The sequence below is a fragment of the Ammospiza nelsoni genome, chromosome Z (assembly GCF_027579445.1).
Source record: "Ammospiza nelsoni isolate bAmmNel1 chromosome Z, bAmmNel1.pri, whole genome shotgun sequence".
Lineage (NCBI taxonomy): Eukaryota > Metazoa > Chordata > Aves > Passeriformes > Passerellidae > Ammospiza > Ammospiza nelsoni.
In genome coordinates this window covers 22,977,087-23,038,034 of record NC_080669.1, presented here as the reverse complement: position 1 = coordinate 23,038,034, position 60,948 = coordinate 22,977,087, and the positions used below count along the sequence as shown (strand labels likewise).

The following is a 60,948-nucleotide window of genomic DNA, read 5'->3' as shown; positions in this document are numbered from 1 at the left end:
AGGGAGCAGGGGACAAGCAAGTCAAAAAGGAGGCTAGATATTGAGCATATAATAATTTATGTAAGTTCCTTTTCCAAGTTAAGTATAGATGGCCTGACCACTTTGATCAACATCAGGAAAACTTTGTCCCAAATTGATGGTATGTGATATATCACACCATGATTCCTCTGTCATCTCTACATACAATCCCTCCCTAATGCCAAGAGGATCACAGTGTCTTTAGGTTCATGGTGTTCACCTTCAATCTCATGGCTCTTTGTTGATGTTCAGCCATAATAACAAGCTTTTGTCTCTCATGACCCTACTCCTCTGAGGGTACAGGGCTTGGCAGCAGGTTTTATTGTCATCTATCAATACTTCATTATAGGCATTAATACATACTACAATAAACCCAGTAGTACAAGATGTTATGTAGATATTCACTATTGCATAGATTAAGATGATATAATGCTATATGCTTTACCAGCAAACATGTACACAATGCCCACAGAAGTAAAAAGTGCCCTGAAAACCAAAGCATGGGCAGTCCTCTGTGCTTAAGCTAGAGAGACCCAGGGCCTTCGAAAGTTCAGAGTTCCCATATGAGCCAAACAGAAAACCCATAAATACATTATTTGTAGCATTTTTTAGTTATTGAATTTGTTCTTGAAGATGTTTATACTTTACTTTTCCCACAGCAGCCACTTCTAATTATGTTTCAATACTTCCGTATTTCATGGTGACATCCACCGTGTATGGCTGGTTCTCTTTCACAAATACCAGGTCCACTTTGTATAATTAATTGTTTTGATCTTTTGTGTTTGGTTCCTGGAACACTATCCAGTCTTTCTCTGTAGCATCGTTTGATCACATTTCACACAATCGCTTGTGCCTTTTGATTCTTGTGTCTTGCACAGCAGAACACTACCGGATGATAAGGGAATTATTTGTTTAAATAAAAAGTAAGGTTAAATTGCGACGGAAGGCGCACGGCAGGGACACGCAGGCAAAGCCGGCTCCGCAGCAGCGCCACGGCCTGCGCGGCGAGCCCGGTGCGGCAGCGGCCGGGTCACCCGCTCTGCGGAGCGGCGCACGGGACGCCGCGATCCGACACTTGGTCCCTCGGGGTCCGGAGCCCGCCCCGGTATCCCCGGCGTGAGGCGGGCCCATGCAGGCAGGAGGCGGTGCCGCGGGGCCCAGCCAGGGGCGAGGAGGAAGCGAGCGCTGAGGCAGCGGCGGGCGGTGGTTGGCCGGCGCTGCCTCGCCTGAAAAGGCTGCCGAGCCGGGAGGGAGCCGCGGGCTGATAGCGCTGCGGCCCCGGTGGGGCGGTACGGACTGAGCCCTAGGAGCATGCGGCGGCGGGAGGAGGAGGAGTAAAGAGCCGTGGCAGCGCCTCCGCTGAGAGCGGACTCCGGGAGGAAGATGGAGCCCTTTCCCAGCGGTGAGTACCTGGGCGGCCGTCGGAGCCCGGGACGGGGCCGCGGGGCCTCCCGGCGGAGCCGCGTCCAGAGGAAAACGGGAGGCTTCGTAGTGTTGCTGCCCTCGTTGTTTGCGGCTTGAAAATTGTCTCATGTTAATTAGGAATAGGTGTTTTGAACGACAGAGGGGAAAGGAGCTCCCTCGCTTTTTCGGCGCTGTTGCGCTTCTCATGCCCGGCCGGGGTCTCACACTGGGAAGCCGGGGCCACTTGAACTCCAGGTGTACACTCGCCGTGTGTGGCACCACCGAAGGCGCCTTATAGGTGTCTGGAGTTCCAAAGCCATCATGACTCTGATGGGAAGTAGGCACCAGCCCCCCTGTTCATGGCGTTTTCCTGATCGGGGCATTCTCATCAGAACGTACCTCCAACCGCCCCCCCCCCCCCCACCCAAACCCGAGCGGAAGGAGAAATAAAATACAGAAGTATAAGCGGTGTACGAAATAGCATTTCAGGGTGTTCTTGAAACCCAGAAAGCTTTCAGAGCGCCCATGCAGTGACAGAAGTGCTTGAAATTCCGACGTGGTTGCATAGGCTCAGAGATAGGCATACGGGAGCGTTTGCTGGCATCGTAATACAGCAGTGTGTGTGCATCCTGTGCTTGTGCCTGAAATGAAGCCATGAAAAGTCGTGTTGCTTGTGCCTCTACTAATAGTAACACATTCTACCCGTCCAGGGCAGAGGAGGAAATGAAGCTCTCAGATCAAACTGAAACTGAAGTATGTTTGGTTAGATTCACAACCATGGCCAAATATGGAATTAGACAGTGGGTAAAACAACAGCCTTCCTGCTGAAAACGCAGCACTTTTGTTACAGGTGGGATTTGGTCTGTTAAATGGCAAGCATGTTGGATAGCCATCGGTAAAGTATCAGGTAGAGTTTGCTGCATCGTATTTAAAAAAAACCCCATGTGCTAAAAAATAAATTTTCTGTCTCATGGCAAAGAGGTTGGCCCTAAATGATCTTTAAGGTTCCTTTTAATCCATTCTAAGGTTCTATAAACCGTGTGTGAATCTATAAATATATCTTCATTGCCTTGCATTTCCCTTTTTTTGAAATGCATGAAATATCCCCTGCCATTGGATGCTGCCGTTTAGAATCTGAAAGAAACTGAAAGTCGTGAGCTCTGGGCATATTTTGGTGTTGTAACTCGCAAGAGTGACCCCCCCCCCCCCCTTTTTTTTTCCCCCTTTTTGTATTGTCATGCTAAAATTACAGTTTTTACAAGCAGTTGATGTTTTGGTTCTCCATTTAATCCTGGCCTTAGTGTAAGGTCTTTCAGCTACAGCCTATTTCAGTCACAGCGTTGTTTTGTGCATTCTTGTATGCATCATAAAAAGATCTTGTCTTTAAGAGTAGTGCAATTTGGGGGAGAATTTAATTTTGAAGTCATCTTGCTAAGGCCATTCCTTTTCAAAGAGATTAAATGTTGTTTTAAATGTCTGTTTGGCATAATGCTATTGCTGCACTGTGCAATAAAACGTTTTAAAAATTCTGCTCCGTGCAACTGGGAGAAATGCACCTGTGGGCTTTAGCATGTAGCTTAAGGTGCCGAGGAGCAATATTCATGCACTGAGCTTCCTAATTTTGTTCCCTGAAATGAAAACACTAAAGATCATGGTAAGACTGGAAGAAAATTTGGAGCTGAAGTTGGTCAATAAGTTTCTTCCTGAGGGCTGGCTGTGCTGGAATGGATGCTGCAGAGAATATGCAAATATTAGAGCAAAAATGTTGCACCTTATTTCTGATGATCTTGGGGCATATTTGGTGCTCAATAGCAGTGGCAAAAAATCTGAAGTGAAGAGGGTGCTTACATTATTGGCTTTTTGAATAGAATTTTTATTTTTATGCCTGGTGGTCTGGAACCTTTTGTAGGCATCAAATTTTCCAAATAAACTGGATTTTTGTTTTGTCTTACCCAATACTTATGAGTTCTATTTGTGAGTCGTGTTGATTTCCTGTGCAAAGCGCTGTTTAAATTGAGAAGAAAGCATGCCTATCACAGGAGGCTTACAATATTATACTTATAGATCTCTCAGTTCTTTGGGGTTTTTAACCCTTGTAAAATGTGGGGAAGAGGGACCAGGCTGGATCTTAAGATTTTGCAAAAGCATTTTAGTTGGATTCAGCACTCTGATACCCATTGGTCAAACTAGCAATGAGACAATTTCTTGTTTTTATTTGTGGGAGTAGAGCTGTGTCTGAATGAGTATGTGTCTAAAAATAGACTTTAAGGCAGCAAATGTACTAAAGTGGATATAAATTCCTGCTTTTCTAGTTCAGTATTTGTTTGGAATTCTTTTTCTTAAATAAAAGAAAAAACACAGTCATAATGTATTTCAAAGTTCAAAGAAACCCTTATCCTTTCCTTGAAATCCTAGTGGGTGTGCTGAACTCTTTACTCTTTGAATGGCTCCTCCTGTGGAAATGCTCAGATAAAGTAAATAAACTTGGGATTTTTATTTTTACTTTTTTTACTTCTTCCCTCTTCCCTGCACTGTAAACTTAGTTTGGGACCTCTCTGAAGAGATCTAGGCTGTGTCTTCTTCCCTGTTTAGGACTTTGGGTGGAGATGATGTATGAGGTCTGTAGCTCTAGAAGAGCAGTTAATTGCATATTTATTTTTAGCTCCTGGAATAACTGAGTTAATCATAGAATATCTCAGGTTGGAAGGGGACTATAAGGATCATTAAGTCCAACTCCCTGATCCTCTCAGGACTACCTAAAACTAAACCATGTAACTAAGAGTGGCATCTAGACTCTGGTAGGCTTGATGCCACAACCTGTTCCAGTGACCCGCCACCCTCTCAGTGAAGGGAATGACATTTTCCTGATGTCCCGTCTGCACTTCTTCTTGAAAGTTATGAATGCTATAAAGTAGTAAATGTTCCAGAAATGGTTACTGGTAGGATTTTTTTTTGAGATGGATTCCTCTATTTGCATGACTGCTCTTAACTTGAGATTGTTCCCCCAGAACAAATAATCAAACTTTAATTAAAAGCTCATAGAAGTTTTGCTTATTTGTTGCGCAGAATTTTTCCACCTAAGATGTATGGTCTCCCATTCCTTTGAATTCTGCTTTGAATCAATGAGCAGAATTTTTTTTATTTTGACTAGTCATTTGTTACTTAAACAGTTTCACTAAAATGTAAAGAAACAAAAAAGCAAGTGAAAGAAGTGAAATACAGATTAAAGGAAATATGTAATGTGATTTTGGACATCTGTATCTTGGACATCAGTAGAAATTATTTTGCAAGTCTTTTGCTTATTTTTTAGATTGTATGTGTTTCTGAAAGGTCATTTCATAATTTCCTGTTTATTACATTAAATATGTCACTTCTCTACTTAGTATGGAAAAGAGAGAAGTGAGCTATTACAGAGTTTCTCATTTAAGACAGGTGACATGCGTGAACTTGCAGCTGCAGATGGGATAACTTGTGAGGATCTGAAGTGCAAATAGCACTCACTTTCACTGACATTCCTGAATTATTTTTAGCCTTTTCATACACAACAGATGCAATCTTTGATATTAATTACAGGAATAGATTGATGAGCAAAATAAAAAGACTCTCATGGGAAGAAGTGGGGGGGTTTTTGGAAAGTAGAAATAAAACAAGTTGGGTAATGTTCTTTACAAAATGAAAATGTTACTTGCAAAGTCTAGTTATTTCAGGTAGTTCTGTCAATTCTAAAATAACTTTGTTCTTTGTGTTAATTTCAGTACGGAAGTGTACTGGAGGTTGCAGGAGCATGTTGTGTGTGCAAAGCTTTAATTCTGTCGGAGACAGCAGGCATAGCCTTGACTGCCATTGTTTTACAATGCTGTGTCATGGGGCAGAAGGGTTCCTGTTTGTCTTAAACTGTTACTCAGTCCTAAACAGCAGATTGGGTAATTTAATTTTTTTTTGTACAATGGTAGATAGAAAACATGAAAGAGGTCTGTTCTTAATGTCTTCTTTTCTGCCCTGTGGTTTGCCTATCCCATCAATTACTACTGGAAAAAATTCTGATTTAATCTGTTCCTGAGTGTGAGTTTTACATTGTCCAAGTGCATTGTGCTGGGTTGTAGTTTTCCACAAAGCCATGTTGTATCTGTGCTTGTGTTCCTGTGTCAGCTGAGCAGAAACCTGTTTTTTCAATGTATTTGATATGTGTTTGCTTTTGCTGATTCTCTGTGAACCCCTGCCAAACAGTGGATGTTCAGAAGGGGAATTCAGTGAGTTAAAGAATGTCTGAAGATGAGAGTATAGGTGCTCATTATTGTCTATTTGTTAGTATTCTTCCATTAAGCAGTTGGTCTTCCACTTGCAGAATGAAACCATGGAGTATCTGTGTGTTTACTTCATAAGTAAAAAACAATGAAAGCTTATGCTGACCTCAGTATCTACCTGTAAAAGTATTCCAGGACTGTCTTGCCATCTTTTTTGGGAAGATGATGTAAAGTTGAGCAACCATGTTTCACATTGCTGGGGCTACGTGAATGCTGCATAAAGTTCTGTAACAACTGCCATAAAAATAGTACAAACAAATAAAAGCAAGGATAAAACCACCTCTGTTTGTTTCACTAGTCAGAATACTATTTTCATATTAGATGGGCATTGGTGTAACAATTATGTATAAAGAAGCTGAATTTATCTTTATTTAATGTATCCTCTGGTTAAAGTAGTGATGAATTCAGAGAGTTCAAGTTTTTAATATTTTACTCAGTTATTTAAGAAAGTCCAGTTAATTTTCAGTTCTCCTGCACAATGGTGTTTTTTTTTTTTTCATTGAGTACAAAAGCAAAGATTGTGTAGAAGAGCAAAAAGACTGAGATTTCTTTATGTTTGGGAGCAGTATTATTCCTTTGTCTATCAGAGAAATACATGCATGGTAGCTGCTGCTTAGACTTCTGTCCAACAGTACCTTAAAATAAGATCATATTAACTTTTAAAATAAACCAAGATCTTGTGTGATCTGGGTTTTAATTGCGTCAAAGTATTTTAAAGAGTACATATGTGCCTTTTGAAGTTGTGTTTTGACTGTTTATGATACTGCTTTACATAGTGGAAGTATATTAACCTTAAAATGTAATAATCACAAAAAATTGTGTGCCTTCTTGCACACAGAAAGATGGATACTCTTGAAGGAAATTTGGAGTAAGGAAGGGAGGGAACATGTCTGGAAAACTCATCTGGTTGATTGAACAGACAGGAATTTCAGGGTAATATGGTGTGTTGGGTTCTGTGCAGTTCGTGTCCCTGGGGCACAGCTGATCCTTTATTGCTTCATGAGTGTTGTCTCAAAATAGATGTTCAAGGAAGACCTTAGAGCCAGCTCTTCTGGATTATTTAGGGCATGCAGTAGTCTGTTGAAGCAGAGGTCTTCTTTACCACATCAGGTGGAGAGTGAAAAAGTGGAATCCTGATTTCACTGAAACACAAGATGCTTTCAGTCAGTTGTTTTGTTCTTGTGGAAATAAGGTGAGTTTTGATTTTGGGATTTGTTTTTTATTCCAATCAAAACTACCACCAAGGTGTTTAAAGGAGTGTTTCAGCGTGCTTTACTAAGCATAACTGTGTGCAGAGAGCTTTCCTTTGGTTGTAATCGCTCTGACATTGAAGGAATATTTTCTGTTAACTGGAGTTCTTGTGTAACAATACTTCTACCACAGTGCCATTGACTTTTATGGAGAATTGATTGTGTTCAAAACTAAGAATGTGCTTAATTCACCTACTATTCTAGGGCCCAATGGTGATTTTTATGTAAGCCTTTCTGTTGTATATAGTTTCTTCATTAGCAATGAGCCGGTAGCACATTAGTAGAACCACTTTTACTATTTTTCATGGATGAAAAAGTTCTGACTTCTGTTAGTGGGAGATCAAAATGCTTTGATATGCTTTAGAGGCCTCATAATTCTGATCTGTAAACCATGATAAGAGAACAACAGACAGTAGGTTTTTAGAAACTGTGGCTGTCAATACAACATATATAAACTGTCAGTTGCTGTCCAAACCTGGATAGGGTTTTGGAGCAATGTAGATTTCAGTATGTCTTAAGCTACCAGGCAGACCCACTGCTACTTCTTTCCTTATCAATACTCTTTCTCTTGTTGTATTATGAGACTGAGAAAAATGTAGATAGATGTATTTTTGCTCCATTAAGTTGATACAAAACTTAGTGTGTTAGGCCATAACCTCTAGCCATTATTGCATCTTGCTTTCTGTGAATCGGACTACCAGTTACAGAGCAGTGAATACGTAACGTGGGCTTGTGACTGCAGATAGTTTGGGATGATTGGAGCTGTCAAGTGGGTATTAAGTAACAGTAGTAATCCAGAAGGCATATCAGGTTGCCTCTGTAGAGAGTGTTCAAGACAAGAGAATATGATTCTATTCATTTATTGCTAAAAGCAAACAAGAGAACGAAAAGATTAGGCAACCATCAGTTTGTATATAGTCTGTCAGGTTCTATACCTAACTGTTAGATGTTTCTGAAAACTCTCAAAATTTTTTTTACTTCAAAACAACTGGTACCAGCAGAGAGATGTTTTGTATTCTCAGCAGTGATGAACGAGGTTTTTATCAGACGTGAAATTAATGGACAGGTGTTGTGAAGAGGATTGTCAGCAGTTCTGAATATAGGAGTTGAGTAGCTCAAGAAATCTGAGACACAACTTCCTGTGTGTCTCTTAATATTCAGGACCTTTTCATTAGGCCCCTGTGGTTAAACGTTTTATGTGATTTTAATTGCAAAATACACCTTTGGTAAGACTGGAAGCAGGAAACTAAAGCAACCGTATTCTGTAATTAAAGCCAGAAGCTTCTTTCCTATCCCATTTTTTGTTCAACAAGTGGCTGAGGATTGAACACTGCCTCAACCTTGTGGAAGGTTTTCCTTCTCAGAAATATCCAAAGACGAAAATGTAATTTAAAACTATGTCCTCTTTCCTTCCCTCCATTTCCCCTGCATTTTCTCATAGGAAACCTAACTGGTACCAGATTTAAACTTGAAAATCTATGTTAATGTGAACTGATGTGATATTGCATCTCTTGGATATCAAAATCCAGACTAACCTTGGTTTGGTTAGCCTTAAGTTCTCCTCTTATTTCCTCATAGCTCCTCATTGCTAATGGACAACACCTGTCCATTAATTTCATGTCTGATAAATAATTATGACAAAAATAAGTTACAAATTTTTACCAGTTGTTTAGGTGGAGTATTCACTAAATGATCTATTCACTTTTTCCCCTTCTATGATATTTTCTTTTTTGTTGCTAACATAGAAGGCTCCATAGTATCCTGGCTATTTACATTTAAATCTAACTGGTCAATGGTGAAATGTAATTGATCCGTGTAGTTCTTCAATCTGAGGTCCTGACAAAGCAAATGCAATGGTACTTTGCTTAAAAATCAGGAAGAGAACCTTTTAGAAGCACCCAAGACTAATAAACACTGACTTCCTTGAAATTACACTCCTCGCTCATATTTGTTATGGCAACGTCAGATAAGAGAGGGTCTTAAAATGCATAATCACACATTGTTTTAATTTCTGTTATACAGTTAATTGGCAGGGTTTTGTTCCAGTCTATGTGCAGAAGCTTGTCACTGCACTATTTATCTCACATTGATTTTTAAAACCCACATAAACAAGTAAAAAGCAGAAGTAGACCTTGGAGTATAGCTTGAAGGGGCAAGTGACCTTGTAAGGCTTGGAGCTTGAGTTCCCTTGTGTAGTTTGGAGTGGAAAGCAAAATTTGTCCCCCTTTGCAATACAGGAAAATCTATTCATTTTCAAGTTAGGAGGTTTTATTGAGAAAGAAGAGGTTTTTTTCTCCCAAAACCAGCATCTGTTTTGAAGACCTTTTGTCTGTCCATTAGAAGTCATGATATATACTTAACTATACACAGTCTTCTAAACCTCTACCAGTTATTTGTATCTTGAAATCAGCCCTTACAGAGTGGCATATGTGGTTCAAGTTGTGAGCAGATGTTAGGTACGGTCTGTCTTTTAAGAGTATTTATTAAAGAGTATAACAGTATTTATTAAAATCATATGGAGTCATCATATCTGTTTGCATGTAGATGTTGATACTACAAAAAACAACAGATCCTCTTTTGTTTTACTGGAGTCTGTGTGCCTTTTTAAAAATTGCTTCTTTAATGTTTTTTTTAGTTGCATTCAGCATATGAAAGTGTATATATAAATGTATATGTGTCCAGTTTTGGTCTATTAAAAATATGCAACGCATATATAATCTTGCTGCATAGTGGGGATTAAGAACTTGCTCTTAGCTTACCTGTACCTTCTGTTCTGTCTCTAAAAAGCAGGCAAATCCTGTGCATGATTCAGATTCTCATAGCAGTGCTTCATATTGCCTAATACTTCTTCATTTGTTTGGGTTTTTTTTCCCATTGGATTATTTCCTTTTTCTGTTTGAATTCAGTAATTTGCGAGAGAAAAATGGTGACATCTATTTTGTAGCAGCCTAGCCTTTCTTTTTCCCCAGAAATATTGTTCTCCTGTAAAGGTTCTTAAAGTAAGGTTTAACACATTTAAAATAACTGCAGCATGAAAGATTTTGTTCCTAAATGCAAAGACTTATGTTTTCCTCTGAGTGGCTGCATATTAACCCTTTACATTGACTTTACCAGTAAGTAAAAATTCTGCTTAAATCTTCTTGTTGTAGGTAAACCGTGATAGGCAGCTAATCCCCATGTAGCCAAATGCTTAATTCCTTGCAGCTGGGTGGGGGAAAGAATCCCAAGGGCAAAAAAAGGGAAAAGTCGGGAGATGAAGACGAGGAAAGCAAAAGCTGTGTACATGCAAGCAAAAAGAAGCCCCAGCCCCAAAGTTGTAGGTGAAACCACAGTGAAATGAAGGCAGAGGGCTTTCCAGTAGAACTTGTGATTTCTGTGACATTCCAGTGGCTTGCTTTGTCTTTGTTAGCTGAGTAAAGGTTATAACTGTTTTCTTACTGCAGACAGATGCGGGTTTGAAATTACATGAATGACTGTACAGTAATTGTGTACTGTCCTGCTTTAGTAAGAGCAAATAATTTTTCTGTGTAGAATTGAATTATTTTCTTGCTCAGGAGGAACTTATAATGTATGGAATGCTTAGGGAGACATGGTAGAGAAGAAGGAAATCTTTAGTAAGGATCTTAACATAAGTAATGTGTTTGTGGACATGGGCTTTGTTTGCTGAGCAAGCTTATTGGAAGAGATAAGATAAGCTTTTCTTGATTCCCTCCAAACACAGAATTTTTAATGGATGAGTTGGAGACAGCCCAGGGCATAACAGTGAAGGAAGTAATTCGCATTAGAGAAGGAAGGGCTAAATTGATATGACAAGGAATAATAATAAACAAACAAGTTCTTGAAGCATGCTGAAAATATTATAAAATTAAAAGGCAGCCTTGTCAGAAGTCACTGCTTATTACAATTCAGTAATTTTTAATGTCTGATTTGATGTATCTGTTGACACTTACCCACAAGATGAAATAGTGTAATGCAGTATTTAAGTGTTAATACAGTGACGTTAATCCCTGCTTCTAGGTTTTTAAAATATGAAGATTTTTACTTGTTTTATTCTTATGTTTTACTTACACATTGTTCACTAACAAAGTACATTATCTTTCAAAAATTAGATTTCATAAGTAAATCTTCAGGATTTTTTTTTTTTGCTTGTAAATGTGTGAACTCAAATTTGAGCATGTCTTGAATTTAAGGAGTTGCACTTGTCTCCTGTAAGATCCATGTAGCCAGTCTTCGGAGTTTTTATGTTGAGTTCAGGGTCCAGAAATGCCATGAGTAATTTGCTTTTATGAAGACTCTGAATAAATATAACTTTTTGCTTGATGTTCCTCCTCACTCTTCCTTTCTTCTGTGGGAGGGAGGATAGGACTACAAACACCACTGCTTGCCCTGACCCATGAAAGCTTGAGGCTTTAGTTAGCATTTTGAATAGGTTTCCTTTGAATTTCTTTGTCCCAAAGAGTAGGCAGGTGGCAACAGGGATTATTTACTGACTATGCTGTAAAACAATTGTCTGTGAGAAAAGTTCAGCAAAACTGATATAACTTCTGTGGGGTGATATTTTAGAAGAACAGAAAAACAATTTTAAAAATTAATATTTGTTAGTTAAGTATTTTTTCCACTTCGAAGTTTTTTTTTCTAATTGCTTCTTCCAAAGTTTTGAGGCATTTCTTTTCAAGCTATGACCGGACAAGACATATACAGGGACAGAGCAGGGAGAGCGGGGAGTTAGAAGAGCTAAGCGAGTCTTGTATCTTTGCATGGAAACCAAGGTAAGGAAGGGGGTAGTTAAGAGTTGGTGACTGTTGCAAGCTTTGCAAGAATAAGGAACTACACTAATTCCTGTGTTAACTGCTCCTGGAAATAGGCATACAGTCCTACAGTGAGTCAGTGAATGTAGTGCTCAGAGGAGAAGTAGGAAGAGCTTGCTCACATTTTTAATTATTTAATCTTCTGGGTAGCAGCAGCTGGATGTCCAAAACTGTTGTTATGAAAGGAGAAAAAGAGAAAAGAGGAGGATGAAAAACAAAACACTGTCTGCATTATCCTCAACACTGGTATCTGGGAAAGGATAGTGGGATGTGTTGAGGGGTTGATGTACCTTCTGTTACAGGAAGTGGTGAGCTGGGTGGGGGAATAGCCCCAGTAATGCTCAGAGGGATGCTTTGTCAGTTTTAACAGCTAGGAATACAGTATGGCATCAGCAAATAAATTGAGATGGTCTACAAATTGTACAATTTACTTAATTAGATTAGATTATAGAATTTATACCTAATATTAGAAGTCCCCATGGTAAGCAATTGTTTATCAAATCATAGAATCATTTATTTTGGAAAAGACCTTTAGGATCATGGATTGCAACCACTAAGTGGTAGACTGGCAAGTCTACCACTAAACTATGTTCCTTAGTGCCGCATCCATGTGTCCTTACGTACCTCCAAGGATGATGACTCCATCACTTCACTGGCCAGCCTGTTCCAAAGCTTGATAAACCTTTTGATGAGGAAATTTTTCCTAACTTGAGGCCATTTCCTCTTGTGCTGTCATTTGCTACCTGAGAGAAGAGACCAACACCCCACCTCACTAACCTCCTTTCAGTAGGTTGGAAAGAAACTAAGTAACTTGGAAAATTCCTGTTCTACTTAAGTATGGTTTGTGGTTTTATGTGGTTTTTGTTTTTCTCCAGAATGTGTAGTTGAAATCTGGTGTAAAAATAGGAATTCCCTATATTGTATGGAAACTACTGTAAAGTTAAGTAACTTAACTCAGCATTTTGGCTCTAAATTTTCCCTTGTTATTTCAAATCACTTAGATTTAGAGTAATTTACCCATTGATAGAGTAAACAAAAAAAGAAATATCCTAAACCAGATTTAACTAAATAAGAATTAAATTTCTGGATAGAAGACATTAAATCTCTATACTGACCTCAGTTCCTTCATCATTCAGCACTGGCTCTGTGAGTTGATGAGGTAATAACTTTAACCAAAGTTCTGCTTCGTTTTTATCCCTATGAAGAGAAACTGCTTACTGATCATCATTTTTTTCCAGAAGTAACAGCAACTGAATGTTTAAGCTACACTTCTTTAGGTGTTTTGACCCCAAGCCCAGACAGTAACTCAGTCTCTCTGAGAACTGGTTATAGAAATGCAAATGGGAAAATTGCCTCCAAATTGTGGTTTTTGTTTTTCAACAAGAAATTAATTTTAGACTTCTGTTTGCTTCTTTTTTTTTTTCTTTTAAATAAGCTACTCTTTACCTGTATTTTATGTATTTGAACTGCAGAAATTGTTATGAACACAGCCTGGGTATTTTCACCCAAGTTTTAAATTGGACAGCTACAAAAGCAGAGCAGCTGAAAAGTGGAAATGTCAGTAACAAATAATTTTCTGAGTGTTTTTGTTGCTCTTAGCTGGAGTTTGCATATAATGAAATTGGAAAAATGGCTCTAGGAGCCAAGAAAAAACGATCCACGAACACAAGACACTGCATGGCTGTTTTGGGAGAAATTTGAGGACATCAAAATAACTGCTACATAGAGGAGAGCTCAGATGAGATGCTGTTTTCAGTTGGACTGCTGAGATTCAAAGTAGTTCCAGAAAAGATAATTGTTGAACTATCAAGTAACACCTTTATCTCTTTTTTAAACCTCTGTTTTAAAGAAGAAAAGAGAGGCCTGTGTCTTTAAGAGCTGGTATCATTAGACAGCTGGTGTTAAGCATAGCCTTTGATTTTATTTTTCTGTTGTCTGCATCAGCGACTTTCAGCACCAGTGTGAAGATAAGTTTGTGCTACTTATTCTACAACTTCAAGACCTGTTGAGCCACTAGAAGCCTTTTGTGTTCAGTTAACTTTTGCTCAAACCTCTGAGCGCTGCTTCTGGTTTAACAGCTGTCACTGAAGGTGTCTGCTCTCCTGCAGCCTAAACCTGTAGGCCAAGGGTTGCCTTGGAGCAACTTACTCTAAATGCAGCTAGAGTAAGAGCAAATATCTTTAGACGAATTACAACAGTCCTGAAATAGACAGTTTGTAAACTAGGGAAAGCAATTTTAAATGAGTTAGATTTTCTTTTATAATAGAATGCTGCTTGCTCAGACTGTCCAGAAAAACTTATCAGCAAGCAGTGAATGAAAAATTCAAAACTAAGTTCTTTCAAAAGTAAATACCTCTCAGACAAAATCATATAGCAATTCTCCTAAATGTTTATAAGCACAGGTCTGATCAACTATTACTACCATTTTCTGCTAAATGTATAAAATGCCTGCCTTTTTTTTTTTGCTTGATTTCAACACTTTTGTTCTTTGTTTTTTTAAATCAATCTACAGCAATCACTGTGCTGATTTTAACTGTGCTAATGTACACAATTTATCAAGTAAAAATAAGTCACTAGACCACAGCAATTAACAGTTCATACAAAAGGCAAATTTAATCCTTAAAGAATGGTTGCTAGGTAGTAGCAGGGAGCCGGCAGTACTGGGAATAATTGCATGCTGAACATGGAATATTGCTACCAAATAAGCTACAGAAACTTTCCAAGACTGTCTGTGGCATTACTGATGCTACTGAATGTTTATTTTTCAGTGTGCCTTTTTTTTTGTGTGTGCAAAGGTTGTGAGATATGGCGTCAGATTCAGTTTTTTGCTTTTGAGGGGAATGGAATTGCGTGTAAAGTCTGTCTGATTGATCATCACTTGTTTTGCATGTCTGTGACAAAAACTGTATTACATAGCTCCAGTCTGGGTCCAGTCAGTACTGTACTCCTACTGTTAAATTTTCTGATTGGGCAGAGATAGGATGCAATTCTGCTTTTCCTCTATTTGGAGATGGTCTGCTTTCAAATGTCAAAAGGTAATGCAGCTTCCGTGTACTTAGTGTTCAGGTGGATTGAGAGGCTTCAACCCATAGTTCTGGTCTTGCCATGAGCATTAAGATGACAATCGGTTCTGCGTATGAGTACATATGTTTGTTTATCCTTTTGCTTAACTGCCTTTAAAAATTCAGGCTTCATATTAATACTCAATGGTGAGAAAGCCTGGCTGTCCTTTTCCTAGCTGCTGATGCTTCAACAGTGAATTACAGTTTAAAGGTTAAATACCAGTATGGTTGCTTTTAGCCATTTGATTTAAGTGTCTTTTGTATAATTGTTCAGATTTTGAAGTGCTTGCCTGAGCAAGCAACCTGTCATAAGCTTTATTGCAGAGCGGCAGTTATTTCGGATTTGACCAGTCGGTTTTGAAATTCTGAATCTGCATTCCAAATGTGACAGAAGGCTTTTGATAGCCGGAGGTTTTCTCATTGTAAGCACTTATTTGTAGACTGAGCATTTACTGGCAGATACTGCCAGGGATCAATCAATGCCAATTATTTGTATTCTTTGAGAATTTTGTAATAAAAAATTAGATATTACCTAGTGATGAGATAATGTCATCTATGTGTTCAAATCCTATGGCAAATACCTTACAATACTGCATATAGACGGGACATAATAGACATATATGGATTTGAATAGTGCCTAAATAAGTAGGGAGGTGTGACTCTGAAAAACAAAAAAAACATATTATATGTAATGTGTTGAGGGTTTTATTCTTAAAATATTTATCTTCCACAAAACTATTGATACAAAATACTGTTAGTTTTCTAAGTTGTCACTTCTGTTTCTTGATCTTTGGTTTTTTTCTCATTTCATTTGCTGAAGTAGTTAAGTAGGGTAGAATGTTGCTTCCATCTCTGCTGGATTTTTGAAAATCATTTCTGTCGTATTAGGTTATGCAATTCATAAACAGCATTAGCTAAAGTTTCCAGCGTTATTTCATCTTTAGGTTTAGAAAGATGAAGTTTATATCTAAAAAAATGTTAATAATTAATGTTTTAAGTGTCCATTTTCAAAGTCTACCAATTCAGATGTGTAGCTGTCAATTAAACTTCTTCTTTGCTGGCCATTTTATTCTTCATCTGTTGAAAAAAGAATCTGATAGACAATTGTGTTTTACCTATACCCCTGGATGTTCTTATTTCTGTTTACTTAAAACTCTAATGCTGATCTGCAGTAATAAAAACCCTTAACTAATGATGTTTGGAACTAGTGATTTTTGGTTTCCATTGAGGAAGTGATTGCACTTTCTGAAATATTTCTCAAGTTTGGATTTCCAGTGTAGTATTTGGAATCAAATTTTCTTCAAAATGCCTTTGTATGCCAGTTTGAGTATCTGTGACAATGAATCTGTTTTAGAACTCCCCTTTGGGCTGTCCATCTCTCTTCTCTCCTCTCAGACAGCTTAGAAACAATAACCAGGACAATAGTTATGGGTGAGGATAGGTTGTAAGATTTGGAGGAAGTCTCAAGCCATGAGTCCAGCATAAGGTGCACAAGTAACAGTGCATGTTCCTTTCTGTCTTCTATAAAAACATTAATATTTCACAGTTTGGAACTGGGGTGATTGATCTGCTGCTTCCTGTAAAGTAGAACTGGTGAACTGCCATAGTAAGAGCAGAGCCCAAGGATATAGTTTTAATTTTTACAATTCTGTTAAAATCATATTTTTACTAAGTAACTCAGCATAAATACATAGATTTAAGTTATATGTGGAAGTTTGGTCTAGGCTGAATTTAATTTAAAAATCCCCCAAACTTAAAAGAGATGACTGAATACCATATGCTATGTTGCTTTTCCATAGTGCTTCTATGTACTTACATGGCGCATCAACACTTCTGAAATTTAGATAGGACAGTTCAGAGATTTGGTGTATTAAATATTTCTCTGTCTCTACCCTCCTCCTATTTGAGGTTGAAGATGCAGATTTGCATCAGACAGTTCAGGAAGACAAGTGTAAACCTTTAATAGTGTTTCCAAATTTTTAGTGCCTCAGATGTCCTTAAGCACATTTTAGATGACTCTTTAATGTGAAAAATCAGAGTTTTGTTTCTACAGTCAAGTCTAGTCTTTCTAGGAAAGAAGGGAGCATTAAGATTTTTTTCTTACAGTGCCAGCCTTAGTTTGTGGAAAATATTGAGTAATTTTAAATTTATATAGAAACTAATAATAGAAACACGTAATGTTTCTGAAAGCTTTTTGAATATTCATTGTACTTTTTTCCTATAGCTAGTTTTGTTCCTTCTTGTATGCAAACTGTACAATACAAGTACATCTGGTTTTAAATTGAGTCTCATATTTCATCTTGTTCTGGTCACTAGCTTGACATGACTACAGACATAAGATGTGTGAGAGAAATTTCACTAAGTAAGTGTATTTTTGGTTTCCTCTCATAAATATAGATGAGTACTGTGCTGTGAATAATGTCTTAATCTTTTCCCTAAAATAACAGATTCTGTAGCAGATATACCTATTATTTGCAAACTTTCTGGAGCCATGCCTGCACAAGTCATATTATCTCTTAAAGACTGTGCAATTGTAGCAGAAAACTGTCATGGCTAGTAGGTTCTTCTAAATTTGTGCTGTTTCTAGTTGGGTTTTTTTCAGATACAATGAGAAATTATTATTTCACTAAGCAAAATACAAATTTTAAGTTACAGTGAAAGCATTTTTTTGCTATCTAATTTTCAACCTTTGTTTTATCTTCTTTTTCTGGGAAATAGTTGTACTAAATTTACTGCTTTTGAAATGGGAGAAGGCAGTGATTCTGTATGTGTCATTATTTCTGCAGAATTCCTTCATTGGCTTTTCCAAGTGACCTACTGTTAGTACTGACAAGGACTAAACAACTTAAAGAGCAGTAGCGTTTGTTCAGTTTTGTATCCATGGCTATGTATGAGTGACTTGCTTCATTCGTAGCTACCACATTTCTTTCTGTTTGTCCCAAAGACCAAGTAAGAGAGAGAAGGTCAGGTTCCATATACTCTAACCATTCTTACTATTTTTACTGGTGAGTTAAACATACATACAAGCATGCATTTCTCTGCTGGGAGCGTGCTTACGTGCCATACACAAAATATTTGCAAGTACTCATAAGTGGTTCAGATAGTTTCTCAGAGTCCTGGAAACAGGGAATTTTATGCTGTTTGCCAAACATTAACAGTGTAGAACTAATTCTCCAATTCCTAAGTATTAGTAGAGCCTTTGTTCTTCTAGTTTTAGACTGTGTCACACAGTATTTGTGCCCAACAGCATCTTCTCCAGCTCACTTTATTGTCCTGGTGGTAAGCTCATTCATGTGTTAGGAGTAACATACTCTGATCTTAGTACCTGTGCTGAAACCTTGCAAGTGTTTCACCACTACTTCTAGCTGAGGTGGCATTTAGACAGGTAGATAAAGATAAAAAATATGTTTAAAGGGAAAAAAATCCATCTTGGAGTTGCTTTTTGCCCTGCTGAATGGATTTAACCAAAGCAACCAGGCTTTTAATAGGAGCAAATTTATGTGGTTTGTTTATGGAATTTGCTGTTTTGTCAACAGCTGTTTCTGCAGAAAAAAGGGCCAATGCTTTTAAATTTGAACATAAAAGTTATCTATGCAAAACAGTATTATAGCTCTTAATAGCTAATGGCATTGTTAAACATCTATTCCTGAAATCATTGGGCAAAATTATTCTTTGACCTACTATCAGTGAGTTGCTTGATAGCAAAACAAGTAACTTGGCTTACGGTTTTTCTGTTTTTCTTTCTTGACCCACAATGCATGGATGTCTTGTTTTGGGCAGGCTTAACTCTGCACATTCTCTCCTATTATTTATATGCAGCTGAAGTAGTTTACATTCAGTGGGAATCAGTTTTTATTCCAGTTGGTTGCCACACTTTATACCCCTTTACAAATTTGGTCTGGGTTTTGCTACTTCTGCTGGTACATGCTACCCAATAGTTGTTTTGCTCCTAGGTTATTCCAGAATTACAGAAAGGTTCTCACTTATTTTCAGTGGGAGTTTGACTGCTATAATGTGTCAGGTGTTACTGTAATTCATCTAACATTTTTTCAGTTAAAATATTTTATTATAACTTCTCGCTATATTAAGATTGTATTGTGGTGGATTTCAGTCTCAGAAAGCAGGAACAGTCTGTCTGAATGGAATAGGATTTTTAGGATTTTTTTAGTTTTAGCCTCTTAATCAGAATTGAGAAATTGAAAAAATCCCTTTGAGGATTTTCTGCATATCTTTTAAAAAGGAATGAACTCAATTAATAGGTCACTTAGATCCATATAAGACATTTGAGTATTGAGATTTCTGCTCTGAGGTAGAATACCCAGACATGATAGACATAGACAAAAGACAACTGATTTTGTTTTGCAAGGGAAAAGTACATACTTCTAGAACTAAAAAGAGATATCAGTAGCATTACAGGAAGATACTGTCTCTGAAATATAAAGGAATAATTTCTTTCTGTATTCTGCGGAATATTTATAATGTATTCTAAAAACCAAACATCAGGAGATATTTTGTTGTTGCACACACTAAAATTCAAAACATTGTGTTGTCTATTAAACTTCAGGAAAAAAGCTTACGTTCTTCTCCTTAATGAGATTGGACCTCTTCAGACAGAATAAGCGCTGGGAGCAAATGCTAGACTAGTGTTTTACTTCAACACCTGGTTGTTCCTGTAGGATCATGTGACATGCTGAACATGAGTATTGTGGTGAAGTTGCTTCGTAAGTTTGAGGACTGATTTGTGAGAAGTGAAGAGTGTATGTTTTGCAGGAGCAAGCTGTGTGCTTGCCTTTGTGTCCTTAAGTCACTCTTTACAGCCTAGGTCACATTATCAGAGCCTGTGGGGATTACATTGTCAAAGACCGCAGTACACGCAGCAAGCTCATTGTGCTGTTGTCTTGGCGCAAACTGCATTTGAAGTTCACATCCTAAGCATTCTGTCCTCTTCAAAGAAAATAATAGACCCAGCTTTTTACCATCCCTGAATATTGTAATGAGGAGATATCTTGCAATATATTTTTGGGAATCTGTGCTGTAGGAGGCAGCTGTAAAGAAACTTTCAGAACCATCAATTTTGAGAAAATATCTGCCTGCCCTAATTTTTTCAGTATAAGGAAGATTAGTTTTCTGGATTTGTCAATCATATAGTAGTTAACCTCACATCTTTTCTCAGAATTGTTTCTAACTGTGAGTATTCATATTATTCACCATTAAATGTGATAATAGATCATGTATTGGGGAAGATGTTTAAAATCTCTTGCTTTCAGAATAAAAATTTGTAGAAGAATTGTGTAAAATCTCTTTTGTTTGGGTATGTTTAAGCTTTTAGCTGATGTAGCTAAAAGCTTAAGCTTTTCACCTTTAGGCTCTTAGCATTTTATTAGGACTCTTTAGAGAACTGCAAGACTCACTTCCAAGATTTTTTTCTTCTACCTCCTTGTTTGCTCATACTAGACTTGTGTTTAGCAAAGATTTAGATTCAAGTTGCCATGCTTGATGGCAGATGGCTTTTGTAGCACATTTTAGCAGCTCAGATCAGTACTTCCATTATTGTGGACTCATGTGAACACAAATGTCTCTAGCTCACCTGCAGCCTCTGGCATGACAGTGGTAGTTCACTGGAACCCTGCAAGTTCTTTCCAGGTTAATTTTCCTACTCCTGAATTTATAATAATTTATCCTGTGGTATATTTGGAATATGAATTAATCTGCTTTGTATGTGTTTTAAAATGGGAATGTTTGTTGCTTGGCCATACAAGGTATGAGATGACTGTGAAATGTGATGCTTTCATGAAATGTGATGCAATCATGCTCCTCGAGATGCTTCTTATTCCGTGTGGCATGTTTCAGTTTAAGAATACTGGGGTTTTCCTCTTCATGTGGCTGTTTATCTCATATTGTAACAGCTCATGGGCTAAAATAGAAATATCATAAAAGTTCAGTTCACTCACACTATCATGTTAGCAATGCCAGTGAACTAGCAGGAAGCAAAGAGTTCAGAATTGATCTGAGTGTTAAAGTTTTAAACAAATTTTCTATGGTTCATCTCCTAAAAATATGTTCTGTGAATAAAGAATAAAAAGACTTTTATGTCAGCATAAATAGCTCTAGTAATCTTTTGATACTTGGTCTGTGTTCTTTCCAATGGACAGTAGTTAGTCTGGTGATGCTTTTCATATGCATTAAAGTTTTGATCTTGCAGATTTTGATTACTTCCAATTTGTGCAAATACTTCTGTAGAAATTGCCTATAACTCTTGTTTTCCTAGAAAATAATGTCTCTAGGTATTAAAACTGTGAATTGTCTTGAAGCTAACTTGTAGTTTAACTTTTCTATCTTAGTTTTAGTTTGAGATTTTTTAGTATAATTGTTTTTCACTGAAAAAGTTGTTACTACATGCATGCAACTTTGAAAATACTGTCTTTAGAAGTAATTTACTAGAGAATAAGTTCCTCAAAAAGCAAACTGTATTCTGAACCTCAGAGCTAATGAAACCTACTTTCTGCTAGATTTATGCACTTTATCTTTCTCCTCCTTCCCTCTGCAGTGCCTCCCATGTCTTCTACCTCTTTTGCTGGCCATGCAGCTGCACATGCCATGGCTGGGGTTGGAGCTGTGTACTGATTGACTGCTACCTTTTGGAGTGGTTAAGATGTGAGTCTTAATACCTGCCTTTTCTACATAGCAGATATGGATTTGGGTGTCTTCTACCAGCCGCTGGTTGTTTTGGGGTGGGATTTCATTGGGTCTTGAAGAAATTTGGTCTTGAGCCTGTTTTCAAATTCAATTGAAGCTAGTCAGCAGATTTTGAAAGCAACCAGCAGAGGCGAGTAGTCAAGAAATTATGTTAAAAGTTATAGTGAATTTTTGATTAACTGTTCTTGGAAGAAGAGGAATTGTAGAAGAGTTTCTGCTGCACAATACTTTCTTTACGCATTTTTTTCCTCCACTAGTTTGCCTATGTGTTTTCATTTCTAATTTAACTTTAGCTTTCTGTCCTCTCAGTTCTGTGTGGCTCCCAGTCTGATATGCAAGTGCATGTGTTCCAGTGTAGAAGTCATGGTGCTAGACCACTGAATGCAATCACAGCCTGAAGGCTGGCTTGTGAGCCCTGTACTGGGAAATGGCATAAGAATAGAAAATTCTGGAAGCTGCTTTTGCCTAGAGGTTGGAGCAGATGGCTTCCTGAAGTCCCTTCCAGCCTCAGATATCTTGTGATCCTCTGATCCTTTTCCTTCTTAGAGAAGGTAGATCCAAGTTTCACCAAACTCCCTGCTTTCATACATTGCTATATCTCCTGTTCAGGTTAACTAGTACATTTCTCTTACTGGATTTTCTGGGGAAGGATTTTTAAAATTTTCTTTTTACCTTATTTTAAGGCCTTTTTTTTGCTACAACTACTGAACTCCAGTTCTTCTGATTTTGTGGCCTTGAAACAGGAAGTCTTGATACATTTAGAGTGAGTGTTGAGAAACTTAGTATATCTAGTTTGAAAATATTCTTGCCATCTTTTCTTTAAAATGTTTTATTTTCACTTCTGAGATTTTCAGCCATATAGAAACTTGACTTTCATAAAATGAAAAATAAAATAAATTATACATTGGAGGAACAGTTGTATTCTAGGTTGTTTATAGATTGGCAAAATGTGCATTCTTGCCAGAAATTAATACAAGTTAGCCTACTTTATAGTAAGTTTACATGCAGAGCAAAATTCAGCTTTCTTCTTCTGGAAACAAATAATGTGGAAGATAGAGGTGTGATGTGAATATTGGTCAGTTGACTGTAGACAGGCGTGTCCAAAAGATACTAGATTAATTTCTGAACCCTTGCAGTTGGGCAAGAGTGTTTTCTAGTCCCTTGGATAGATAGAACTGTGTCTGGAGAGTGATTAGCTAAAAGATAACCTTTTGCATAAACAAAGATACGGAAGATACAATCAGAAGTTTGATCAAAATGTAACTGTATATTGTAAAAATATGATTTTAAAATTTGGTATGAATTTCAATTCCTCATTTATATTCACTGGTCCATTATCTATTAAGGACAAATTTTATGGAGGCAAACAGTCTGATTGGCACTGATTTGACTTCTTAGGTGCGTGGATTGTTTCAAGGATTATCTTAAATGAAGATGTCAGTTGGAACTCTGACTTTTATACTGCTGTTTTTCTGTGAGAAATATTTTTATTGTTTTTGCAATAAAAATAGGTTTTTTGTGAAAAAAAAAATTGTGAAATTTTTTTTTGTTTGTGAAAAAATTAAGTTTAAAAATGTCTAATGAGTGTGTTATTTGTGTGGCTGCCCTCACATTGGCAGATTTTCTCCTCTGCTAAAGAACTCAAAAAGTAGCATATTTGAAACATTTCTAGAACTGTATTGACTGTTGTGCTTTACTGTGCAACATAAGAAATAATCCAACTTGAAGAATTTAGTTGAGTACAAATATAATTTACTGGAGTAGAGGAAATGCAGGCAAGCCAGTGGCATCAGTGGACTGGGAGAGCAGTGCTGTGGTCTAGCTGACCTCCAGTTATGGTGTAAGATGCTTTTCATTATGCCCAAGGAGTGCATCCTTCTGAAGATACTGAAAGCAAAGTAGGCAGAAAAGCGTAGAAATATTTCCAGGAAACAAACTTAGGAGAGAAAATGGAAGAGATCTTGATGGTATACACTGTAAAGACGTTTCCCATTCTGTAATTCAGTGAAATTTCTTGGAGATGTTAAAATCAAGCCTGTTGTTTATGATTTAATATATGGTCATTTCTTTTTCAGATCAAATCCAGTTACCCAGGAATATGATTGAGAATAGTATGTTTGAAGAGGAGCCCGATGTGGTTGACCTGGCAAAAGAGCCTTGTTTACATCCACTGGAGTCTGATGAAGTGGAATATGAACCAAGAAGCTCTCGTCTCTTGGTGCGTGGCCTTGGAGAGCATGAAATGGATGATGATGAGGAGGATTATGAGTCATCAGCAAAATTGTTGGGGATGTCCTTCATGAACAGAAGCTCGAGTCTGCAGAATAACATGTCTGCATATAGACAAAATCCAAATGGATCATGCTCAGTTCCCTCTACGAGGACCTTAGTGGTTTGCACAGTTGTTTTTGTGATTGCATTTTCATTAATAATAGTGATTTATCTTCTTCCCAAGTGTACATTTACCAAAGAAGGCTGCCATAAAAAAAATCATACAATGGAACTAATATATCCTTTGGCAACCAATGGAAAACTATTTCCATGGGCAAAAATTAGACTTCCTCCTGATGTTGTACCACTGCACTATGATCTTGTCTTGCAGCCAAATTTAACTACTCTGAAATTTACAGGCTCCGTAAAAATAGTGGTCAACATCCTCCATGTAACTCGGAAGATTGTACTTCACAGCTCAGGACTTAATATCACCAAGGCGACAATTACTTCAGCACAAGGGCAGCAAGCAAAGCCAGTTGAATTCCTGGAATATCCATTGCATGACCAGATTGCACTCATGGCTCCGGAGGCTCTCCTTGCTGGACAGAATTACACTGTCGACATGGAATATTCATCTAATTTATCAGACACCTACTATGGTTTCTACAAAATTTCTTACAAGGATGAGAACTCTAAGCAAAGGTATGCCCACTAATACATCTTCTCTGTTCTGTCACTTCTAGATTGTGCTTTGATAACAGAAATAAAAAGGTTGCTTTTTTTATTGGACATTTTATGCAACTTATTCCCATTGAGAAAAACCAGTCTTTTATCTCTTGATTAATCTACTTGGAAAATGTCTTTCATGGATGAGTTCCTTAAGTCAGGGCAGCCTCTCCTACAGTGAAGTGTACTTCAGTGTGGAGGTTGTAGGTGGTTGTAGTGTGGCTTTTTTGGTTTGTTAAATTTTTAATTTCTCTCTTTGGAAATTCTTCCCACATTTCTTGAACACTTAAGTCTCAAGGCAGGGACTGAGGAAACAAAGTCCTGTCCTCATAAAAAGATGCCGGGTTCAAGACCACCAGAGGAACCCAGTGGGGCCCAAAGGGATGCACCATGCAGTCGTAAGGGAATGGAGAGATGTCAGTGCCAAGACACTCTCAATCATATATGAAAAAGTCACAGCAGTCAGGCAGTCTCACATGACTGGAGAAAAGGGAAACATCACACTTACTTTTACAAAGAGTAAATTAGTGCTTTTTATCAAGATTATTAAAAATTGGCCCTCCGTCCCCACTTTAGATGGGCCTTATGTTGGTCATGTACTTAAGAGTGTTCATGCCTTTGTGGGCAAGTAACTATCCGTGCAGGTCTTGTAGAAACAGTGTGATGCAATAAAAAAGAGACAAGAAGAGCAGTGTGGGTTAGCTAAGCAACTTATTGCAGGCATTAAAAACTTGAATTCCCACGAAGTAAGCAGACGTAAGAGTGCAGTGGCCAAGTGTAGAAGGCAAACATTACCTAGATGATTGAAATTCAGTGGATTTTTTTCCTATTCCGATGTAGCTGCAGCTTTCTTTTCTGTTTGTATTTACTGTAGTAGAAAGAGAATGCTTAATTGTTCACAGAGGAAAAATACGACCTGTGAGTAGTTTTTTGAGATTTTGTCCCCCTTCAGTCCAGTGCTACCTGCTTTTGTTCAGGAAAAGGCTGTTTTAACCTGTATGTTGAACATGTTTTAACGTGTATGTTTTTCAGTAAATCCTTCCCAGATAACTCTTCAGTGATTTCATCATTTTCACTGCCTTGCCTGCCTCTTCTTTTTGCAGGGGCATTGTGTCTGTCTGTTGTCTGTAGTTTTACAAATGCAGACTACTCTGATAAGCTCTGTTGTTACTGTACTTTCTATATAAAACTCAAACTATCAATTGATTTTGGAAGAAAATATATTTTCTTTAGTTTAGTTCTACTTTCTTTTGAATATTTTTTAAATCGACACAAAAATACAAAATTACAAAATGGCAAAATAACTCACTTAGCTTGTTGCCCAAAGCAAAATATAAAATAAATAAATAGGGCCTTATTTCTATTTTTATGCACAATGGTTCTTTATTCTTTGCTTTTCTTCTGCATAATCTTGCAGTGAAACTGCATTAATTTGTCAGAGGTAAGAAAAGAGTTAGAAGTTAAAAGCAGACATCTTGTGAGTTGTCAGCACTGTGTCTTCTCAGAAAGTCTGTATATCCAAAAATGTTTGAATCATAATGCAGAACAAATAAACCACCTAAACATTTCTGGGTAGTTTGGCAGTAGGTTAAAAAAAAAAGCAAGAAAGAAAAAACCAAAAATGTGTACCATCTTCTCCGTGTAGCACCAGTAAGTACTTCAATTAGTAGACTTGCTTAACTCTGTGTTGTCTTGCAGGTGTGAAAGTCAGAGATGCTCTCCATCAAAAGCTGTAATTTCCATGGCTAGTTAGTGTAAAAATAGTGGAGAAGGAAGATAGACTCCTGGGAAGTTGTCTTGTAATATTAATAGCTGTTGTATTAGAGACAACACAGTACATGAACTTGGACAGAATCCATCTACAAGCCAGCACAGGGAGCAGGCACACTGTTAGATGAACTGTGGGAACATCTGCAGGAAATGCCCTATCTACTGCAGAGATTGAAAAATTAAATTAGCAAGCATAACTATTAAATAGTTTAATTTTTCAGTCTTCTTTTTGCTCCCTCTCTCTGGAAACTGGCTGGCTTATATTTTGGCAATTGTTTTGTAAGTGGGTTATTTCAGATGTATTCTTCTTCGTTCAGAAAGCAAAAAATAGCCAAGAAGATTACTCCTCAAATAACTATGTTACTTGAGTTTTAAAGAAAAAATTGTGAATGAAACATTTATTCTGACTGGCTCAGCCAGTCTTCAAAAAGTTATTCCCATAACAAGCTCTTAGAATGTTTGGAAGGGAAATAACTGTTCTATCGTAACTAAACTGACATTTATGCTTTTAATAATTCTTATTTTGCTCTTCTCCACTCTTCCCATTAGGTGGTTTGCAGCAACTCAGTTTGAACCTCTGGCAGCAAGGTCTGCTTTTCCATGCTTTGATGAACCAGCACTTAAAGCTACTTTTTTAATCAAGATCAGAAGGGATGAGAAACTTTCCACTCTGTCAAATATGCCAAAGGTACCTGATTTTGTAGGGGAATTTTAGTAGAGCTGCTGCCTAGGTAATCCATTTCAGTGTTTATTGCATTAATATCCAGGTGATTTACCTGAGTGGGTAAGCTATAAACTGTATGACTTTATCAACTGTTTTGTTCTCAAAGACTCGAACTTTGCAGAGAAAACACTTGTTCAATGCATTGCACAGTGTAGGATGTTACAGACAGTTGAATGACTGAAGGATTCCTGTTGGAAATTAAATGAACTATTATTTTGCAAAGGCTATGTTGTTGGTGATGTTGGTCTCAACAGCCCTTGAGGTTTGCTTTTGAGTTTTCCATGTTTGCTGCTGCTGCATATGTGCAGAGTACTGGAGTACCTTCAGCAGTAGTTTGTGTAATTAGCACCAGTCTATGTGAAAGATATGTCTGATCTTGAAGGATGTGCTTCTGTGGCTAAATGAGGGGAGGTGTGTTACGAACACAGAGTCAGCTCCAGAATGTGAATGAGGAATCTGACATTCCTTCGGCTAGAAATTTTCCGACAAAATCTTTTAGGAGCTTATCTGAATTTTATGGTGATAGTTTGTCATTATGCCTTTGACAAACTTTTATGGAAGCCTAATTCAAGTTAGACAGACGAGAAAGACTGACATTACCTAGTCTGTGTCTGAACTAGTTTTTCTCTCATCAAAACATTACCACCATTTATCATCCAGCAGAAACTCAATACTGACATTGGTCTAATCTGTAAATGAGAAAATTAGACCTTTGGTGTTTCTGGTGCATTTATGTACACTGTGCAGCTTGGGTTCCAGGAAGCTGTCTAAAGCTCAGGGTGCTGATGCAGATGCCTTGTTTTTGAAAACCAAGTAATAACTGCAACCTTATGAAACAGGTACCTTTTCACAGTGTACAAACATTTATTTGGATTTGTAATGATTCTTAGCCATACAGGAAGAAATGAACTCTGGTGGACCACTCTTCTGTTTTATGTAAAAAAGAAAGGGTGCTCACTCAATCTCCTCTGCTAGGAGCTGGGCAAGTGGTTAATGTGTTGGTCAAGCTGGTCAAGATACTAATAATGCCAAGGTTGTAGATTAGAACCCTGTGTGGGCCAATCACTTGGACTTGGATTCTGTGGTCCTTGTAGGTGCCTTCCAACTCAGAATATTTTGTAATGTGTGCAGCAGACATTGCTGAAATAATCATCTGTACCTGCGTGACCAAGAGATCTCCAAAGTAGGCCTTGTCAGCTAGTGTGTACATCACTAACTTGGCAACATACCGTGTCTTGACATGGATTAAGGCTAGAAATAAACTCTGTATTTGGGGCTGTCGAGCTACCTTTGTGGTTTTGTTTGTCCTGGTTTTGGTTTGGGTGTGTTGTTTGTTTTTTTGTTGTTTTTTTTTTTAAATGAGAACAACTAATTTTTAAACCAGTTTATCTGCAGCTGCAGCAGACTTTCTTAAACAGACGGTCATCTCCTTATGAAGCAAAAGCTCTAATAAAGGCAGAAATTTATGAATTCACTAGAGAAATTGAAATATGGCATTCTGCTCATGCATAATGGTCAGTTATTATAGTGGTTATGGCTTCAAGTTTAAAAATCCATTTCTCTTTAAGGCTGACAGTTAAATTTTCAGTGACAGTTCAATGTCAAAATATTGTTTGGTTTCAAATGGTCTTGTTTAAAACTAATATTGTTGTTATTTTTTTAATGTTTGTGGATTCGAAAAATAAAATCATATATGAAGTTTCAGAATTTATAAACTGCCATCTTTCTTTCCAGACCTTTAGTATTTTGCACTATAGTGGTTTTAAAAATTTTGCTTTGTTCTTTTTATATTTCATGTTTGTGAAGGAATACATAGAAAAAAGACATATAGCATGATTTTCTAGGACTAGTATTAAAGAAAACTGCACAGACAGTAAGTTGAGGTACAGTACAGTATCTTCTGTATAGTATTTTACTGTGTGCTCAGAAAACTGGGCAGACGGTCACTTTTGTCAATGTGTTTAAGCTGGGCATCTTTTGGCTTTGAAGTAATTGGTCTTAGGTTTTCCTCAGTTTTTGAAATGCATTCTCTTTTGATTTATAAAAGTGCATCTGATTAATATTTTGTTCAATTTTAAAATAGTAAGTATGTCTGGTTACCTAGTTTTGCTGAGACTTATGGAAAGAGACTGATGTAACACCAGTGTTTTCACTAGGGTATGCTGAAATGTGTCCCTGGTCTAGCCTAATGCTCCCTTGAATCAGTGCTGATCTATATGTTGATTTTGGATTATACTGGGATTTTAAATGCAATCCATATTAGGTTAGTTTCTCCAACAGAGTAGTAGTTTGGTAATACTGCATAATAAAACTTGACAAATAATTTTTGTATATATAAGTGTAAATGTTTCATGTCTTCCTAAACTTGTTACATTGTTGTAAGCATCATCAATCCCTCTGAAATATAACAAAAGTACAAAGATATTATATAAGTGTGCCTATAAACTGTTTGTGGCATGAAATAATTACTTAGCATTGGTTTCTTTTATGTCTTAGTGTTCTTTTGTCTGCATTAATAATAATTTCCCCTGCAGAAAGCCACTACACCTGTGACAAATGGAATTGTTCAAGATGAGTTTTTTGTGAGTTTGAAGATGAGCACCTATCTACTAGCTTTTGTTGTTGCAGACTTGAAAAACATCAGCAGGGAAACTAATGGGACTCTGGTATGTGTTTGTTTCACTTTAAGTTCTGCTTCACTCTTCCCAAGCTGACCAGACTACTAAACAAAACAAAATGATCCCCAAGCAAAATAGCAAACTCTGTCTCTTTTAAATTTATTTATCTTCTTGGTTTCATTATGCTCATCATAGGTAGGGGACAAAAGCTATATGCTGTAAAGTGGACTGAGGTGATACCAGGCTGAATACACTTTTACAACAAGGGACTCTGGGTCAGGTCTTGTTAGAAGTGGGAATTTACAAAATGCAGAATTCTTAAGAGCTTTCAGAGCCAGCAGCTTTAAACTCTTCTTTTCGATGCTTCATCTGTCAACAGTAATGTCATACAAACCAGGAGTTGTTCTGAGAATGTAAAGAAATGTGACAAGTTTCTAGAAACACCTACACATGGTTTCAACCACTGCCACAAAAATTATCTGTACCTGCCAAGATAACGTATCTGAAAAACTCATGCTCTACAGTAAAGCAAATTTAGGTGGACTTTAAAATCTGCATTTAGTCACTTATATACAGTTATTTAATTTTGTTTTTCCAAAGGTTCCAGACATCAAAGAGTAGGTCCCGCTTGAGCTTTGTCCTTTGCAAGGGTATGGCCTATTTCTGTAATGTGTGCAGTTAGAGAAACTAAAGAATAAACGTGGTAATATTAGTAGTTGTTCCTTAATCTTTTTTTAGTAAGTGCAGAAGCTTCATATAGGCAACGACTTTGGTGACTCCTTAGCGAAAACTGCCCCTTTGTGGTGAAATGTCAGAACTGCCTATGTACCAAGAAAATGCCAGAGGGAATAGTGCTAGTAGCATTGTAGAAGGAAAAGCCCTCTCTTTAGTCCCATAAATAAACACAAGTAAAGATGCAAGACAGGCTTTAATTCTGATCTAGACAAGTATTTCTAATGAAAGATTAATAGAACAGATTGTTACACTTTTTTTTTTTTTGCTTTTGTGGCTTTTATTCAGGTCTATTTGAACTGTATACTGCTGAAACCATACAGTCAGCTCTTTGAGGCAGATAACTTTTTAACTTAATAAGAATACTTCTTATTTATATTTAATTTATTATTTTTAATATCTTCTTTTTTAAAAAATGTAGTAGTATTTTAATCTTATTAAGAATACTTGCCACCATGAAGGGAGAAAGCATAAGAATACCAAATAAGGTCAGAGTTTTAGTAGGTCTAAAGTAGTCTCATGAGTGTCCAGCAGGCCAAGGAAGTCAGTAAAAAGGAAGCATATATTGGCATTTCCCAGGAAATAGAGACCCAGAATGCTTTCAGCTGTTTGTGATTGGGAGATACAAAGAATTTGAGCTTCACACAGAAGAAGTTTATTGTCATGAAAGCTTTAAGATGGTGCAGAGTTGAATTAAAGTTGCTTCATGCTTATGCTTTTGTACTCCAGGAACACTGGACTGGATTCTTATTCATATGTGCTTCATTCAAACTCTAAAATTAAAAAGTGACCTTTTCCATCTGTTTGACATGTCATTTGTTGAATTAATTTATAGCACAGGAAGAGCAACTCCTTTTTTATAGAACTGGAATATGGTTGTCCACTTATTTCTTTGTTTGTGTACGGAAGGGTGTCCTAAACATGAATGTACCTGTAACTTAATCAAACATGTTTTCTTGATACATAAGGGGGAGATTGTAACCTCTCAATTTTGATATAAATGCTTCTTACATCATGTCTAATGTGGCCATAGGGATGAGCTTTATGCCAATTTTTTTTTGAGAGAGAGAATTCTTGCAGATTATACTACTGCTATCATACTATATATAAATGCTGTCATAGACTAAAGATTGGTTGAGGCGTACAAGGAAGGTCACTTAATAACTTATGAGGGATTTTAAAATTTGTGTCATGTAGACTCTTCTTGGACACATTCCTTAAAGCTCTCATCCTTGAATTGTTCTTGCATACACACAGGACAATGTCCCTGTATTTTGACCTGTTAATAGGCTCTAATAAGAAAAATCAGCTTTTTATGAGCAAGTTCATAACTACTCTATGTAATTTGTGTATGTACTTTCAATGTGTCTTACCTGTTTCAGGAACTTTGCCAGGTCCTCCTTCACTTCTAAATCTTTTGTAGCTGTAAGTTTCAAAATATTTTTTCTTCTCTGTTTGGATTAGGTATCTGTCTATGCCATACCGCAGCATCTAAACCAAGTTGGGTACGCCCTAGACACAGCAGTGAAGCTTCTGGAATTTTACCAAAAATACTTTTTTATGAAATACCCTCTTGAAAAATTAGGTAAGTTCTTTAAGACTTTTTTTTTAATTAAAAAAAAACAGAAGAAGCTCTGAACTGAGAAATGCATGGGAATTTTCATTTTTAAAAAAAGTATTACTATTATAAGATAAATAAAAAACCTAAATATATGCTTGTCCAGCTGCAGGTATTAAGTGATTCCCAGGCTGGAAAGCTTTTGTGAGCATTTGAAAACAGATTGCTTATATTTTTACATAAATTTACACAGAAGAATTTCTTCGGTGTTACTGAGCTTAGTAGTGAGGAAATTCTCAATCTGTGTACCATGTTCACAACTACAGGACCTGCAGCTTGACTCCTCTACATGCATTAGTTTGCCTGGAAAGATAGTGAAATGCAGTCTTTTAAGACACTACTTTTCAGTAGTGTACTTTTCAGGCCATCTCATTTCTATGCTACTTTTGCAGGATCCATAGGCACAGTCTTGTTAAGTTATGTCAGAGTACTGCTAGAGAAACATCATTATCAATCTATGGGGCATCTGTACTTGGGATTTCAGTGTATGTCCACACTGCAGTGTTTAAATAATTAAAATAGGTAGTCTTGAAAGATAGTATTGGTTTAACTAGCAATTTTCAAAATCTTTTTTCAAATCTTTTCCAGATCTGGTAGCAATTCCTGATTTTCAGTCTGGTGCAATGGAAAATTGGGGCTTGATCACCTTCCGAGAAACAACACTCTTATTTGACAACAACACTTCTTCAGCAAGGGATAAAAAGCTAATAACTGCAGTGATAGCACATGAGCTTGCCCATCAGGTAGTAGTCTGGGTAGTTGTTTGTTTTTTCCTTTTTAATTTCTTTGCTTTTTAAGTGCAGTTCTGTCCTTAAATTCACCCCTCCCCTCACTGCGACTGGGTAGTGCATTGTGTCTGTTTAGAAAACCTGCAGGTGTATTTTCTACAGCACAGCAGGCAGAGTTCAACTCTCATGCCATGCTTAAGGAGATGTTGCTGCAAAGGCTTCACTGTGGTTTTGACTGACCTTCATTTTACCTTACCTTCATTTTAGATAAGGTAGAGGATGGATGGAGTACTTCTTATTTGATTTTAATTCTAAGAAAATAATGATGTTTTTGGTCTTTCTTAGTGGTTTGGCAATCTAGTAACTATGGAATGGTGGAATGATCTCTGGCTGAATGAGGGATTTGCCACATTCATGGAATACTTTGCCATGGAGGAGGTTTTTCCAGAATTACGTTCAGTAAGTAATTTCTATAGTCCCATTTTCAGTACCTTCACTATTAGCTGTTTTTAAGTGCTGCCTATAAATGATTGATACGTATAAACTGATATTAAAATTTATTTTGGGCACCATTGAGATCAAGCATCTCTGCTTTTGCATTTTATCATATTGGAAGTGATAAAAGGGTTAAAAAAAAGTGATAAAGGCTTTGAGAAGGGTACATTGTTCCTGTGGGTTGTAAATTTTTTTAGCTTTTTTTTGATAGTAACCTACAGGCAGTCTGCTGTGTTTTGTGAAGGTTAAAGTGTTCTGTGCAAAGTAGCAGGTGTTAAAACATGTAGATGTCTATGTATCAAATTATACCTTAAAATCTTTTTAGAAGTGCAGACATGCTGTTGAACAAGTTTGTCTACTTCTGCTTTTCCTAATAGACCTAGGAAGCATTAGGTTATTAAATATGCCTGAGGTTGCAATCACATGAAAGAAGCACAGTTGCCAGCCATGGTATAACCACATTTATTAAAAGTGTACATAGCTTTTATAATATTTTCACCATTGGATTGGAACAGTGTGAGCCTGGAAAGCCAATAGTATAATTGTTAATAAATTTGCTAACCAATTATTCAGTTCCCTAATAGCAAAATCAGACTTTTCTCTTAAAGATAAATGTTTATATAGTAGTTCTTTCTGCAAACTAGTGTGCACCTGCTGCTTGTTACATTTTTAAAAACTTTATTATATCTCTTCTGCCTTGACTGAATAGTCTTTTCTTTCTAACTAAATGCTCTTTGTTATAAGTTCCCTTAGTTTTCTTTCCCTACATGAAGTAACTCCTGTCTTCTCATCATTGTGGTACTTGCTTGTGTCTGAATCAGTTTGAATTTCACAAATGACCAGACCTGGCATAAAAATACCAAATGGTCCACCATAGAGGATTCTGGGTTACACTTAATACAAGCGCTACTCCCACAAGCACTTCTGTTTACAAATATGGCTGAAGGATAGAATCTTTCTGATATAATAATGTAGTGATTACTTACTAACTCACTCAAGTGCTAAGTGACCTAGCTTTTCAGACACTGGAAAACATGATGGATTCAAATTTGGTCTCTATTTTCCAATGGAAAGGTATCAACTGCTGCCGTAAAACTTTTTTGTCAGTGAGAATGACAGGCAGATAAACAAAGGTTAGTGGAATTAAATGTAGAGGGTAGTGGAGAGACTAATTTTTCATTCTGGGTAGAGATAGCTCCAAGTAAAGGACATACCTGAGCCCTGAAATCAACCTCTAGGAGTGTTTACGAGATTTGCCTTAGTCATGGGATTAAACACCTGATTTGCACTGAGTGTTTCCTGCCTGGTAGATATCATCGTCTTCTCAGCATTCTGGAGAAGTGTGAGTTTGAGTTCTTAAATCACTGTTATTAGTATTAAGAAACTTGAGTTGCTAACCTGGTCCAGTAGAATTATTTTACAGCACTGGATGTTTCAAAACTTCTTCATTTGGTCTAGCTTGGTTGTTTAGTTGGATTGTCACCAAAAGTATGCAGCCATTCTGCTTGTTGGGGGCATATGTGCTGAGGGTGGGACAAAAAAGTAGTGTTCTTTTTTAACAAGGACACATCTAACATCTATGTACTTCATTCCAAACGCTCTCTGACAAGATGCCTTTACGAATATCTCATTTCATTGTTTGATGGTCCTAGAATGTGTTTTGGTGAAAATAAAAGACATTACCCAGAACTTCTCCATTCAAGAAGAGTAGCCTTAACATTTTAAACTTTAACAGTTATTTTTATTGTATTTCACAGAGGGTTTTTGTGGGTTTGTTTGTTGTTATTGTTGGGGTTTTTGTTGTTTTTTTAACTCTCTACTGTACAGAGAATTGTTTGCTTGTTTGATGAAATGAAATGGACACATACCAATATGATCAACTTCTTTTCAGTGTTTGGAGTTTTCTTGTTCTGGTACCAGTGTGTTAAATTGTAATATCCCCATTCTAGAAGAAAAGAAGTAAAGAGATTTTGGTAATCACTAGATAAACAGCTGTTTACATTTTCCAAACATTATTATAATGAATAATTTCTCTAGACTTCATGACATGAAAGTCATGTTTTTGTATTCCCTACCTCCTGGAAATGAACTGAAAACAGCGGTGAAATTTGACACACACTTATTTAGAAGGTGCATTTTTGTCTAGTGCCATTGACACACTTGCCTGAGACAGGGGCTTAAAGGTCTGCATAATGATGCAAACTCAAAAGTGAGAATCCATGGCTAAAATGTGGCAGGGAAATAGCTTTTAGACAAGGTATCCTGACAATTCTTTGCTGCCTGGACAATGGAGGAGCAAAGCAGGGACAACTTTTACTTTTCTGCTTAACATGTACATTTCAGCTCCCTAAACAGCTAAAAATGTTTCTCTTCCAGGATGAAGATTTCCTTACTTTAATTTTCAAGGCTATGATGAAGGATGCCTTGAATTCTTCACATCCAGTCTCTTCTTCTGTTCAGTCTTCAGAGCAAATTGAAGAAATGTTTGATGCTCTTTCTTACATCAAGGTAACTGTAAAAATATTCCAAAATATTTGGAAAGTGATACATTAGCTATTGAAAATATGAATGTGGAATCACAAGTAAATAGGCATATACTGACAGACCTTTGGTTATTTACACCCAACTCAAACAATGCGGGATTTTTCAATAGTGTTTTTGAGATCTATGTAGCATTTAATTAGGAAAATATTATATATATGTATTTGTTGCTTTACTTAACATCTTGTTCAGTGCTTGAGCACTAAATATAATACTCATGAAGATGTAAGAGGGGAGCCAATAGATGAAGCAACATAACTGGTTAGGCATATATTCTTTTGGTAGCAGAATGTAACAAGTGGTTTAAAAAAGAGTGAAAACAAAACACCAAAGTAGTCACTCAGTCTTATACTCTCTCTGGTTTAAAAAACCTCCAGGATTTTAGAGATAGCCTGAACTGGACGCTTGCCTCTGAATGCAAATTATTTTACTGCATATCCTGGTTGTCTGAAATGCGATTATTTATAATGTCTAGTGAGAGTTGTGTGTGAGGCGTATGTTATTAAAGCATCTTGGTGCCTTGCTTAAAAATGCATGAGAGAAGTACCTGTATTTGCAAAATTTTTATTCACATTGTCTCAGGTTTTAGATACCAGATATTGGTAGTGTTGGAGGAAAGCCCTTTCTTTGTTCATTTTAGATTATCTGCCATTTTTTTCCATCACTATCATCTAATTAGAAGTCATGGGGACAGCTATTTTCTGCTGAAAAATAGTCAAATACTGCATCTTCCTCTGCTCAGTGGAATGCAGTTCCCATGACAGTCTTGGTTTGTTTCCTTTTGCAAGTCTCATCTGGTCAACATGTCTTGTCTGGCATCCTTGAATAGTCTGGGATGCCACATAGACTTACGGTAGTGATGTGCTTCCATTTATTTTGGACTCTGCTCTCTCAGCTGCAAGAACAGATATTTGTGATTTTCAGGTTACCTTGGTTGCCAGATGAATTTGGATTCTCTCCTTTTATCAAAAGGCATGGCTGTTGTTTCATGCTTCAGAGGTGCTGTCTCAAGTAATTCCCTTTTTAGTGAGCTTCTGGAAGCTATGCATTTGGCAGAATCATGTCTATAGCCAACTAACTTTAGAGATACAAATTATGACAGTCTTGGACTGATTGAAACTTCTCTATATAATTTTAATGGAAAAGTTTCCTAAGTGATTGGATTGGAATTGCAGTCAATTAGTATAACATTATATTTGGAGAATTATTTTATTACTTCATTGCTACTAATAAGTATGTGCACATTTTGAATAGAATTGTACTAACCTATACCTTTAAGAGCTGATCAAAAGAGGTTTTGCACATTGTCAGAAATAGTGTTTTCACAGCTGCTTTCTGTGTTTCAGAGGATTTCATTGCATAGCTTTTCATTCATGCATGAAGTTTATGTGTTATACTATTCTTGTCCTTATAGCTTAGGTAGAGTTCTTGGCAATTCATGTGAGAAGACACTTGTAATGTAGTCCCTGATAGGCAAAGGATTGTCTGTTACTGAATTGTACAATGTAATTTGTTCTACTGAACTACCAACTGACGCAGATTAGGAGGTGACCTCTGCATTGTACTGTCTTGAACAGAAATAATTGTGCAATATAATTTTTAGTCCGGCTGTTTTGCGGACTGTCAGTAAACCCAACACCCATGTGTGGGACAAGATCCACCTGGAAGGATATGACAGTAGGAAAAACAAGGAAGCAGAGCTGTAGGTCAAGTATAGATGCATACAGGAGGGGAAATAGTGGCCATATTATTAAAAACTGTAGTAAGGGCTATTCCTGACATTTGATGAGTAATAAATAACCAGGCTGCCTTCAGTTTCAGATAAGATCTTACTCGCATTCCAGAACGTGCAACTGGAATGTGTGAGAACAATGCATTATCTCTATAAAATCTTCTCCTACTTGTTTCTTTCCTAGAAATAGTACCAAAAATATAAAGTGTACCTTTAAACTATTCTTGATCACAGGCTGCTCCTCTGTGTTCAGTTTTACAATATGGAGGTCCTCAGGCAAATTACTTATTGGTGGCTTTCACATAGAAACATTCACAGCCTTTTTGATACTAAAACTACACTTTCTTTTTTTTCTTTACAAGATGTTGCTGTATTTAAACACATCAAAACATACTTGTTCTTCTGCAGTCAATTCCAGCCTACCAAGTGTATCTTACATTTTTAATGTATTTTTAGGTTTTTGATTCAAATGAACATCATATGACTGTTAAACACTTACTCACAAGTGCAGTTCTGTACCATACAGATGAGTATTACTAATGAAAAATGGCAGCCAGCAGACACATATCAGTAAGAAGGCAATATTTTTCAGATTATATTGATTGGAAAAAATGTCAAATTCTACTAGTCCATTTTGTAATTTAGTTTGAGCCTTTAAAATATTTTTCCCTAAGCAGCTGGGGAAAATTTTCAAACTACATTGTGTTTTCTGTAACTGCATTTGGAGTTTGTGAAATAGTAAAAGAATATTTTCCCAAGGAAACTGAGTTTAAAGGTAAATATTTGAAGGTTATTATTTGGAATAAAATCTGCTAGCTTCTGATTTACTCCTGTGAAAGAGCTATAATATGCATATGCTTTTAAAAGTTCTGTAACTTGAATTTACTGATACATTTTCTTTTTTTTTCTACCTAAAGGGGGCTTCACTTCTTTTGATGCTGAAGCATTATCTCACTAAGGATGTTTTCCAAGCTGGCATTGAGGTATACTTGCATAATCACAGCTATGGAACTGCCCAGAGTGATGACCTGTGGGACAGCATGAATGAGGTATCCATCTTGGACACACTGTTCTTTTTTTTTTTCCCCTCAACTTCTCTAAAGAGTATAATAGGTTTTATTTATTTCCTTGTTGATTAAAAAGATAGGATAATAAACTGCAGGTAAGCACTCTGAATTTTTTGCTCATTTTATTCCAAAATTCTTTCATATAGGTAGGGAGAAGTTTACTGAAGCTTCTAGGGCTACATTGCATACCATCCCAAAAAAGCACTATGAGTGAGTATGTACTGCCCTGCATGTCCATCCAGAATGGACATATCCTCTCTAGAATTACATGGGTAGTGTGTTAAGACCAGAATGAAAGTAATAAAATTCAGGACAAGATTTGCTTTCAAGGAATAGCTATATCCAGCCTCACAGAGGTCTTGTGTTGTGTTGTGTCTTGGGTTACTCTCTACTAATGTTACTTTGTGATAGCTTCTGTTTTAAAAAGTGTGATGAAATTTTAGGAAAGCAGACTGTACAGGCAGCTCTCAAATTATAAGGCAGGTATAAAGCTGTGTCTAATTTTAAAACTACTGTAAAGGGGTCAATAAAGCAAGGGCTTGGGTAGAAGAGAGTGAGGACTAGAGTCAGCAAGGCTGTGGGAATCAGAGAGGCCAGGGTAGGGAGGGTGGAGAGAAGTCAAGAAGGACAAGGGAAGGACTGAGGGTCTGGGGAACTACAGATTATTGGCGGGAACTGAGTGCCAAGGAAGGTCATGGACTAAATCATCTTTAGTACCATTATAGGGCACATACAGGACAACCAGGGAACCAGGCCCAGCCAGCATGGATTTAGGAGGGACAGGTCCTGCCTGACCAACCTGGTCTCCTTTTATGACCAGGTGACCCTCCTTTTATGACCTGGTGGATGGGGGAAAGGCTGTAGATGTTGTCTACCTGACCTTCAGCAAAGCCTTTGATATTGTATCCCACAGCATTTCCTTAGAAAAGCTGGCAGCTCATGGCCCAGGCAGGTGCACTCTTTATTGGGTTAAGAACTGTCTGGATGGCTGGAGCTCAGAGAGTGGAGGGAAATTTTCAAGTTCACTGTCAAAGTAGATTGTTTCCAGGTGCAAAATCATGCAACCACTTACTTGGTAACTTAAGAAGAAAATTAAGTGTTCTCCATTTGCTTTTTATGTTATGATTGTTTTTACAGATTACCAATGGAACACTAGATGTAAAAAAAATGATGAAGACTTGGATTGTGCATAAAGGATTTCCTTTAGTCACGGTTGTCCGAAAGGGAAAGATTATTTCAGTACAACAGGAGAAATTCTTGTATCGTGTGGAACCGGAAAATTGGACATCAGATGCAAGGTTATTACCTTCTTAATACCTTTTATCCATTAAAAGTAAGCTGCTGTCTTAAGTTTGTACATCTTTCTGTCTTGTATTCAGGCATTTTAGTGTTTCCTTTGTAGGCAGGTAGTAACAGAGATTGATCTAGTATCTGCCTGAAGGTGCATGTCTATTTCCACTGAGGCAACTGGTAAAAATCAGGGACACCCTTTGTAATCTGAATTACATGCATCCTTCTCCTGAAGCTTTTAAGCTTGACATCATGAGTTGGTTTTCAATACCAAAAGGCAGATCTCATAAGTAAAGTTTTCTTTACATTTGAGAAAGTTTTGTGTGTTTAACAAGACTCTAAAGAAAGGCAGGCTGCAGAAGTTTCACAGAAGTTAGAGATGCATGTATCCTACTTCAGAGCCTCTGTTTCTAACTTCCAAAATTCAGTTGTATACTTTGGGCTTTGCTACAAGAATGTAGAGAAACTAGAATCAATGCTTTCTTGGCTTTGAAATTTTAAGATGACACTACTACATGACAACAAATGACTGAATGTACAACAGAGGCAATATCTATTGTACCAAAACCTAAAGGGAAATACGTACACTGATACTGAAGAAGCAAAGATATGGCAGTTGGTAGTTTTAAAATTTTGTTTACTGCAAATGTAACTTACCTTATGACCCTTGACAGCGTCTTCTAACAAAAATATATAAGTGTGAATTCTTTGATATTTTGCTGGTTTTATTCAGTTTTTTACATTTAATAAGAGCTAAGTCCATTGCATCATCTTGCAGAAAAATATGTCCGTGAAAGAAATTTGTCTCTTGAAATGTAGGAATTTAGAGGGCTCTGTTTTATTATTGTTATGCAGAGAAACAAAAGCAATGTGGGGTTGAAAGGTAAGGGAAGAAGGGAAGGATTTTTAAGCTAAGTAATTTCTGCTTCTAGTTGATGTAAATTTGGGGCATGTATGAAAAGGTTCAGAAAAAGAGTAGTCTATGTGAGTCATACATAGAGAGGACCCCCGTCAAAATCAGATTAATATGTGCAGCTTCTTTCATCCCACTCAGATTTATGTTTTTCTCTAAATAGCCAAGTCCTTATCATCGTTATGAGCCTCCTTAGCATTTTTCTTCCAGCTTGCAGTTCACTTAAAGTCTTTGTGCTGTACAATGAATTTTGGTTTCTATACTATGATTTGGAATTTGAGTCTTGTACTTGGATAATTTTTTAATTTTAGTTAAAACTTGTAAAAGATCAGAAAAACAACGTTGGACTCAGGTAAAAATCATACTGGATGAATTTCTAATGCAGCCAGAGATTTACTGTCTGTATGATTTTGGACTAGCCACCTAGCGTGCTGGAACTGGGAAAGAAGTGCAAGGAAAAGTGGAATGCATCAGGGACTAGTGCAGTTTCAGATCTTACCGGTGATGTATACAGTGGGATCAAGTGCTCCCGCAGAGAATTTGTAGGTGACGCCAAGCCGAGTGGTCCAACACCCAAGCAGTTGGTGTGGCGGGGGGAAGGGATACCATACAGAGGAATCTGGACAAGCTCGAGCACTGGGTCCTTGGTCCGGCCAACCTCTGGTATCAACACAGGCTTGGGGATGAACAAATCAAGAGTAGCATTGCAATGGAGGACTTGGGGGAGTCATGGTACTGGACACAGGCCAGCGGCGTGCATTCACAGCCCAGAATTCCAGTTGTATCTTGTGCTGCATCCAAAGCCATATGGGCAGCAGGGGAGGGAGGGGATTCTGTCTCTCCACTCTGTTCTGGTGAGAGCCCACTTGGAGCCCTGCAGCCAGCTCTGGGGTCCCAGCACAGGAAGGACATGGACCTGTTGGAGTGAGTCCAGAGTCGATTCACAAAAACAATCAGATGGACATAACACCTCTCCTATACAAGGACATTCAGACAATTTGGGCTGTTCGCCCTGGAGAACAAAAGGCTCTGGGGAAACCTCACTGCATTCTTTCAGGTACTTAAAGGAAAGATGGGAACAGACTTTTTATCAGGTCCTGTCATGATAGGACAAAGAATAATGGTTTTAAAATAAAAAAGGGTAGGTTTAGACTAGATATAAGGAATAGTATTTTTATGATAAGGGTGGTAGAACAGTGGCACTGGTGACCCAGAGGGGTGGTCAATGCCCCATCCCTGAAAACATTCAGAGCCAGGTTGAATGGGACTCTGAGCAACATGATCTAGTTGAAGGTGTTCCTACTTATTGCAGGGGACCTGAACTAGTTGATCTTAAAAGGTCTCTTTGAATCTAGTCTGTTCTATAAAATTTACTCATTTTTCAACATGGTGGGATTTAAAAAATAATTTCTGTACATGCTGTGCATTTATACTTTCATCATATTCTGATTAGGTAAGGGAGATTTATACTTCATTATTCTACTCAGCATTCAGTGATGCTAGTATTATTAGTATACAAAATTATATACATTAAATTATATTACAGCAAATTAAATTAAAACAAACCATTCAAGGGAGATAATATGTATCTAACTCAGCAGTAAACATTTGTTTTCCTTTGCAGTTACCTGTGGCATATTCCTCTCACTTACATAACAAATAGGTGCAACTTCACCTATTGCACTAATGCATATTTACTGGATCAGAAGTCAGGTATGTGTCTAAAAGCTTTGGTAGTAAGTTAATTTTGTGTTACAGGTACATGATTTCAGAGCACCCTTGAGTAAGATGTGAAGCTGAAGGCATACAGAGTACAAAATAATTTCAGAGATCTGGAGCAGAGCACTGCTGATGTTGTCATCATCAGAGAGCTGGTTCCCTGTAGCATTCTGTGTATAAATACATGACAGCAACTGGAACAGAATCATAGGTTTGAAATTTGTAAAAGCCTATGCTTTTCATCACAATGCATTCACACAGTCTCTCAAACTCTCAAATGTTCTTTAGAGAGGAAGTTATGTGAAAGTTAATCTGCCAGGTTGCTGAAATGTTAGGAAGTAACTTTCCACTGAAATGTTTATTTTATTTAACTGTGTGGGAAAATATTGTATTTGGAACTGTAGGTGGGGCTGTTTGAAAGAACAACTGGACAAAAGGAGAAAAATTAACTGCTGCAACTTGGGACGGACTGTGATAAAGTTCATTCAGTCAGGTGTAGGAAGAGGGATGAGGAAGTACAGCCTGGAATTTTTAAGCTGTCTTTCAAAACCTTACTGGCTTTTCCTTTGACATTATAGGGGAAAATAGTGGGAAAGTATTTGCTGTCTCTCTGGTACTAGTCTACTTCATAGACTTTTATTTGGACAAACAGTTGTTAAATGTTTGTTTCAGCTGATAACATATTGTCTGTCTACTAGCTGTCATTGAACTTCCAGAAGAGGTGGAATGGATAAAATTCAATGTGGACATGAATGGCTATTACATAGTACACTATGCTGAAGACTGGAAAACACTGATTGATCTCTTGAAAAAAAACCACACTGCTCTGAGTCCTAAAGACAGAGCAAATTTGATCAACAATATCTTCAACCTTGCACGGTAAGACTTTGGTATTGGAAAAGGTATTTAATATGTGTTTCAAGTTTTTTCCAAGTCAGAGATCAGATTTAGTTTCTAGAGACAGCTGCTTTAGAGGAAGTTTAACTCAGTCTTCAGTAGCCTTGTTGGAACTGTTCACTGATGCTCTAGATGTTATCTCCCTCTTCTTTATAGCATCATCTGTTTGTTTGGATCACAGAGAGTCACATGATAGTTTCCATTGGTGGAAGATACTGTTTTTTTAGTGACCAGTAATCTGCCTGCTAACTGTTTTCCTGTACTCTAGTGCTTCACTTTAGAAAAGTAAGCTATTTCCCTCTTAAATTTTTACTGGTGCCCTCTCATGTGTTTCACCACCACTATCAGAAGCAGGCGAGGTGGAACATAGTGGATTGTCTTTTCGGAAACTGCTGTTCTATCTGAATACCCTTATTTGTGATAAATATTTTCAGACATACTTGCCACACTTCATTACCCATTTTCAATTTTTGTTAACTGGAGGCATGTTAGTGGCCATTGTTGCTTTGTTGTAATCTTGCTGAAGTTAAAATGTGAATATTTCTACATGTAAGTTATTTCTTATGTCACCCCCTCTATTCACTTCTCTCTCTATTAGTGTAATAGAAAGCATAACTTCTGATTTGTTTCAGGAAGTGCTTTAGTTTTGTAATCCATTTTAATGTTTTGTGTTCATTGACCCATAGTCTAGGAAGAGAGTCTCTGGAAAAGGCCTTTGAGTTGATTGATTACCTCAACAAAGAGAACAGCACTGCACCACTTACTCAAGCTTTGTTCCAGCTGAATTTTATATACAGCCTTTTAGACAAAAAAGGTGAACAAGAACTGGCAGCACGAGTCATGGTATGTCTTAGGTTTTCATAAATGATAATTCTAAATAATTAGCTGTAATGTTCTTTATAGTTACATTCTCTTTTTACATGTTGACTGCTGAACATATTCATTAATTTTACTAAGTTGGATGGGGATTCTGGAGAGTTGCCAGTCTTGACAGCTTTTTCTAATGGTCTCTTACCAAAATGTTACATTTTTTGCACCAGCTTCTTACCCTCTCCTTCCCCTGTTTCTGTACCGTACGCATATGCCCCAAAATGTTTTGTAGGGAGTGTGGTGCAGTGGTGGCTGGGGCTATCTTAAAGTGCCCGTACAGGTCAGTTTAGTACAAATATGTAATTAAACAGATTCCATATACTTTTCTTGTACAGAAGAGTTATTTTCAAAAGTTACAGTGGCTAGAGATCGTAGATCTAATTGCTTTGTAGAGAGACAAGATAAAAAACTGGAACTGTTTTCTGTAGAAATAGAAACACAAGGATGGTTGTCATTGTCCTGTTCCAGTTGTGTAAAGGAATAATGCAATGTAATTCTACAGACTTGACAGTGAAATCAATATTGTAGGTTCAGTTCTTGATGAGTATATATCTTTCATTTCTCTGTATACCTTCTAATTATGGAGCTTCTTGTCCGTATTCATTTACTGGTTTAAAATGACCTTTGCTGCTTTGCAGTATAAAACATCAGTAAAGTGTTTTAGTCTATAAGAAAATTATTAAATTATTAGGTAAAATAGCAGACATTTTTTCTTTATGCTAGGAAGGGATAATTCATGAGTGCTTAAGGAAACATAAGGAAAAAAGCAGTGTTTTAATTTACCCAAAGTTGTTAAGAATCTGCTATAAACAGCCCAAGCTCTGGGTTGCAATGCAGTGTCTATGCTGTTTTATTTAAGTTCAAAATTTTCAGCTGAAATATGGTGGCTGATCACACATCTGGCTGTGGTTTTGGCAAGCAACAGAACTACAAAACTGAAGAGTGTTTGGCCTATAGACATACAAAAGTTGTTTCTTTGTCCTAAATGAAGGAGTATTTACTGTGCCTTGGTGAAGTTAAAAGCAGTTGAACATACAGAAGTTGTAGTGCTTGTGATTGTAAGCTGATTACAGGAGGCTCAGAGAGGAGTCTTCAGTTTCCATGTGCAGTTTAACATGTAATCTGGCCCATCTTTAAGATTTATGTGATATCTGATACTCATTCCTACAGTTAAGAAATAGCATGTGTAAGTTGTAATATATAGATGAAAAACTACCATATTTAGCTTCCACAGTTCAAAAGCTCAACCTTTTAATTTTTATTTTTTCTTACTTTAAACTAATTTTCTATATAGAAAATCCTCTTGGAAGGGATTAGCTATTGCTAGTAACTTTTTCCTCCTTTAGCATAGGATAGAGCACTTGCTTGGAGATAAAATGGATCAACAGCACTGGACAGATGATGGGACCCTGTCTGAACGAGAGCTCCGGTCAACACTGCTGGCTTTTGCCTGCACCCATGATATAAGAAACTGTAGAACAACTGCGGCTAGGATGTTTGAGACTTGGATGAAGTCTAATGGAACAGTAAGGTACCACAAAAACTGAGCTTCTACTTCTTTTTCCCATCTCCTTTCTTGTTACATTGCCACCATTGTACTTGGGAAAAGCACCCCAATAGCAAAGAGAACAATCAAAAAAAACCCCACCCCACCACACCACTACAACTGACTTAGTATTGATAAAGAATGTGATTCTGTCTTTAACTGTTCCATGTGTAGAAGTAATAGCTGTTTCACAATGAGAGAGTGACTGTGCCAGACTTGTCTCCATTCTCATTTAGTTTTAGCTGCAAAACCAGCCATAAATATTTTTTCATCTGCATTTTCTGAGCTGCATGCTGAAAGAACATTACTTAGTGGCAAAGCCAAAGCACACGTTTTTATCATGCAGAATTCCTTCTGCTGTGGATCCATGTGCATTTTTAACTGTAGAAAATTCTCAATTTTGTGTACAATTTACTTTGTTTTCATGTGGCTAAATGATTTGCTTTTTCCTAGTGACTGAAAGTATTAGATTGGCATGAATTCAGTAATGCCAAATCTTAACAATTGCTACAGAATCAAATTGCTCCAAAGAGAGGCATCTCCTTCAAGTTAATAGTTTAATTTTGTGACTTCTTTCTTCTTTCCTCAGGTGAACCTTTTTGTACCCCCTATGTTTATTTGTTTTGTTGTTTTTGCTTTTCCCTGTAGTCTGCCTAGTGATGTTATGAAAGCCATATTTGCAGTTGGTGCCAAGTCTGATGCTGGCTGGGAATTCCTCCTGAAGATGTATTTCTCTTCAGTTTCTGAAGCAGAGAAAAGCAAAATGATTGAAGCCTTGGCCAGCACAGAAGATGCCAGAAAGCTGATCTGGTATGAAGGAGCCAAAAAGTTGTATGCTGTGTAAATTACAAGTGATAAAATCTTCCAGGAAAAGTGCATTTCCTTTTTTCTATTGTTGAAAAAAATTCTGATTGCTAAAGAAGATCCATCCAAATGTTTTGCACAGGCTTCCATACACACAAAGAACCTTGTATTTTTCACTTAAAAATAACTAATGTAACAGAGCAACACAAAAAACCAAATTCTGAATATGCATAAAGAGAAAAGAATTTAACTTACAGGCTTTGCACTACTGGTAACACAGAATTTCAGATTTTGCAGTGCAGGTAGCAAAATTGCTGACTGCTCTATAGAATCTTAAAAGATTGATAAATATTTATAATCAAAATAATAACTAGTTGAGGTATATTTGTTGTTTGGGTTTTTTTGCTCTTCCTTTTTCCATTTCCTTATTTGGGTGAAAATTTGACTTTACATTATGTTCCTCTCTGTAGACTAAATCTTAATACTGCATGGACAATGCAGACTTGTCTGCTAATTTCATCTTCGGCTTCCCTCTCTTCCATCTTCAATGTGTTGTTTTTCTTTTACAAGTTATTAGAATTTACTTCATCTTCTCCAAGCCCAGTGAAAATTCAGGTACTTGCTAAGGTCATTCTGACTTCTGGAAATTAAATCTTAAGTAAATAGAGTTGTTGTAATAAAATGTAACTGATTTCTTCCAGGTTCTAGAATTTCCTTGCTTGATGTGTTATATCATTTTTTCCATCTAATTGAGGACTTTTAGAAAACCCATGTGAACATATGAATCATGGGGATTTTTCCTGTCTCTTTGCATATGCTTTGTCTCTTAGGCTAATGCAGAACAGTCTTGAAGGAGAAATCATCAGGTCACAGGAGCTTTCACATATCATATCAACCATTAGCCAGAGTTTGCCTGGATATTTGCTGGCCTGGGACTTCGTCAAAGAGAACTGGGAAAAGCTTACACGAAAGTAAGGCTTTTCATGCAGCTGAAACTTTCAACCTCTCAGTGGCAAAAGCACATGTTTCTTTGTTTCAAACAAGACCATAAATATGAGTGTTCATGTAAGAATATTCATGTTAAAATTCTAAATCATGTTTTAAAATCAGAGTTTGCAAATATAACTTGCTACATTAAATTTGAACTCTCAACAATCATCCTACAGCCTCACAGTAATTCTGAACAATCTTGATCCTAGTTTCTCTTGAAAGGTTGCTGTCTCCAAAATGATTGGTTCAGTTGAAAGATATTTATGTGGATCAAACGGATTCAAATGGATTCCAGGGAAATAATTCAGCATTTATAGTTTCTGAATTGCCACTCCTAAAAGCAAATAACCAAAATATCCCACTTGCTTCAGAAATATGTTGTCTTTCACTGTCCTTGAAGGATACCCAGCAGGAAAGCTGGCCCCCCAAGTCTTCAGAAAGCCAACAATACTAGAAACATCCGTTTCTAAATCCCAGATTTGATTTTAAATAGTTTCATTCTGATTGAAAAGTTTCTCCTCTATGAAAACTTCTGCTCTAGCAAGCTCTTCATAACCAATATTACAGTTATTTCACTTGAAGGAAAACCTGGTTGCAAGTTCAATTCTGGTAGAGCTTTAGAACATATACGTACCACAAGTACAGATCTTGATATTCACTGTGTGGTGTCCTCAGTTCTTTACTATTTGATCTGTTACTGATAGAAGTTTGAAAATTTTCCATGGCTCTTGCTCTGATGTTACATTTTAGAGGGAATAGGGAGCTAGAGGCTTGTATTTCTAAGAACATCTATTTCTTTTGAAAAATAAGGTATGTAATTGTAATGTAAGGTATTGTATTTAGGCGCTTTTAATATTTTCAAACTACTAAACAAAAAACTAGAAAAAGTAGAAAAGAATGCATACATAAGCCAAAACTGCATCTTAAAGTGTCTCCTGGCTGAAAGTATTTGTTTATCTTACAGGTTTCACCTAGGATCATATACTATCCAGAATATTATTTCCTGGTCAACTTCTCAGTTTGCAACAAAGGCACATCTGCTTGAGGTTGGTGGCACAATCTACCAGAAAGGGTTATTTTCTAGTGCCAATGCTGTTTTCATTTAGTTGAAGGATGAGGAAAACACATGTTTGCATTTTATTTATATCCTTGACATACTGTTGAGAGTATGTATATCAGTTTCTTTCCCTATCAGGTGCTTTCCCTATTTCACATGTGGTAAATATATGCATAGACACTGGGAGATTATATACTGAGTCTGTGACAGAGTTGCATTACAGAGTGGAACCCAGTTATTGGTTTATACTGCTCTGTTTTCCTGTACACTGGAACACACTGTCTCACAAAGTAATGACTTGATCTATATGTAATTTTGGTCTAGATTTTGTAGACAAGATTTGCTTTCTGTATCTCTGAAATGTGATACTGTGCCATAAAAACTGCTTTTTGCTGGTTTTTTCCATCATCAATCGCAAAGAGTTATTGTGGAAGTTGAGTATCAGTCAGTTGTTCAATAGCTTTCAGAAGGCTCTGTTGTCTTCCCTAAGAAGACTTTGAAATTAATGTATCAAGAATTATTTATGGTTTAGTCTAATGTTTTCATTCAGATAATTTGGTAGAGATTGGTGTTAATGGTTTGATCCATAATATTTTAGGTGTTAGCATTGATAGTTATAATGATGATTGGGTGTGGTGGCTGTTCCAGAATGCTGGAGAGGGTTGCTTGCAACAACCAATTCTTTGTCACAGAATAGCACTCCTTTTTCAGAACTCTGCATAGTTTCTGTTGGCTTTGTGATATGGTAAATGAATATCTGTTTATTGATGAAATGACATATTGAAACCAAATGAGTTATTGGTGCTGTATGTGTGAAAAATGCTTTCCTTGCATTTTGGGAAACCTTTGAGAGTTTTGCTTACTGCATAGATACAAACAATTCTCAAAAACAGATTTGCTGCAACATGTGTGTGTAGCCTTTGCTGCAGAACTTATTTATCTGGCTAATATTGATTTTAATTAAGATTTTATTTTTCTTTCTTTATTCTTTTTTAATTAAGATTTTATTATTCTTTCTTTATGCTGTGCAGGTCAAGTCATTTTTTGAGTCAAAATCAGAAGAGAGTTCTCAACTGCATTGTGTAAAAGAGGCAATTGACACAATTCAGCTCAATATCCAGTGGATGGAGAGAAACTTGGCAAAGCTACAAGAACTGCTGTAGTACATATAATACTGTGCTGTGTCAGCCATTTAGGAGCTCTGTCAGCAGTTATTGTGTTTCATTTGCAAAAGCCAGGGTGAAACGAGGATCACTGCAACATTGCACTATTAAGGAATCTAGATTGCTCAGGGCATGTCTCAGAAAAATTTTTATTTTCCTTGAAGCATTTTGAGCAATATATAAGTACTTACCCTAAAACTGTTTTCATCTGTTGACCAAACATCTGCACAAATGATTAAATATAATTTTGTATGTGAAACTTATGCCCTTTCCTTTGAAGTTGTGTTATAGTTTCTTGGCAGAGGGTTAATACTGACAGGTAAGAAAGAAAGAGTTACCGTGACTTCTTTGCAGGCTGCTCCATTGAGCAGTAGATTTTTTCTTAATGCAAAACTGTATGTGGTTTCCACATATGTAGATATAGAAGCTGTTGTGAAACAGAATTATATTTCAGATATGTAAGTAGTAGTGAATGTTATAAAGTTTAAGAGGCGAAATAAATACAATTCCAATTCAATTTAAGTTTGGATTTTTTATTTTCATGGTGTTCTTTAGGAATTACACACTAAAAAAAATCTTATACTAACAATATACAATTTGATATGTAAAAGTGGCTGGATGGTAATATGGAAAAGAAGAAACAGCAAAGCCAAGCATTTTAGAGATGAGATTTCCAGAAACAGTGGTGTGGCCTTGGAACTTATGCTCTGAATTGATCAGATAGTTTTGAGAATCTCATCATTAATTGTTGAACTTTAACTGATTTTGCAGTATTGGTCTCTGACCAGCTGCACAGAGTTGTATTTTTTCAGGTTAGTTCATCTGTTAGACTGATACTGATTTGTGCCCTTTTCACTACTGACTTCCAGTTTCACCACTTGATGCAGAGCATTTGCCATTGATAGATTAGTCAGTCACTTCATTTTTGTAAGCTTCTGGTCTTTCATTGCCTGATAACTTGGAAATCACAGTGTAATTTGTCATCATTGTTCTTTCTTCATGGCCTTAGTTTTAGGAAAGCTTCTAATTTAGATCCTAACGATTTGTTTCTCTACTATGGTAAAAAATCTTGCGAGACAAATCTTCAAAATCTTTTAAAGAATAGGAGCTAAAACCCTAATGTGCAACACTATAAAGATACCTGCAGTGCAATCTGTGTCTTTCAGAAGTGGTGAAAAAAGCCATTTTGGAGTTACAGTGTGTATATATACTCAATACATGCAAGAATAAACATACTTTTTATCTTTTCATTTCACTACCATTGTATCTTTTGTGGTTTCATGCTAGCCGATTTTTAACTGTTAAATTATGGAATGAGAATTGCAATTAAGTATATTCTTGGAATTTTTATACTCGGTGTGTTATTACTTTGATTCCTTCTGTATTTTAAATCTTTCAAATTCTACAGAAATACTGTTTCCATCTTAGAATATTTGTGTATATTATGTGTGTGTTTGTATGTATATGTACATATATTACAGCGTCCTGAGTGGGTCGCTAGGGGTGAGAGAGAGACAAGAATCTTGTTTCTTGATCAGAAGGCTGGATTTATTGATATATGATATATAATACATTATGACTATACTAATAAGAATAAAGAGAGAAGTTGTAGAGGCTTCCTAAGCTAGGAATAGAAAGAAAGAATCTATAACAAAGTTGTGTCCAGGGACTCTGTCCCCAGCTTGCACTTGTGATTGGCCCTTAATTATAAACATAGAAACATGAGCCAATCAAGGTGCATCCCATTGCATTCCACAGCAGCTAACAATTGTTTACATTCTCTTTCTGGGGGCCCTCAGCTTCCCGGAAAATGCAGAAATCTGAAAGAAAGGATTTCTGTAAAAAAATGTCAGCGACATACATATATATGCCATCTTTTTCTTCCTAGTCACTTCTTAAATTAAATTAGAAGTCAATTGTAAACTACCACTTTTCTATCTCTGCTGCCCCCTCACATGTGTTTTATTTCATTCCTGGCCACAGTATTGAGTCTTTAAAAATTTAAAATCAAAACTGTGGAAGAGGATCCCATCTTCCTCCTCATTTCTGCGCTGGAATTCTAAAAATTGTCACTATTCTATTAAAATGCTTTAGTGACAACTATGAAGCAATAACTTGGAGCTGAGTTTCAGACAAGAAAGTGTACAAATAAAATCTGGAAAGTTGGGGAGGTTTTTTCATTTTGCCATTTGTAGCATATGCATACTTTTGTTATGTCAGTTGTAGAGGTTTTAGAATTGTTTTTCTGTTAGGGAGTCTCCAGCCCTATTAATAAGTTGTATTGGAGTCAGTTCCTCCTTCCATGAGAAATGCTTAAATACAATTCTCATTTTTTGAATGTATTGGGAATTGATGAAGACTGAAATATCAAAGGGCTGGTGCAAGGCAGACTGCCTTTGCTGGCAAAGTTCCTGTTGGATATGGCTTAGGGCAGGGTGAGGGTCAGGAAAAGGGTGAGATGTCAGTGCAGGACAGAGAGCAGAAACCCAGTGTTAGGAGGACTGGGAAAAAGCCTTCAAGGGAAGGTGAGGACTGCCACTCCACCCTGAGAGCCAGAGAGAGTTGGATGTCCCATTAGCTGGATTCTGGTTAGAGGTAGTGTGAGTAAGGCTAATAAAGCTTAGCCATAGGTGCAGTTCAAAAACTTGAACTGTTCAAGGTAATGCAGGATTATGGAATTCTCAGTATAGATAAGTAGTACTTAGTAAGTGAGATTACCAGATGTATGTACGACACCACCTATTAGGGGCTGTACAAAATGCAGACTAATAGGCTGAAGTGTAGTAAGCAAATGTTTCCTTAGATGCCTTAGGAGTTTACTTAATGAGCCAGCCTTAGCAATGCTAGAGGGATAACTACAGAATTTGAAGATCCAGCAGGACTTCCAAAAAAGGATGTGGCATTGGGGCAGGGTTGATTTGGGAGAGAAGGGCAGTGTGACAAACCAAGCTTGGCCACTCCCAGAGGAATGTGGCTTGCACATTACCTTCAGTGCCTTTGATACTATTGACACAGCAGCCCCCTTTCATTGGTGGTGCAGCTCCTCAACTCAGAGGCTGTGCAAGGACAGAGAGGCCTCACAGGGCTTGATCCTGCACTTGATACTGTCTTTTACTTCCTCTTCAGCTCCAGATCTCCAACTCCATTGCTAAATTTCAGTGGTGGCAAGAGCAGAGGGCTGCTTAGATCAGCAAGCACCTGCAGCTGCAGGAAGTGTTCCAGAGAGCAGAAGGCAGAGCCCAAGGATACTGCCGTTGTGGGCACTTCTCTCCCATCACAGCCAGCAGCAGGGATTTACCTTGCCATTTCTTTCCACTCAGCATCCTCAGCCTCTCTTATACAGCTTTCATCCAGCTCAGAGAACAAGTCATGAGGGATGTGTTGCTCATCCTACTTGGTCCTGAGGATGAACTGTACCCACTGGAATGGAGTGCCTGGGGACAGAAGACAAAGCTCCATCCTGTTACTGTGGCTATTGTGCTCACATTCAAAGTGGGCTTTAGATGTGCACCAGTTCAGCCATTATTACTGGGCTAGGTCCTTACCCCTAGGTCTGTGCAGGTTTGCCCAGAGCCATGGAGGAGAAACATCTGTTTCATCTCTGCATAAGGATAGATTGCTTTCTTCCCCACACTTCCATTTTTAAAGGCAGGATCCCTCTAAGGAAGCTGTGTTTAGCTAAAATACATGCTTAAACTGCCCTAAATGTAAAAAAAAAGTCTGGGAAAAGGTCATCTTGCTAAACAACATCACTTGTCCCTCACAAGAACAACTAGCCACATGGACCTGCCTGCAGAAGACTCACATAGTGCCCACATAGCCCCCAGGAGATTAGTGAGTGATGTGGATTGTTGCAGTCGTCCTGCTCTTTTGGAGTAAAGGCCTCCACTTTCTGATGCTTTCAGCTGTGGGGTTCATGATGCCAGTGGTTGTGCCTGATCAGTGGTATCTGCACATCCTTGCACAGGATTCAGAGGTCTGCAAAAAAGTGGCATCTGCTCTCAATACTGGGGAGCCAGCTGATGCAGAAACCGCAGTTAAATCAGTGCATCCATCCAAGGAAGAAATACCAACTTCTCTTGATTTCATATTCATTGTATCCCTTAATGGTGCAGTCCTGTCCTTTCTTTGAAGTCCAGTTTGCTCCAGCTTTGCAACAAGCACAGGCAGCAAGTGTTCCTGAAATTAAACCTCTTCTCAAATTTCAGCTTTGGCTGAACAACTCCAATTTGTTCATGACTCATTAAATAAAGAACTCAGGTTTTGTTGAAAAATCTTTGCATGGCACAAAGTGACAAGATCAAATCAGCCCCCTGATGATCAACTCAAGAATAAAAAAAAAAATCACAGAACAATGTCTGCACCCCATCACATCATTCTTCTGACCTCTCCAAGTTAGGAGCAGCCTCTGTGAGAAATCTGCCTATGAGCTGTCCAGCCCTGTGGTGAAGGCTCACACTAGAGCTTCTGGGGAGGCTTTCTCCCTTGGTTTAAAAGCTCTAATATTTTTTTAAAGACTGTGGAAATAACTGTTTATTAATGTGGCATCACAGCGTATTTTGCTGCACATGCTGTAACACTGTGCAGCAGGTGTAGGGACTGTGTGCAATGGACAGACCCACAACACTGATGGCCCTTCTACTGATGGCCCTTAGCAGACAGCCCTTTCTGACTTCTCATACTGAGTACTGACAGCATTGCTCATCATTCCCCAGTTAGTTGCTGCCTCTTCATCTGTATAGCAGGGGGAAGGTACAAGCTGGGGCTGGGGAAGTACAATTCTCTTATGTCCTCCCAGGCATCATCCACTCCTGCCTCCGTGCAATCCATAACCATAACGTGCAATCCACACCTCGGCATGGCTTCTCCATGCGCAGTTCTAAAAACACAGGCTTGTAGTTTTTCCCATACCCATATAAAGCACCCTGTACTATCCCCTATGTTGAATGCAGTAGTAACCTGAAAGTATTTATTACAGAGGGAGAGCCTGAGAGTTTCAGACCATAAATAAATTTCCTGCCCTGTTCCTAAGGGGAAAAAAAAAACCAGGGGAGCAGGGGAGGATGGGGAATTTCCAAACTGGGGGAAATATCAAAGCAAAACCAAAACCCTGCAGTTTTGACCACAGCAACTTTCAATGTCCAAAGATGATAGCTGCAGACCTCCTTAGATCACACTTGGCCATGGGATGGGGCCATGAACAACAAAGGTCCTCAAGAACCTGTAAGGGTGAAATTTGTGAAATGTACCACATGATGTTCAGGCTTCCCTTGGTTCAAACACATTTTCCAGGGAAAACCTTTATCCTATCCTATTTTTCTCCTTTTTTTTTCTCCCTTTTTCTCTGTATCTTTTTTCCTCTTTTTTCTCTCTTTTCTCTTTCATTTTTCCCCCTCTTTTTCTCCTTTTCCTTTGCAAAAGCCAAAGGTATCAAACTCATGCTCACTTTGCCCAAAATACCACTGTTGGCATGGCATGAAGAGCATTTCTGCCTTAAAAGCCAAAGAAATGCAGCAACAAACCGAAATAAATCTTTTTGTTTCCCTTTTCTCCTGTAACCAAGGCAGGGGAAGGGCTTTGTCAGATTTACTGAGTTCAAAGACACAAAAGCTCAGCCTCATCTCAGGCTTAAGTCAAAATGCAGCTTGAAGGCGGGCAGCCTGGAGCCTAAGGCATGCTAGGGAGGGGTTGATGGCCTGCAATTCGGACTGCAGTGGACCACAACCCTTTCCTTCTGGGGCCTGCTGATGCAAAGGTTGCCTCAGTGGCAAAGGCCCACTGTGTCCTGCCCGCACTCCTCCACATGTGTGTAATGGGCCAATGGTGACTTAGTTGCTGTAGAAATAAAGTGGCCTATTTTCACAGATAGCCATGTGTGCAGTCCCACTCATTCTCCTGTGTGAGCCAAGGCCTCCCTGAGCTGGGATTTGCAAAATGCAGCTGTGGGCAGGCAAGTCATGCCCAAAGTGAAAGGGTCCCTCCAAAGGGCTGGAACTGCCCCCTCAGAAAGGAGGGCAAGGGTGCAGTGTGATAAGGGAATGCAAATCCTAGGGGTTTTCAGGTCTTGGAGACAGCAGCTGGAAATGCAGTGTCTTAGGCTTCTGACATCTGATCCTTCTGTGTGTGTGCTGTGCAGCACACCAGGGAACTTGAAACTGGACTCTGGCTATCTGGGCAGGAACCTTCCATCTTTTTGGTCCTCCCTGAACTTCATCAAAGAAAGCTAAGAAAATTGGAGTTTGGTAATCAAAGAGAGGAATTTGTTGGCAGTAACTGAAATGGCAATCAAATGCACAGCCTCTGCTGTACCTCTTGAAATAGAGGTAAGCTGTTCAGCAGTCCAATGGAAACAACTAAATGAACAGGCTCAACTGTAAAGGTGCTCTGGCTTCTTGAAGGAAAATGACTTTTAATTAGAATTCTTCACAGTTAGTTTCTAAACAATACCAAAAGAGTTTAGGCATTGAGACTTTCTTTTCCTTGAGGCCTCAAGTTGCATTTGTTTAGTTGATTTTTCTGTCTCAAGTAAAGCAAATGAAAACAATTTCACAAATTGTTTTTAAAAATCCAAATGTGTGTTGCTTTTAATTGTTGCTGCTGCAAATTCTGCAGGATTTTTGGATGACAAGTAAAATCTTGTTTCATTGTCACAGTGCTGGCACAGGTTGCCTGCCCAAAGAAGCTATGGATGCCCCATTCCTGTTACCATTTGAGGCCAGCTTGGATAGGACTCTGAGCAGCCTGATGTAGTGGAAGGCATCCATGTGCAGGGCTGGGGTTTGAAACTAGTGGATCCTTAAGGTACTTTCCAATCCAGACCTTTCTGTTGTTCTATGGCTCTATGTTGCCCTTCCCCCCACCGCCTCCAGAGGTCAGCACCATGCCCAGAACATGGAACCAGTCCCTCTGTGACATCAGCTCCGGGGCCAAGGGCACTGCGGCTGTGCCAGTTCTGTGGGCACTGCGTTGGCAGCAGCACTGGAGGTGACAAGACCTCTCTCCTTGCAGCTGACTTGTGTCTCTGACCACAATGATTCTGCTGTGCGTCCTCATCCTACTGGCTCTGTGCGGGCCTGCACATGGCGCCTGTGGGTAAGTAGCCCCAGGCTTGACCTGAGGAGACCCAGGCAAAGGCTGAGGGGGCTCCCTCAGGATGCCTACTTGCCACCACTGGCCATACCAGTTTCCAAAACCCTGAGCAGAAGCCTCAGTTTATCACCAGTGCCCAGGCTGCTGGCGCCGCTTGTCTACAGGGCTCAAGCAGAAACGGGCCGACATATGCCCAGGCCTACCCACCTCTGGCCCTGCTGGCTTTGCAACCAAACCTTGTGTAAGCCTTCTCACAGGACGGTAATGACTTTCTGCCTACAGAGACACCTGTGGTCTCCGGCCCATGGGTAGTACCCTCGGCTCTACACGCGTTGTGGGTGGCTCAGATGTCCTGCCAGGGACTGGGGCCTGGGCAGGAATTGCCAGTATCCGTTGCTACTGGAACCCACCTGTGTCCGTGCATGTCTGTGGAGGGACTCTCATCAGCTCACAGTGGCTCCTCTCAGCTGCCCACTGCTTTGTCAACCGTACCAAGTAAGGAGGACCAGGGTACTGGGATATCCCCACACCACCAGTGCATGCTATTCCCATCCCATTTCCTTGCAGTGTGCCTAGCACCAGCCATTGCAGGGCCCAGCTGAGAGACTGCTCAGGCAGAAGAGTGGGCTCATGCCACTGCTTCCTAGCAGCCTCCAGCTTAACATATCTCGAGTCCACTTTCACTGTCTGTAGTTCTGTCTTTCTTCTCTGCCTCAGGAAGCAGAAGGCAGGGAAGTGCTGGGCTGTCACAGCACATAATTCTACATCCCCTCACCCCTCTCTCCATCTGCCTTCCAGCCCCCTCAGCGAGTGGGCCATCGTGCTTGGGGCCACTTCATTGGCCCAAACAAGCCCTGATGTGGAAGTGCGCCGGATTAAGCGACTGATCATGCACGAAGACTACGTTCCTCATCTTGAGTTCCATGACATGGCCTTGGTGGAATTGGACAAGCCAGTCCGGTGCAGGTCCAACATTCAGACCGCCTGCCTGCCTGCACCTTCGGTGAAATTGTCAAACATGAAAAACTGCTACGTTGCAGGCTGGGGTGACAGAATTGTAAAATGTGAGTTCCCATAAAAGACCTGTGCCCTGAGGGCATGGCTGGCACAGCAGGGGGGGATGGCTGGGGCTTCCTGACAGCAGAGGCCAAAATGAGAGTTGGGCTGTGGGACATATGCCTCTGGAGAGATGGGCCTGACCTGCTGCCCAACGCCAGACAGCAGTGACACAGCACTCCAACAGCTCTCTAGAGGCAGAACCAAGCCGTAGGGAACGATTTCAACACACAGGCCAGGAGAATGGGCAAGGAGCTGCTGGGAACTCATTCCTTTCTCTGCTCACAGCATCAGGTAGAGATATCCTGCAGCAGGCCAAGGTTCAATACATCAATAACCAGCTATGCAACAGTAGCGAGTGGCTCAATGGCTACATCTACGACTTCAACGTGTGTGCGGGGCAGGGCGGTGTTGGCACCTGCCAGGTAGGAGCATGCTATAGTCCCCCAGTCCCAGCAGTGTGGGCAGCCCCATCACACCGCCCAAGCACAGCCTAGCACCTGCTTTCCCTGGCCAGTTGCTCTCCCAGCCCCAGCTCTGCACCACCACTGGAGCTTCTGTCCTCTTTCCCATCCATGGGTCCTTGCTCAGTGAGGGTCCAGAACCCTGAAACATCCAAGCACAGGGGAGACAGAAAGCCCCCATTACAGGGGGCCCCCATCCTGCTGCCAAGGGAGTCAAGGTTCTGCAGGTCCCACCACTTGAGCAGAGCCTTGATCTGCCAGGAATGCAGTTCTGGCAGGGGCTGGGAGAGTAAAGGAGCCAGCTCTAACTGCTTTCAGGGGCATGCAAAAGCACCTTAATCCTCTCTGCTCTGCTACAGGGTGACAGTGGGGGGCCTCTTGTCTGTGAAGACAAGCGCGTTGGCGTCTTCTGGCAAATTGGTGTGACCAGCTGGGGAATAGGCTGTGCCAGACCCAAACGGCCTTCAGTCTTCGGCTCCACTCAGTACTACTACAACTGGATCTGGAAAATGTCGGGAAGGAAGCCAGTTACTCCAACAGCTACTCCAGCGCCAGCACCAACCTACACCGCAGCCCCCCAGCCGACAGTTACAGAGCCAGCACAACCCTGTCCATTTCCACGTGAAAAGCTGAAGCAATTCTTTATTATGCTGAAGGATATCTTGCAGTACCTAAAGGGAAAACTGTTCTGAACTGCAGAATGGATCACCTGCAGTTCAGGCTATAGTGGACCACAACCCTTTCCGTCAGAGTTATATTAATTTGAATTTCATTAAACTGAATTAAATGTTAAATTGTAAGCAAAAAACAAAGGATACTTGTATTTTCTGCTCTGAGAATACTCTCCATCCAAATTTTATAAAATCCTACTGGGTTGATCGTTTCCCAACAGCCCTTAACTCAGGGAACCCTTCACCCTCATCTAGGAAGAATAGGATTTCACACTCCCTTCTGTACAGATCAATGCCTTCCCTACAGATATTAATATATCTACAGTGGAAAAGTAGCATCTGCCACCTTAAGTCTGCAACTACAAGTGCAAGAAACACAACACTAGGGAAACAAGAGAAAGTGAAAAAAATGGTGCAGATGGTGCCCTGTCATTAAGAACATGAAGTCCTCCTTTCCCCTAAGGATTATTTTTGTCCCCATCAGATAGTAACTGGGTTTTTTAACCAATGTAGAAACCTAAGCAGGAAAGAGTTAATGCATTGCTATGCCCTAAACACCAACAACCATGAAGCGGGCAAGTTATAACAAGATGTGCCTGGTAAGGGGAGCCGTATGAAGGTAAGGCAGCACCATTCTGGAGCTGAATTTCCTGTTCGACACCAAAAAATCCACAAAGCCCCTCAGCCCATTTCCAGAAAAGTCCAGAATACTGGGCTGCACATGCTACCTCATTTGTATGAAGAGTGAGGAACCTAATCCCAGAATGGGGAAAACTTATCTATAGTTATCTATATAAAACTTATCTAACTTCTCCATATAACTTTCACCAGAGAGGCTGGGTGGCATTCTCTCAGGACCTGGGACACCTGTTGGCGGGGTCAATGCTGGATCCAGGACCGTGAACTTCTTTCCTCCCCTACCTGATTTCTTTTTCCCTTCTTCTTCCCTCTATTATTTTATTCTTTTGTTTCTCTTACTATTAGAAGATAGTGGCAAAACATATACCAATTGCCATGCTGAATGTGTAGTTTGTTAATAAGAGTTTGTGAGGTTTTTCTGGATCCTTTTGGGTTTTGCCATTCCTTTTCATCTGTGAACATCTACAAATCTTGTCCCCTTCCACATAGAAGTGGGATGTAACACCAATGCACAAACACTCCAGGAGCTGCACCTGCCTTCTCCAGTGCCAATCCCTGGGCTAAGGATCAGCTGCACATCTCACCCTCTCTCAGCAGCAGTCTTTTGTGTCAGCATGTCTGTTATGATCCAGCTACTGACAGACACTTCCACCTGAGGCGCAGACACCACCAAAGCCAATAGTATGGATTTTATTTAACAGTCAATGTGCAGTAGAGAGACAGACAGAAATAGCAGAGAGGAGGGCCAGAGGGAGAGAAAGAATGAGACAGCTTAACTAAAAACCTATCACCGCACTTTGATCCAGGAAGCATCCCGTTGCATCTTTCCTCACCCTGGTCTTCTTGCTGATGTGGTTCCCAAGGTGTTCAAAACTTTTCGCTATCTATACATTTTAGCAAACAAAGGAATTAATGCTTATTGACTACACTTAGAGTTGATTTTCAGCACAGTTGCTGGGTTGACTTTCTGTGTGGATTTTTTCTGTCCAGTATCAGTGCTCCTCCACTATCTGTTTTTCTTCTGCTAGTTGGAGATAACACCCAGACAATCTTATCTCATGTTCCTCTAAGGTGGGTTAACTTACAGCCCGGATTTCACAGAGGTGTGTTCAGGGAGGGGGAGCTTCAGTCATCACAGATGAGCAGTTGCTTCTTTGGAGAGTTTGCCATGGTGAGAAAAGTCCTTAGTGATCTTAACACATCTTGGAGGGGCAAGAAACCTCCATTCTTTATTATACAAGGCAGGGAATATAGTTACCAAAGATGAGGAAAA

The 60,948-nt window shown here is 38.5% G+C and overlaps 2 protein-coding genes across 3 annotated transcripts; both read left to right on the top strand.

Moving 5' to 3' along the window:
- The first annotated feature begins 1,223 nt into the window (after positions 1–1,223).
- Positions 1,224–50,273, top strand: LNPEP (leucyl and cystinyl aminopeptidase). 2 transcript variants are annotated; one of them, XM_059491940.1, is made up of 19 exons: positions 1,232–1,420; positions 21,394–21,500; positions 23,618–24,458; positions 26,802–26,940; positions 29,511–29,642; positions 31,791–31,911; positions 32,533–32,687; positions 33,018–33,131; positions 35,544–35,675; positions 38,358–38,489; positions 39,645–39,805; positions 42,335–42,423; positions 43,128–43,308; positions 44,013–44,169; positions 45,543–45,727; positions 46,391–46,552; positions 47,377–47,517; positions 48,501–48,582; positions 49,625–50,273. In XM_059491940.1, the coding sequence occupies exons 3-19, from the start codon at positions 23,641–23,643 to the stop codon at positions 49,754–49,756; spliced, it is 3,033 nt and encodes a 1,010-aa protein (XP_059347923.1). In that variant the 5' UTR covers positions 1,232–1,420; positions 21,394–21,500; positions 23,618–23,640; the 3' UTR covers positions 49,757–50,273. The 2 variants fall into 2 exon arrangements, with proteins under 2 accessions (XP_059347922.1, XP_059347923.1); XM_059491939.1 differs by lacking the exon at positions 21,394–21,500 and having other exon boundaries at positions 1,224–1,420.
- A 6,513-nt stretch (positions 50,274–56,786) lies between these two features.
- Positions 56,787–59,057, top strand: LOC132087049 (acrosin-like). The gene is made up of 5 exons (XM_059493077.1): positions 56,787–56,848; positions 57,128–57,340; positions 57,644–57,909; positions 58,190–58,326; positions 58,725–59,057. The coding sequence occupies exons 1-5, from the start codon at positions 56,787–56,789 to the stop codon at positions 59,055–59,057; spliced, it is 1,011 nt and encodes a 336-aa protein (XP_059349060.1).
- Positions 59,058–60,948: the final 1,891 nt, after the last annotated feature.

What these genes read in the sequence shown, in the direction of transcription:
- LOC132087049 (XM_059493077.1), top strand. Translation starts at nt 56,787, where the DNA reads ATGATTCTGCTGTGCGTCCTCATCCTACTGGCTCTGTGCGGGCCTGCA. An exon ending in CCTGCACATGGCGCCTGTGG is followed by an intron (nt 56,849 to 57,127) that starts GTAAGTAGCCCC and finishes TTCTGCCTACAG; the next exon opens with AGACACCTGTGGTCTCCGGC. An exon ending in GGGTGACAGAATTGTAAAAT is followed by an intron (nt 57,910 to 58,189) that starts GTGAGTTCCCAT and finishes CTCTGCTCACAG; the next exon opens with CATCAGGTAGAGATATCCTG.
- LNPEP (XM_059491939.1), top strand. An exon ending in GGGAAACTAATGGGACTCTG is followed by an intron (nt 29,643 to 31,790) that starts GTATGTGTTTGT and finishes TGTTTGGATTAG; the next exon opens with GTATCTGTCTATGCCATACC. An exon ending in CACATGAGCTTGCCCATCAG is followed by an intron (nt 32,688 to 33,017) that starts GTAGTAGTCTGG and finishes GGTCTTTCTTAG; the next exon opens with TGGTTTGGCAATCTAGTAAC.